Source organism: Nicotiana tomentosiformis, chromosome 11 (assembly GCF_000390325.3).
Source record: "Nicotiana tomentosiformis chromosome 11, ASM39032v3, whole genome shotgun sequence".
NCBI classification, from domain to species: domain Eukaryota; kingdom Viridiplantae; phylum Streptophyta; class Magnoliopsida; order Solanales; family Solanaceae; genus Nicotiana; species Nicotiana tomentosiformis.
In genome coordinates, this window is record NC_090822.1 from 9509312 (window position 1) to 9570259 (window position 60948).

General features: G+C 39.4%; 2 protein-coding genes and 1 non-coding gene across 4 annotated transcripts; 2 read left to right on the top strand and 1 right to left on the bottom strand.

Annotated features, from left to right (window-relative positions):
- Positions 1-24817: 24817 nt before the first annotated feature.
- Positions 24818-28479, bottom strand: LOC104093865 (probable small nuclear ribonucleoprotein F). The gene is made up of 5 exons (XM_009599697.4): positions 28340-28479; positions 27389-27476; positions 27232-27269; positions 26026-26090; positions 24818-25179 (listed from the first exon to the last, which is right to left on the bottom strand). Exons 1-5 carry the CDS (start codon positions 28340-28342, stop codon positions 25110-25112), a joined length of 264 nt encoding a protein of 87 aa, XP_009597992.1. The 5' UTR covers positions 28343-28479; the 3' UTR covers positions 24818-25109.
- Positions 28480-51461: 22982 nt separating this feature from the next.
- LOC104114538 (ubiquitin carboxyl-terminal hydrolase 23) lies at positions 51462-60106 on the top strand. 2 transcript variants are annotated; one of them, XM_009625007.4, is made up of 10 exons: positions 51462-51993; positions 53932-54046; positions 55267-55377; positions 55871-56043; positions 56246-56572; positions 57080-57205; positions 57581-58225; positions 58560-59235; positions 59360-59453; positions 59618-60106. In XM_009625007.4, exons 1-10 carry the CDS (start codon positions 51667-51669, stop codon positions 59778-59780), a joined length of 2757 nt encoding a protein of 918 aa, XP_009623302.1. In that variant the 5' UTR covers positions 51462-51666; the 3' UTR covers positions 59781-60106. The 2 variants fall into 2 exon arrangements, with proteins under 2 accessions (XP_009623302.1, XP_009623303.1); XM_009625008.4 differs by having other exon boundaries at positions 58620-59235.
- LOC117281063 (small nucleolar RNA snoR86) lies at positions 53469-53592 on the top strand. The gene has a single exon (XR_004511661.1). It is a non-coding gene; the product is annotated as a small nucleolar RNA snoR86 (small nucleolar RNA).
- Positions 60107-60948: the final 842 nt, after the last annotated feature.

Sequence of the window (60948 nt, forward strand, 5' to 3'; positions counted from 1 at the left end):
CCGATTGACTTCAAAATTTGCACACAAGTCATAAATGACATAACGGAGGTATTCCAATTTTCATAATCAGATTCCCGTCTCGATGTCAAAAAGTCAACTCCCCGGTCAAACTTCCGAACTTAAATTTTAATTTTTTCCATTTCAAGCCTAATTTAACTGCGGACTTCCAAATAATTTTTAGGACACGCTCAAAGTCCAAAATTACCATACGGAGCTATTGATATCATCAAAATTATATTCCGGAGTCGTTTACACATAAGTAAATATCTGGTTAACCTTTTAAATTTAAGTTTTAATTTTGGAGACTAACTGTCTCAATTTATTTCAAAACCTCACCGGACCCAAACTAATTACCCCGGCAAGTCTCATAACAAATATAAAGAATAAATTGAGCAGTAAATGGAGGAACGAGGTTGTAATACTCCAAACAGTCGGCCGGGTCGTTACATTCTCCTCCTTTTACATAAACGTTCGTCCTCGAACGGGTTTAGAATTATACCTGGAGCCTCAAATAAGTGTGGATATTTGCTTTGCATCTCCCGCTCTGTCTCCCAAGTAGCTTCTCCAACTGGCCGGCCTCTCCACTACACTTTCACTGAAGCTATATTTTTTTATCTCAACTTTCGAACCTGCCGGTCTAAAATGGCCAGCGGCTCCACATCATAAGTCAAATTACCATCCAACTGCACTGTGCTAAAATCCAAAACATGAGACGGATATCCAACGTACTTCCGAAGCATAGATACATGAAAGACTGGATGAACACCCGATGACTAGGTTGCAAAGCAAGTTCATAAGCCACCTCTCCAATCTTCTTAAGTATTTCAAAAGGTCCAATATACCTAGGACTCAACTTGCCCTTCTTTATGAACCTCAACACATCCTTCATGGGTGAAATCTTGAACAGAACCTTCTCCCCAATAATGTAAGCAACATCACGGACCTTCCTGTCAGCATAACTCTTCAGTCTAGACTGTGCCGTGCGAAGCCGCTCATGAATCAATTTAACCTTCTCCAAAGCATTCTGAACCAAGTTAGTACCCAATAGCCTAGCCTCACCCGGCTCAAACTAACCCACCAGAGATCGGCACCGTCTCCCATATAAAACCTCATACGAAGCCATCTGAATGCTCGACTAGTAACTAATATTGTAAGCAAACTCCGTGAGTGGCAGAAACTGATCCCAAGAACCCCTAAAATCAATGACACAAGCGTGTAGCATATCCTCCAATATCTGAATAGTGCGCTCGGATTGTCCGTCCGTCTGAGGGTAAAATGTTATACTCAACTGAACCTATGTACCTAATTCTCGTTGCACTGCTCTCCAAGACTGTGATGTAAACTACGTACCCCGGTCAGAGGTGATAGATACTGATACGCCATGAAGGCTAACAATCTCGCGAATATAAACCTGAGCCAGCTGCTCCGAAGAGTAAGTAGTAACCACAGCGATGAAATGAGATGACTTGGTCAATCTATCCACAATCACCCAAACTGCATCGAACTTCCTCTGAGTATGTGGAAGCCCAATAACGAAATCCATAGTGATCCACTCTCATTTCCATTCTGGAATCTCTAACTTCTAAAGAAATCCACCCGGTCGTTGATGCTCATATTTCACTTGTTGACAATTTAGGCATCGGGCGACATACTCCACTATGTTTTTATTCATCTGTCTCCACCAATAGTGCTTCCTCAAATCCTGATACATCTTCACGGTGACTGGATGAATGGAGTACCGCGAGCTGTGAGCCTCTTGGAGAATCAACTCACATAAATCATTTACATTAGGCACACATAGCCTGCCCTGCATCAGTAATACGCTGTCATCCCCAGTAGTGACTTCTTTGGCATCACCATGCTGAATTGTGTCCTTAAGGACAAGCAGATGGGGGTCATCATACTGACGCTCCCTGATACGATCATATAGAGAAGACCGAGAAACCACACAAGCCAAAACTCGGCTCGGCTCGAAAACATCCAATCTGACAAACTTATTGGCTAAGGCCTGAACATCCAAGGCTAAAGGCCTCTACTACTAGTAGATATGCTAAACTGCCCAACTCTCCGCTTTGAAACTCAGGGCATCGGCCACCACATTGGCCTTCCCGAGATGATAAAGAATGGTGATGTCGTAATCCTTAAGTAACTTCAACCATCTCTGCTGCCGCAAATTAAGATCCTTCTGTTTAAACATATGTTGTAGACTCTGGTGATCGGTATAAACCTCACAATGGACACCGTATAAATAATGCCGCCAAATCTTCAAGGCATGAACAATAGCTGCTAACTCAAGGTCGTGGACTGGATAATTCTTCTCATGTACCTTTAATTGTCTGGATACATAGGAAATCACCCTACCATCTTGCATCAGCACTGTAATGAGACCAATATGCCATGCATCACAATACACAGTATAAGACCCTTAACCTGTAGGCAACACCAATACTGGGGTTGTAGTCAAAGTTGTCTTGAGCTTTTGAAAGCTCTCCTCGCATTCCTCGGTCCACCTGAACGGAGCACCTTTCTGGGTCAATTTGGTCATATATGCAGCAATAGAAGAGAAACCTTCTACAAATCGGCGATAATACCCCGCCAAGCCAAGAAAACTCCGGATCTTCATAGCTGAGGACGGTCTGGACCAACTCTACACTGCCTCAATCTTCTTCGAATCTACCTTGATCCCTTCGCACGAAACTATATGACCCAAAAATCCTACTGAATCAAGCAAGAATTCACACTTTGAAAATTTTGCATACAACTTCTTTTCTCTCAAAGTCTAAAGCACAGTCCTCAGGTGTTGTTCATGATCCTCCTGGCTCCGGGAGTACACCAGAAAGTCGTCAATAAACATAATAACAAATCTGGGGCTGAAATACATTGTTCATCAAGTGCATAAATGTTGTTGGGGCATTGGTCAGCCCAAATGACATTACAAGAAACTTGTAATGACCATACTGAATCTTGAAGTTAGTCTTTGGAATATATGATTCCCTAATCTTCAATTGATGATACCCTGACCACAAATCAATTTTTGAGAACACTCTGGCACCCTGAAGATGATCAAATAGGTCATCAATACGTGGCAATGGATACATGTTCTTCACTGTAACCTTGTTCAACTGGCGGTAATCAATACATATCCGCATAGAACCATCCTTCTTCTTCACAAATAAGACAGGAGCACCCCAAGACGATACACTGGTTCGAACAAAACCCTTATCAAGCAGCTCTTGTAACTGCTCTTTTAATTCTTTCAATTATGATGGGGCCATACGATATGGTGGAATAGAAATAGGCTTAGTGCCCGATAACAAATCAATGCCAAAGTCATTATCCCTATTGGGTGGCATACCCGGAAGATCCACTGGAAATACATCAGGAAAATCCTCCCTTACTACATGAACTGACTCTACGATAGGAGTATCAACGCTAACATCTCTCACATAGGCCAGATACGCATCACACCTCTTCTCAACTATTCGTTGAACCTTAAGAAATGAAATAACTCCACTAGGAACATGATCCAAGGTACCTCTCCACTCTAGCCACGGTAGACCTGGCATAGCCAACGTCACCATTTTGGCGTGACAATCAAGGATAGCGTGATAGGGTGACAACCAGTCCATGGCCAAAATAATATCAAAATCCACCATACTGAGCAATAATATATCAGCTTTGGTCTCAAAACCACTGATAACAATCAAACACGACTAATACATGTGGTCAACAATAATAGATTCACCCACGGGTGTAGATACATAAATAGAAGAACTCAAAGAATCACGGGGTACGCCCAAATACGGGGCAAAATAAGATGACACGTAAGAATAAGTGGAGCCTGGATCAAATAAGACTGATGCATCTCTATGATAGACCGGAACAATACTTGTGATAACAGAATCGGATGCAAGTGCCTCCATCCTAGCAGGAAGGGCATAATATTCGGCCTACCCTCCCCCTCTTGGGCGATTCTACCTATCTGACCTCCACATCTAGCCGGATGTGCAGGTAGAGTGGCAATTGGTGCAGTAACCATGGCCTGAGAAGCTTGAGGGCCCTGTAGAATAAGTGGAGCCTGCGAAATCTATAGAGGTGCACCCCTCCTGAATCTGGGGTAATCCCTCACCATAAGACGAGTGTCACCACACTCAAAATAAGCTTTCAAAGGACGTGTCTGTTATGACTGGCTCGGGCTTGATCGACTGGACTAACCGCTAGAAGCACCCTGTAAAGGAGGTACACTAGACACTAGCGGTGTATAATAGGGATCCTAGGGCCCAGGAATGGCCGTAGTACCGCTGGCTGCTGGAAGTGCTGAATGAATAGGACGACTCCCATAACCCCTACCCTGACAAGCTGTAGATGGGGCACAAGAACTATTATACATGCCAGAATCTTGGGGTCTCTTAGTTTCCCTCTCTTCTCTCTCCCGGATCCGCATACCCTCTAATCTCCTAGCAATCGACACCACCTATTGGTATGAAATGTCCATCTCCAACTCTCGAGCCATACTGAATCTGATACTAGGGTGGAGCCCCTCAATAAATCAGTGAACCCGCTCTCGAGCAGTAGCAACCAAGGTTGGTGCATGCCTATCCAAATCACTAGATTGGACAGCATACTCTGACACGGTCATAAAACTCTGGCACAAATGCTCAAACTATGCACGACATGCATCTCTAAGACTCTGAGGAACATATTCCCTCAAGAGAATATCTGAAAACTAAGTCCAAGTAAGTGAATCAGCCTCAGCCAGACTATCCAACTCGTATGCCCGCCACCACTAGTAGGCCGCTCCTCTAAGCTGGAATGCCATGAAAGAAACCCCACTAGAATCCACAATACCCATAGTACGAAGGATATGGTGTCATTCATCAAGAAAAACCTGAGTATCTTCGTAAGCCAAAACGCTGAAACTGGGAGGGTGGTACTTCTTATACCTCTCGAGCTTGATCTACTCCCCCTCTGAAACTACTGCACTAACCTCGGGCCAAATTGGGATAACTGGCTGCACTGGTATAACCTCTGGGTATGGACAACCTGGGTCTAAGGCTCTGGGTACGAGCGATGGGAGTCTGTGCTCCTCCCCCGGCCTGAGATGTGGCAGGAGCAAGTGGAATCAACCCTGCTTAAGCTAGAGTGCCAAACATGCTCAAAAACTTAGCAAGAGTCTCCTGAAGTGCAGGGGTAGTAACAGGCATCTCGGGTGCCTGCTCTTCAACTGGAGCTATTGGTGGCTCTGCTGCAGCAGCTCGTGCAGGTGCTCTGGCTGCACCACGTGGTCTTTCTCGGCCTCTAGCTCGGCCTCTGCCCCAACCCCGGCCTCTTGCGGCTCCAACAGAGGGTGTGGTTGTCTGATCATACGATCCAGTTGTGCGTGTCCTCACCATCTGTGAGAGAATAGAAAGACAAGAGTTTAGAATTTCGAAGTCAACAAATGCGCACGATAAGGAATCAAAGAATTGAACATTTTCCTAACGGTTCCATAGCCTCCTGAAGATAAGTACAGACATCTCTGTACCAATCCGCGATACTCTACTAAACCTGCTTGTGACTCATAACACCTATGAACCTAGAACTCTGATACCAACTTCTCATGACCCCAATTCACCCTCCATAGGATGTCGTGATGGAACCTAGTCTCTAAGACTAGGTAAGCCTAACAAATTGCGGAATAACATAATAAGAGTCTGCAACTCAAACCTTAATAGTTGTAATAAATGAAAACTATAAGTCAAAGAACTAAAATCTCCCAAAACCCGGTAGAAACAAGTCACAAGCTTATAAGAGAAATACTAATGTCTCTATACATCAGAGTCTACTAAAATAAGGGAAACAACATGATAAGGATAGAGGGGGACACCGAGGTCTGCGTACGTTGGCAGATGTACCTTGAAGTCTCCACATACAGGTAGCTCACCGATATCTAGACTGGTAAGAAGTATCTGGTTCTACACAAAATGATGTACAGAAGCTAGTATGAGTACACCACAACGGTACCCAGTAAGTGTCAAGCCTAAACTCGTTAGAGTAGTGATGAGGTCAGGCCAGGCCCTACTAGAAATAATAGAAAAGTAAGACAGAGGATATAATAATATAACAAAATGACAAAGAAGTGAACAACACAGCAAATAAAGGTAAACAACAGGGGTGCTCCCGAGGTACCGTCTCGTAGTCCCACAAGTAAATATGCAATGCAGGGGGATCTCCTGAGGAACCGCCTCATAGTCCCAAAAGTAAATATGCAGCACATGGGGATCTCCCGAGGAACCGTCTCGTAGTCCCAAAAGTAAATATGCAGTACAGAAAGATCTCGAGGAACCGCCTCGTAGTGCCAAAAGTAAATATGCAGTACAGGAGGATCTCCCGAGGAACCACCTCGTAGTCCCTAAGTAAATATGCAATAGATATCCGAAGGAAACAACGAATTTATAGCAAGAATCTCACAGTTAAAGATTTAAATCAAATCAAATAGGCAGGTAATTCAGCTAATCATGTTGCACATATTGCAAGTAACAGTTAGGGCGCATAGACATGTGATACTAGACTAAACATGATCACTACATATATACTAAAGCAACTCAGTTAAAGAATTTAAAAGAAGACTACTCAGCAAGAACTGATATTTCAAAATTTAGCATGTGTACGAACTCGTCACCTCACGTACACGACGCTCACATATCATAAAATATTACAACAGTATCAAATCCCAAGGGGATTGCCCCCACATATGGTTAGACAAGCCAATTACCTCAAGCCAAGCTCAATCAGTCGATAAGAATGCCTTTCCCTTAATTTTCTGACTCCGATCAGCTCGAATCTAGTCACAATTAATTCGATTCAGTCAATACAAATTATAGGAACAAATTCCATATGAAAATACAAATTTTTAGACAAAAATCTGAAATTTAACTCAAAATTGTCGTAGGGCCCACATATTGGAACCTGACAAAAGTTATAAAATCCGAAGGCCCATTCAACCACGAGTCTAACCATACCAATTTTACCTAATTCCGACATCAACTCGACCCTTAAATATTCAAATTAAACCAAGAGGGTTTTCTAAATGTTTCAACTTAATTCACCCATTAAATGTTAAAAACAACCATGGATTTGGACAATTTAACCAATATTAAGTTAAGAACACTTACCCCGTTGTTTTACTTGAAAATCTCCCAAACATTATCTCTCTCCGAGCTCCAAATAGGTAAAAATGGAAAATGGGACGAAGTCCGATTTTCAGAACTTAAACTCTCTACCCAGCGATTCCTTCTTCGCGAACGTGACATGTCCATCGCGTTCGCGAAGCACAATTTTGTGATTCCCAATTTTTCTTCTTCACAAACGTGAGCTTTGCCTCGGGAACGCGATGCTTCATCGGGCTGCTCAACCGCGAACGCGTCCTCTCCATCGTGAATGCGAAGACCATTTTCCCCCAGGCCGACTTTTTATTTCGCGAACGCCTCAATCTCGAACACGTAGCTTTGCCCCAAAACCTTCACGAACGCGTGCCTTCGGTCGAGAACGTGAAGCACAAAATGGGCCAGCCCAAATTTCCCCTTCGCGAATGCATGAGTCCCTCCACATTCGCGAAGAACAACATGAGTACCAGCAAACCAGCAACAACAACCAAGCCAAACTTGGTCTGAAACCACCCTGAAACACACACGAGGCCCCCAGGACCTCAACCAAATATACCAACAAGTCCCAAAATATCATACGAACTTAGTCGAAGCCTCAAATCACATCAAATAATGCAAAAAATGTGAATCACACCCCAATTCAAGCCTAATGAAATAAGAAAATTTCAACTTTTACATTCGACGCCGAAACCTATCAAATCAAATCCGATTGACCTCAAATTTTGTACACAAGTCATAAATGACATAACGGAGCTATTCCAATTTTTATAATCGGATTCCTGTCCCGATATCAAAAAGTCAACTCCCTGGTCAAACTTTCAAACTAAAATTTCTATTTTTGCCATTTCAAGCCTAATTTAACTACGGACTTCCAAAATAATTTTCTGGACACGGTCCTAAGCCCAAAAGCACCATACGGAGGTATTGAAATTATCAAAATTCTATTCCATGGTCATTTACACATATAAGTAAATATCTGGTCAATCTTTTCAACTTAAGTTTTCATTTTGGAGACTATCTCAATTCATTTTAAAACCTCACCGGACCCGAACTAATTACCCCGATAAGTCTCATAATAACTATAAAGAATAAATTAAGCAGTAAATGGGGGAACGAGATTGTAATACTCAAAATGACTGGCTGGGTCGTTACAAGTATCCAACCGAGGAATCGAGATCAATCCCGATAAGATCAGGGCCATAGAAGACATTACCGTGATAGACAATGTCAAGGCCGTTCAAAGGTTAATCGGGCACATAGCCGCCTTAGGTTGATTTATTTCAAAGACCTCTGACAAGAGCCATCGGTTCTTCTCATTATTGAAGAAGAAGAATAACTTCTCATGGACTCCGGAGTGCCAACAAGCCTTGGAAGAAATCAAGTGATACCTTACGAGCCCGCCTTTACTTCATACTCCGAAGGTTGATGAGCAGTTATACCTGTACTTAGCAGTATCCGAGATAGCAGTAAGTGGAGTCCTGGCCGAGGAAGAGGAAGGTATGCAATTTCCTATCTATTATGTTAGCATGACTCTAGGCAAGGCCAAAACTAGGTATCCTTACTTGGAAAAATTGGCGCTCGCTTTACTAAGCACCTCTAGGAAATTAAAACGGTATTTCCAATGCCATACCATATGTGTCGTGACTACTTACCCGTTGAGAAACATAATGCATAAACCCGAGCTCTTGGGACGTTTGGCCAAATGGGCCATGGAAATCAGCGGATACGATATCGAATATCGACCCCGAACCGCCATCAATTCTCAAATTTTGGCGGACTTCGTGGTCGACTTCATGCCGTCCCTAATACCCGAGGTCAAAAGGGAATTGTTATTGAACTCAGGGACTTCCTCGGGAATCTAGACCATATTTACGGATGGTGCCTCGAATGCAAAGGGGTTCGGACTTGGCATTGTGTTGAATCCATTGATGGGTAATGTAGTTAGGCAATCTGAAAACTGAGTCCAAGTGAGTGAAGCTGCCTCAGCCAGACTATTTAACTCGTATGTCTGCCACCACTGGTAGGCCGCTCCTCTAAGTTGGAATGTCGTGAAAGAAACCTCACTAGAATCCACAATACCTATAGTACAGAGGATACAGTGACATTCCTCAAGAAAACCCTGAGCATCTTCCGAAGCCAAACCGCTAAAAGTGGGAGGGTGGCACTTCTTGTACCTCTCGAGCCTGAGTTGCTCCCCCTCTGAAACTACTGCCCTAACCTCGGGCCGAACTGGGACAACTGGTTGCACTAGTATAACCTCTGGGGCATGGTCAACCTGGGCCCATGGCTCTGGGGTACGGGCGATAGGAGTCTGTGCTCCTCCCCCATCCTGAGATGTGGCAAGAGCAAGTGGAATCAACCCTGCCTGATCTAGAGTGTCAAACATGCTCAAAAACTGAGCAAGAGTCTCCTAAAGTGCAGGGGTAGTAACAGGCGTCTCGGGTGCCTGCTCTTCAACTGGAGCTACTGGTGGCTCTGCTGCAGCAGCTCGTACAGGTGCTCTGGCTGCACCACGTGGTCTTTCTCGGCCTCTGGTTCGACCTCTGCCCCGGCCCCGGCCTTTTGCGGCTCCATCAGGGGGCGTGGGTGTCTGATCATCGGATCCAGTTGAGCGTGTCCTCACCATATGTGAGAGAATAGAAAGACAAGAGTTTAGAATTTTGAAGTCAACAAATGCGCACGACAAGGAATCAAAGAATTGAACATTTTCCTAACAGTTCCATAGCTTCCCGAAGATAAGTACAGACGTCTGTGTACCGATCCGCAAGACTCTACTAAACCTGCTTGTGACTCATAACACCTATGAACCTAGAGCTTTGATACCAACTTGTCACGACCCCAATTCACCCTCCGTAGGATGTCGTTATTGCACCTAGTCTCTAAGACTAGGTAAGCCTAACAAATTGCAGAATAACATAATAAGAGTCTGCAACTCAAACCTCAATAGTTGTAATAAGTGAAAAATACAAGTCAAAGAACTACAATCTCCCAAAACCAGGTAGAAGCAAGTCACACGCTTTTAAGAGAAATACTAATGTCTTTATACATTAGAGTCTACTAAATTAAGGAAAACAACATGATAAGGATAGAGGGGGACTCTAATGTCTGCGGATGATGGCAGATGTACCTTGAAGTCTCCGCACACAGGTAGCTCACTGATATCTAGGCTGGTAAGAAGTATCCGGACTTGTACAAAGAGATGTGAAGAAGCATAGTATGAGTACACCACAGCGGTACACAGTAAGTGCCAAGCCTAACATCGGTAGATTAGTGACGAGGTCAGGGCACGCCCTATTAGAAATAATAGAAAAGTAAGACAGAGGATATAATAATATAACGAAATGACTGAGAAGTGAACAACACAGCAAATAGAGGTAAATAACAGGGGCGCTCCTGAGGTACTGCCTCGTAGTCCCAAAAGTAAATTTGCAATGCAGGTGGATCTCCCGAGGAACCGCCTCGTAGTGCCTAAAGTAAATATGCAGTACAGGGGGATCTCCCGAGGAACAGGCTCGTAAGCCCAAAATTAAATATGCAGTACAGGGAGATCTTCCGAGGAACCACCTCATAGTCCCAAAAGTAAATATGCAGCACATGGGGATCTCCCGAGTAACCGTCTCGTAGTCCCAAAAGTAAATATGCAGTACAGAAGGATCTCTCGATGAACCGCCTCGTAGTGCCAAAAGTAAATATGCAGTACAGGAAGATCACTCGAGGAACCACCTCGTAGTCCCTAAGTAAATATGCAATAGATATCCGAAGGAAACAACGAATTTATAGCAAGAATCTCACAGTTAAAGATTTAAATCAAATCAAATAGGCAGGTAATTCAGCTAAGCATGTTGCACATATTGCAAGTAAGAGTTAGGGCGCATAGACATGTGATACTAGACTAAACACGATCACTACATTTACTAAAGCAACTCAGTTAAAGAATTTAAAAGAAGACTACTCAGTAAGAACCGATATTTCAAAATTTAGCATGTGTACGAACTCGTCATCTCACGTACACGGCGCTCACATATCATAAAATATTACAACAGTATCAAATCACAAGGGGATTGCCCCCACATATGGTTAGACAAGCCAATTACCTCAAGCCAAGCTCAATCAGTCGATAAGAATGTCTTTCTCTCGATTTTTCGACTACGATCGGCTCGAATCTAGTCACAATTAATTCGATTCAGTCAATACAAATTATAGGAACAAATTCTATATGAAAATACAAATTTTTAGACAAAAATCCAAAATTTAACTCAAAATTGCTATAGGGCCCACATATCGGAACCTGACAAAAGTTAAAAAATCTGAAAGCCCATTCAACCACGAGTCTAACCATACCAATTTTACCTAATTCCGACATCAACTCAACCCTCAAATCTTCAAGTTAAACCAAGAGGTTTTTCTAAATTTTCAATTTAATTCACCCATTAAATGTTAAAAACAACCATGGATTCGGGTAATTTAACCAATATTGAGTTAAGAACACTTACCCCGTTGTTTTCCTTAAAAATCTCCCAAAAATCATCTCTCTCCGAGATCCAAATCGGTAAAAATGGAAAATGGGACAAAGTCCCATTTTCAGAACTTAAACTCTCTACCCAGCGATTCCTTCTTCGCGAACGCGACATGTCCATCGCGTTCGCGAATCACAATTTTGTGCTTCCCAATTTTTCTTCTTTGCAAATGCGAGCTTTGCCTCGCGAACGCGATGCTTCACCTGGATGCTCAATCGCGAACGCGTCCTCTCCATCACAAACGCAAAGACCAATTTCCCCGAGGCCGGCTTTCCCTTTCGCGAACGCCTCAATCTCGAACACGTAGATTTGTCCCCAGAATCTTCATGAACGCGTGCCCTCGATCAAGAGCGCGAAGCAAAAAATGGGCCAGTACAAATTTACCCTTCGCAAACGCGTGAGTCCCTTCGCATTCGCGAAGAACAACATGAGTACCAACAAACCACCAATAGTAACCCAGCCAAACTTGGCCCGAAACCACCCCGAAACACACCTGAGGCACCCGGGACCTCAACCAAATATACCAACAAGTCCCAAAACATCATACTAAATTAGTCGAAGCTTCAAATCACATCAAATAACGCTAAAAACACAAATCCCATCCCAATTCAAGACTAATGAAACTAGGAAATTCCAACTTCTACATTCGACGATAAAACCTATCAAATCAAGTCCGATTGACCTCAAATTTTGCACACAAGTCATAAATGACATAACGGAGGTATTCCAATTTTCATAATAGGATTCCGGCCCCGATATCAAAAAGTTAACTCCCCGGTCAAACTTCTAAACTTACATTTCTATTTTTGCCATTTCAAGCCTAATTTAACTACAGACTTCTAAATAATTTTTCGGACACGCTCCTAATTCCAAAATCACCATACGGAGCTATTGAAATCATCAAAATTCTATTATGGGGTCGTTTACATATAAGTAAATATACGGCCAACCTTTTCAACTTAAACTTTCATTTTGGAGACTAAGTGTCTCAATTCATTTCAAAACCTCACCAGACCCAAACCAATTACCCTGACAAGTCTCATAATAATTGTAAAGCATAAACTGAGCAGCAAATGGGAAAATAGGGTTGTAATACTCAAAACGACCAGCCGGGTCGTTACAAGTGTCCAACCGAGGAATCGAGATCAATCCCGATAAAATCAAGGCCATAGAGGACATTACCGTGGTAGACAATGTCAAGGCCGTTCAAAGGTTAACCGGGCGCATAGCCGCCTTAGGTCGATTCATTTCCAGGACCTCCAACAAGAGCCATCGGTTCTCTTGTTATTGAAGAAGAAGAATAACTTCTCATGGACCCCTGAGTGCCAACAAGCCTTGGAAGAACTCAAGTGATACCTTTTGAGCCCGCCTTTGCTTCATACTCCGAAGGTTGACGAGCAGTTTTACTTATACTTAGCGGTATCCGAGATAGCGGTAAGTGGAGTCCTGGTCCAGGAAAAGGAAGGTACACAATTTCCTATCTATTATGTTAGCAGGACTCTAAGCGAGGCCGAAACTAGGTATCCTCACCTGGAAAAATTGGCTCTCTCTTTGCTAAGCACCTCTAGGAAGTTAAACCCGTATTTCCAATGCCATCCCATAAGTGTCGTGAATACTTACCCGTTGAGAAACATAATGCATAAACCAGTGCTCTCGGGACATTTGGCCAAATGGGCCGTGGAAATTAATGGATACGATATCGAATATCGACCTCGAACCGCCATCAAATCTCAAATTTTGGCAAACTTCATGGCCGACTTCATGCCGGCCCTAATACCCGATATCGAAAGGGAATTGTTGTCGAACTCGGGGACTTCCTCGGGGATCTGGACCCTCTTTACGGACGGGGCCTTGAACGCAAAGGGGTCCGAACTTGGCATCGTGTTGAATCCACTAACGGGTAATGTAGTTAGGCAATCTATTAGAAATGTAAAATTGACTAACAATGAGGCCGAGTATGAGGCCGAGTAAAATTGCAAGTCTCAAGCTGGCTAAAATCCTAGGGGCCGAGGTGATCAAAGCTAAGTGTGATTCCCTCCTTACGGTGAACTAAGTCAATGGGACGTTCGAAGTCAAAGAGGAATGAATGTGAAGGTACCTGGATAAACTACAGGTAAACGCTATACTGTTTCAAAGAGTTGACCCTGCAACATGTACCTTAGGATCAAAACAGCGAAGCCAATGCTCTCGCTAACTTTGGATCGTTGGTTGATGATGATGAATTCAGCTCGGGAACGGTCGTACAACTCATGAAATCAGTAGTGGAAGAAGGCCACACCGAGATAAACTCGACAAGCTTAACCTGGAACTGGAGAAACAAGTATATAGATTACCTGAAGACCGGGAAATTGGACTCAGATCCTAAAGAATCGAGAGCCTTGCGCACAAAGGCTGCCAGGTTCAGCTTGTCCGAAGATAATACCCTATTCAGGAGAACGTTGGATATCCCACTCGCCATATGTCTGGGACCGGGAGATACCGAATATGTTTTGGGGGAAGTTCACGAAGGCACCTGCGGGAACCGTTCAGGTGTCGAGTCGCTGGTTCAAAAGATAATCCGAGTCGGCTACTACTGGATCAACATGGAAAATGATGCGAAGGAGTTTGTACAAAAATGCGACAGATGTCAGAAGCACGCACCGATGATCCATCAGCCTGGGGAGCTACTGCATTCGGTCCTGTCACATTATCCATCCATGAAATGGAGGATGGACATCGTCGGTCCCCTGCCATGGGCACCCTGTAAGGCTCAATTTATATTATTTATGACTGACTATTTTTCTAAATGGTCACCCTAGTGAGAACGGGCAGGCGGAGTCTATGAACAAGACCATACTCCAAAACCTTAAGAAGAGATTGACCGACGCCAAAGGAAATTTTGCCCGAAGTCCTGTGGGAATATCGTACGACCTCAAAATCTAGGACCGGGGCCACCCCGTTCTCGCTGGTCTACGGTGCCGAAGCGCTAATACTAGTCAAAGTAGGAGAACCGAGTTTCAGGTTCCGATATGTGATCGAAGAGTCAAATTCTAAGGCCATGAGCATGATTCTAGAACTATTAGATGAGAGGTGTGAGGTCGCCCTCGTCCGGGTGGCCGCCCAAAAACAACGGATCGAAAGGTATTACAACTGGAGAACCAACCTCCGACACTTCAATATGGGGGATTTGGTGTTAAGAAAGGTGACAACGAACACCCGGAACCCAAATGGAGGGAAGATGGGACCGAATTGGGAAGTTCCATATCGAATTATCGAGATTACCGACAACGGATCATACAAACTCGAAGCAGGAAATGGTGAGCGACTACCGAACAACTAGAACGTAACTCATTTAAAATGATACTACTGCTAAGGTACGACCCCATTCATTCTTTTCTTTACATATATTATGAATTGGACTAACACTTACAGGCAACGACCAAAGAATAATGCAGCTATTAGGCCCGAAAACACGCGTTGTACTCCTTTTTCCTTGAACTGGTTTAGTCCTGAATGGGTTTTCCGGCAAAATTTTTAACGAGGAAACATTAGATCATGCTAACTTAGAATTTAAGACCGGTTACGAACCGGAGTTGAGGGTCGCATCAACAGTATCCGAGCCCTCTCAACGATCAACCTCGAATACTGGGGGCCATCACCCTCGGTTAATAAATTAAGCAGGGAAGGAAACTTTCTTCTTGAACAGTATGGGCTCGGTGGATAGGATATTGTAAGGGCCAAACGTTCAAATGAATCGTGCCCACATAGACCATTTAAGCCATAACACGAAGCTTGTACACATTTGAAATCTTCTATGTTGCGCACAGGAATAAAATAAAGTTTCTACCTTACAGATACATATTTTATCCCTTAAGACTATTACATTCCGTTTCTTAAGGATAGATATTGAGCCCAAGGGCCACCTCTATCCGGATCCAAGAGATCACCCTTAATCGGGGACTGTCGTCCTAGGTAAGCCCGAACGGCTCGGGTATCGAAGCTCGGGGGTACAAAGCCTATTAGGTAGTACCCAAACTTAAAAGGCTATGGCCATCCTAGAAACGACTTGTAAACGTTCGAAACCCGTAATCAAAACATAAGGCCTTCAAAAATTCCAAACCGGTTCAAAGGTTACCCTCGGCAAAACTATAATCTAAAAATATTTAAGTAAGCACTTTGGGGAAAGTTTTCGGTCATACCAAGCCCCTACGAGTTTCAAACAAAATTACATCAAGAGCGAGCCTTGTTCGAACCTCCGAACAAGACCCTATTACTACGTTTTATTTCGTGCCAAGGCATTTGAAATCTTCGCAATCATAAAGAATAAACCAAAAGAAACTAACTCAAAAATTGACAAAGGAAAGCCTTGCATATATTTCAATAGAGATCTTTCCAAAGGCCAAACGACCTTAAAAAAATGAACAAAAATACAAAAACAAAAGAAAAATATCTAAGGCACCTAAGACTAATCTCCACCGGAGCCACCCTCGTCATTGGGGCCATCCGGATCTTCTCCGCCCTCGGGTTTGCTGGATCCCTCATAGCCTTCCTCGTCCTCGGGGTCATCTAGTTTTTTGGCCTCCGCCATGTGTCTTTTAGCATCTTCGATCTCGGCTGACAGGTCGAAACCTCGGGCACGGACCTCCTCGAGAGCCTCTCTTTGGGACTACCACTTCACATATTCAACAATGACTTTCATGCGGTCCTAAGCCACCTCAGCATCAGCTCTGTACTAAGCAACCATCTCTTCTGCATCGGCCCTGGTTGTTTTCATCACTGACTTGGTTATTTTCAGCTCCTTGCCAAAGGCATCCCATTCAGTGATTGTCAAGCCCAGTTGAGATTAAAGGTCTTCGATTTTTGGGCCCGGGCCTCGACTTTCTCCCTCACCACTCGAAGTTGGACCTCCACTGAGGACAGCTGCTCCCGGGTAGTCTCCTTATCTGAAGACAATCGGTCCAATTTTCACTTCCACTCTTTGGCCATGGCCTTGACCTCGTCCATCTCAGCTCAAATTTGGTCGATCCGGTCAACCTTCTGTTGAACCTGCGGGTTTCTACCGCTAGTCACCATGTCTACCTTGTCATTGCTAACTTCAAAGATCTATACCTGTTCCACCAGGTCGGCATGTTCTTTCTGAGCCGCATCCAACTCATCCCAGAGATTCTTTACTACTTATTCGCGTTGCTCGCTGAGAAGCTTATACAGGTCCCTCTTCTCAGCAAGCTCCTTGACCTCAGCCTCGAGCTGGTTAACCTCAGCCAGGTACCGTAGAAAGGCTTCATGATGGAGTACCGAGGCCTGCAAAGATATGAAAAGGAAAAGGAGTAAGAGGTATCAAAAATTAAATTCGAAGACAATAGAGTGTAATGACACCTTACCCGGTTCAGCACCTGTCGTGCTTCGCTGAACAAGCACAACATATCCACCTCGTTCATTTTCGCCTGATCTTCTTCGGTTACCAGGCACCGGAGGTAGCTAGCTACTCCGATAGGGGCAGAACCTGGTCATCCTCCGGGATGGTGATGATAACTGACCGCTTCTGACCAGGATCCATGCTCGGGGCGAGGAACCGGTTGATCGACTTTGGGCTCAAGTTCGGCCCACCGACCTCCGAGGATGAGATTTTCCTTGGCACCTCTAAATCACCCAACCCGGAGAAATCTTCTAGAGCGGTTGAGTCCACACCATCAAAAAAGCAACAAAAGGGATCGTCCGCGCCATGAGCCCCTTAGTTGGATCGCTCTTTCATCGCTCGGGCTTCATCGAACATGCACTCTATAAATGAAGGTGACCCCGTAATTTCTATAATATCAGGCGGGGCGGAACCGGCATCTCAAGAGGTCTCGACCCTCACTTATGCACCACCCTCCTGAACCTGAGGGGGATTAGCCTCCGTTGTTTCCTCCTCGGTTGCCACCCACTCCTACGGGACAAACGGCTCACAGGCCACAAAACGATCATCCTCCTCGGGCTCGTCCCTGAGCCGGTAAAGCGAGTCCTGGTCATAAACTCGAGAGATGGAGATTTCCTTTGGCTTACTAGCCAACCTTCTTCTTGGTTTCTTTTTATCCGAGCTCAGGGAATTCGGAGCCTTCCTTCATTTCTTCTCTCCTACTGGAGCCCCGGGCTGCCCCGAAGTAGAAGGATCAGCGGGTAGGTCTTCGCCCCCTACTAAGGGCCTAAGCTCAATGGTCTTAGGCAAGCCTACAAAATTAGAAGAGAAGGAACAAGAACATAGTGCTGAAAAAGAAAGCCTAGTGCTACTTATTCAGGAAAAGAAATCTTACCGTGGGAGCGGGCCTCCCAGCGGCCCTTCGAGAGCTCGCGCCACGAGCGCTCGGCATAAGGCATCTGCGAAAAATTTCCCACGATCCACTTCTTGAGCCGAGGAATGGCATTTAGGACTCGAGATAGGGCTGCACCACAGCAAATACCGATGAGGAAAAGGCAAGCAAAGCGTAAAATTGACATCTAAAAAAAAGGACACTTACGTGCTACATTCCACTTCTCGAGGAATGGCCTAAATTCGGGAGGTATCAGGTCAGCGGTCCTCACCCGAACAAAGCGTCCCTGCCAACCCTGATCCTGGTCCTCATCAATGCTTGAAAATGGGGCTTTGCTGGCTCGTCGTACGAGCTTTATCAGTCCCCCCTTCCCCCCGGAAGATTCAGCGAGTGTACATGCAGAGTAGATGATCGATGGTGAACAAGCAGTAGCAAATTTTATTCATGAAGAATCGGAGGAGGATTATGATCCTCCACGGCGATGGGTGGATTTGACCGAGGCACACTTCATACCTCCTACAGAAGTCCTGAACAACCAGATCCACCGGGCCCAGTGTGAAGGGGTAAGTATAAACACTCAAATACCTATCCACATGGGTATTAATGTCGTCATCGGGCCCGGGGATTACTATGTCCTTATCCGCCCAGCCGCAGTCCTTGTGAACCGCAGGAAGGACGGCCTCGGTGATGGAGCAAATGTACCTAGATACCGCCTCGCATCGGCCTTGCACCGATGAGGGTTTTTCTACCTTAAATTCGTCTGCGACCGAACACCCCTCAGGGACGAAGATTTTTAAGGAAGGTCCGGTTGCCGGTTCATCGGTAACCACACCTGGAGCGGACCTCTCGAGGTCAACCACATCAGAAGTGATCTCCTCGGCCTCGGCGGTCGATCTTGAAGAGGAAGTAACAACTTTTGGGGGAACAGTCTTAGATGTCTTCATCATTGTTATCTATTAAAACAAGTGAAAAGGAAGATTAGGATATGAAGGATAAAAGCTTACTGAAAAAATCAAACGTGATGGTTTGGATAAAAGATAAACGAAAACTTGCAATTTGCTGAAAACTCTTGAAGAACGGAGGTAAAACTTTTAGGGTAGGAAGAGAGGTAGTGATATCCTGAAGGTACGAGGGTAGAAGCTTGATCAAAAAGTAAAAAATGAACGAAAGAGGGGAGTATTTATAGAGGCTTCGCGTTGTTTCGTATCCAAGGACGACCTTCCAACGGCTGACATTCGTTTGAAGTCATTATGACATATGTGACGGAACATTTTGAATCTTTTGTCATTTCTGCTACGGCGTGTTGGGGAAGAAATTGAGGTGCTCATGTCGTTTCTCGTCATTTCCATAAATGTACTCTTCGAGAAACGAGGGGACTATCTGTATACGAGTAAAACTTAGCCCATGAGAGGCCTCGTCTTCCGATGAAGTAGACGGAGCAAGAGATGTAATGGCAGGGAACCAGAATCGAGACCAAGAGCCCCTCGAGCTGGAATCCGGGCAAAGCGCCCGCCCTCAGGAGTATCGAGGCCATGACCCCAAGTTCGATTCGAATCTCAAAGGCCTCGGAGAACACTACCAGGTAACCGAGCACGACCAACAAAAGGCCATGATATTCGTGACCAGCCAGATATCACAGCGTGGATCTTGGCACATATTGGCACAGAACCAGTGATTGGTTAAACAAAAGATTTTTTACTTTTATAGAATTGTATTTAGGGTAAAACTCCCCTACTATATAAAGGGAGTCTGATTATTCATTAGGGACACTGTAACATACATATCAAGGCAATATACTATTATTTTCTCTGTTATTCAAAGTTCTAGTTCTTGTTCATCAGTGCTTGGTCATTGTGAGTCCGGGATCAAGGGCGGATATTTTATTAAGGCTATTGTTAATTTTGGAATCACCTTCCTCAAGTGGTTTGATAATTTATTACCTCCTTTATCCGTTTAATCTTACGCAATTTGTCGTTTGTATCGTATTAATCCATGTATCCTTAAAACCACAAATAAATTTAATTATTATCTATTTTTTAGGGTAAACAGAAAATACTCATTTTGTTGAAATGAAAGAAAATATTTTTTCTACATCATGAAAAGAAAATACTTTTTTGGTCGAAATGAAAGAAACACTTTTTCTACATCATGAAAAAAAATATTTGTTGAAATAAAAGAAAATATTTTTTACTATATCATTTTGTTGAAAGGAAAGAAAACATTTTTTTTTACAGAAAGTACATTTTTGTTAAAATGAAGAAAATACTTTTTTTTATATCATAAAAAAAAAAGTACTTTATCTATAACATGAAAAGAAAGTACCATTAATAATATTTCTATTTAGGGTGGGGGTTGGGGTTGGGTTGGGTTGGGCAAGGGTGGGGTGGGATGGATGGGTGGTAGGGGTAGGATGGTGCGGATGGGAAATAGGGTGGGGAAGGTTAAAAAAGAGTTTCGGAAAATATTTCATAGAGAAAAAATATTTTCCTCCAATTGGAGGTAAATGAGTTGATGAGGAAAATATTTTCAAAAATATTTAAGCCAACCAAACATGAAAAAATTAAAAAATATTTTTCGAAAAATATTTTCCATACCAAACATACCCTAAGTCGAAAAGAAAGTGCTCTTAGTCATGGCGATAGGGACATAGACAATTTGATGAATGAATTGTGATCATAAAGAGTAGAATTTATAGTTTGAGAGATGAGTCTATTTGATTAGGTAAGTGTATCTGAAATGATATAATTATATATAGGAGATTTTATAATGTAATGGGGAAGATTAGAGAGTTAGATAAGAGATTGGGTTTCAGAAGGAGAATTGAATTTCTTTAGAGGTGAATTAAATTTCTTTAGGCAATATCAAATATTCTCTATTTGGAAAGGATGATATTGACCTTAATTAGGTGATATTGTTGATATTGCTTAAATTGAATATCTCATATATCATGCAATTTAATCAAGGTTATATTATTTCCTGATTTTGATTCATTTCTACATAGTTGTGCTTAATTGGTCTGATTTTGTCATTTTGATTTATTTTTTTCCCCGATACTGGCACCTTCTATAGCTCGAGAAGGAAAGTGATCATTGTTGCCGTTTTCCATTATCTTCATTCCATCCCTTGATCCAGTGGCGGAGCCACCTTATTGAGTATTTATATATTATGTGTTGACTCCCCTTAATTTTCTGATATATTTACTTTTATATATTTTGACACCTCTTAATAAAAGTTTTGGCTCCGCCACTGCCTTGATCACGTAATTTGCATGCATAACGGAACGTACTTGGAACGACACGTTAATTTAGTAATAGAAATGGAGAACAATCAACATAAAATAACTACAAATCATAAAAGCTAAAGCAATAATACTACGGATTTTATTTCATGATAAGCCGAATCAAATTAATAACATTTCTACCATCGAAAGCTACTTGGAAAATCTAAGAAATTATAATAACTACCCTAGAACGATCATTTATTTTAATTTTTATCAAAAATAACCTAAGACATAAATCCTAAAGATATTAACCTAAAGAAAAATATGTGATCAATAAGATGTTGATCCAACACTTCTCTTCATATTTTCAATTAATTCTTGTCTCCTTTAGGTGGAGATGGAACTGGTGGATGCATGAATGGCCATGGATGACGATGAAACCATGGATGAGGAAACTTAAAACCACCAGCAGGCATCGGTGGATGGGGGAATGGCCATGCATGATGAAAACCGCCAGCTGGCATTGGCGGATGAACGAATGGCCATGGATGTGGATGTAGCCACCATGGATGTGGATGGAACCACGGATGAAACCAATCTAATTCTTTATCTTGTGACGATGAATCAGATTTTTGCATAGTTTCTACGTTCTCAATTGCAAAACATAAATTGAGAAGTAGGAAAATGCAAATGAGAAAAGTGAGACTTTTCTTAGCCATGGTTAATCACTAAGAAATTTAGGGTTGGTACTCTAAGATGAATTATGAAGGTAGCTATAGTGGGGGGTTTTATAGGGTTGTAAAGGAAGAGATATTCATAAGTATTAGGAGAGTTATTAACTTTATCGAAGATATGAATATTGATTTATGTCAATCATAAATAATGAAGTTTGCATACAAAGAGAATTCTTAAAATGCATGCAATTTGAAGTAGATAAAGAGTGAACAAGATTTCCCTATATCTATTCAAAATCTTATATGAAAAAGAAAATAAATAAGAGGGGTCCTCGTCTGATCAATTAGAAGCAAAAGATCTCTTGATTACAATTAACTTTTTTTAAATGAGGAATTGTTTTGTAATCAACTTAATAAACTATTTAATTTCTGCTAGCTGGTATTAACTTGTATAGTCCATTTATATGAATACTAGCTTTTTTGACCGGTTTGGTTTGTATCAAATTCTTTTGCCCGATTTATTCCCTACTTCTATTAACTTAATAGATTTTATTAATCACGTTGTTTGATTATGATATGAAAAGCATTTTAACACTTTTGGGGTTTTTTTCGAGAACAAAGTGATTTATTTAACTTAGTGGTGAGACGTCCAAAGTGGTTGGTCCTTAGTTGATAACCAACATCGATCCTTTTTTTTTTTTTTTGAAAGTAAATTCATATCTAAAAGTTACATAATAATAGCAAAAAGTATTGTATTCACTAACTAAAAGGTTATAGCTAACGCCTATAAATGATGTACGAATTACCAATTTATGAAAAGAAATTTCTCTCAATGTCGTCGCAAGATTTTTGTTAGCGGTGTCATAATTAATCGGTGGCTGGTGAACCATAGGAGTTAAGAGATGACGAGAGATATGAAAAGTAGAATCGTACCAAGCCAACACGCTCAAAAATTGCAAATTCTAAAGGAGTTGTTCTGTATATTTTTTGTTTCCCACCTGGTGTTCAGTACCCGCATTAGGACCCTATAAATCTGGATCCAAGATCTCTGATTAAGGAGTACTTACCACTACATCACAACCCTTAATATATGTTTTTAGGCATTTGATATATGAAACCAAATGCCTAGAAATCCATGGCCACTAACACCTGGGGAGGGGGGATGAGAATTTTTGTCTTTTTTTGTGGCAAATTTTCCGTTTTCTGTGTCGACAAGTCTCATTTCCTGTAGTGTATCTGTTGCGAAAAATTGAAATGAAATACATAAAGTGCATTATGAAACTGAAATTTTACAAAAAAAAAAAAAAAAAAAAAAAAAAAAGGTGTAGACCACTTTAGCGATAGAGGAAATGATCTCTTGCGGCTATTTACAATTTGAATAGAAGAACATAACCTTTCAGATACCGTGTGTGTTACTATGTTATTTTTCATATCTCTTATATGTAAAAATGAAGATTTCTTGTAAAAAAAAAAAAAAAAAGGCATAAAACTATTAATAAATTGGTAAAGGACTACAAAATCAATTCTCCCGGCAGAGGAAATATAGTTCAACGTATTAATTTGAAGAACTAATCGCACCAACAAAAGTTAAAGCTAAACATTAAACTTCCTTCTTATTAATCTCAATAATTACAACCAATTCTAATACAACTCAATTCTTCTTATTACTATCATCACCTTTGGCACCATCATTAGGAGGAGTTCCAGGGAATGGAGGAAATATTGGAGGAAATTTAAAACCAGGAAATGGTGGAAGTGGAAATTTTGGCACATCATCACCAGGAATTGGGGGGGAAATATTGCCATCACTATTTGGTTTTGGTGGTGGTGGCGAGAATGGAAAAGTACGTCGCGGCAAATGAACAATTATGCTTTTTGTCACATAGGGTTTCTCGGTACCTGTGCTTTCAACTTTAGTTTCAGCGAAAGAATAGCCGAATAATAGAAAAATGCAAAAGGAGAAGGAAATAAGAGTCGAAAAGAAAGTGCTCTTAGTCGTTAGGGGCATAGACAATTTGATGAATGAATTGTGATCGTAAAGAGTGGAATTTATAGTTTGAGAGATGAGTCTATTTGATTAGGTAATTGTATCTCAAATGATATAATTGTATATAGGAGATTTTAAAATGTAATGGAGAAGATTACAGAGTCAGATAAGAGATTGAGCTTCTGAAAAGGTAAATTGAATTTCTTTAGAGGTGAATTGAATTTCTTTAGGCAATATATATATATATATATATATATATATATATATATATATATATATATATATATATATATATCAAATATTCTCTATTTGGAAAGGATGATATTGACCTTAATTAGGTGAGATTATAGCTGAAATTGAATATCTCATATATCAAGCAAATTAATCAAGGTTATAATATTTCCTGATTTTGTGATTTTGATTCGTTTCTATATAGTAATAAATTGCTCAATCCAATTGTTCCAAATACCTTATTTAGGTTTTGCTTAATTGGTCTGATTTTGTCATTTTGATTTTTTTTCCCTTAACTGGCACCTTTTATTGCTTGAGAAGAAAATGTCAAGAGAAAGAAACCACTCATTTCCTATTTTTTCCATAAGAAAATGTCAAGAGAAAGACCATTCATTTCCTATTTTTTCCATTTCTCGAAGTTACTATTTGGATAGGAGCCAAATTAAGAAGGAAGAGAGAAGAACTGAGACTAGCAAAGTAAATAGTAGTATTCTTTTATTTCTGATTACAGTAGGTTGTGTTGGCCGAGTTGTGCTTTATACATACAGTCAGATCTCTTTATAACAAGATTCATATATAACAATCATTCACTATAAAAGCCAAATTTCTTTCTCGAAACAGACTTTTATGTTATGTTATGATATATGTCCTCTATAGCAGCACTTCGCTATAGCATCCAAAAAATATCAGAACAAATGTGACCGTTATTGAGAAGTTTGACTTGTAAATACATTTTGGTGATTAATGAAAATTGAAGAAAGTGAATAATGCCATGTCTCCCGATCAATTTGTTCTATTCTTGCTAAACATAAACCAATATACAAAAATAATCTGAAGATCATATGGCTTTCAAGTCATATATCTGGTTTCATTTTGCTCCAGTAAATCATTAAGGTCACCAACCTCTTCCTCAGCTATCTATCAGCATACATTAGATAGCAATCTAGGAAAGTTTATCACATAATTGATAATACATACAAGGAGACGGATACGTTGTTCCATCACGGCCAATGAACCAGAAATCGGATTGCACTTGAAGAACGATGACACTACGAAAACAACATAGTTTCTAGTCGCGATCAGCATCTTCCAATTCTTCATCCTCAGGTACACCACGAAGATAGAGGACATTATTACATCTGCAAACGTAAAAGCAACAAGGTTAAGTAAGAGAAGTCGCATTTTCGTTAAGGAGCAGGCATTTCACTCGCAAAAAAAAAGAGCAGCCCAGTGCACTAAGCTCCCGCTATGTGCGGGGTCCAGGAAAGGGCTGGACCACAAGGGTCTATTGTACGCAGCCTTACCCTGCATTTTTTGCAAGAGGCTATTTCCACGGCTCGAACCCGTGACCTCCTGGTCACATGGCAGCAACTTTACCAATTGCGCCAAGGCTCCCCTTCTCGCAAATGATTTACAAATAAAGTTACACAACTATAAGAATTGGTGATTCGCAATGAGCCAAAAGTGAATTGGTGATTTGCCATGAGCCAAAAGTGAATGGTGAACAAATTAATAAGTAAATTTATAAGAAGAGCTAAACAGATCACTATCATAGACTGATGTTTCGGACAACTATCATTCAGATATTTCTGAGTCGTGAACTTATAAACCAATCAATAATCAATAAAAATTTAAGGTACTCTTTTTACAAGAATTGGAAATCTAAAAGAAAATGAAAACAGTGAGGCAATTTGTTATGGTCTTAATATTCCAGCCTTTCACTAAAAGGAAAAGATGTAACTGATCCAGTTGGAGAATCGTACTGTGAGGAAGATGGAACATGTAAATCAAGTCCGCAGGTAAGCATTGAATTAGTTAACAATAAGAGACTATCTTTGAAAATACGAGGCAGCATTTTAGCAGTTATGATTATTATGTTTTTTTTAATATATAACCATGACAGTATGATTATTATGCTCAGCTGTTGGCATGAATTTCAAATTCGGTCCACATATCAAGATCAAAAGACGAAGCCACGAAGGTACCTAATCAGGATCTCTCCGAGAGAACCAGTGCATTGTCCATCAATGTATTCTTCTGCGTTTGCAAGCTGCAAAAAGAATAACATGATTTCAGAACATCACACGACAAAAACACGCACATATGCACACATCACTAGAACAAGCAGGTTACCAGGAGCTTGCGACAACTTCTTCGGACAATGAAGATAGAATGCTTTTTCTGTAAATTTTGTTGTTTTGTGCTCGTTAATTTTCTGGTTTTAGTTATAAACTCATTTGTAAAACAAGTTCTCCTCCCAGAGTCATGTTTTTTATGCTTTTTATGTTTTTTACATAGTCAGGGATAGATTAAGCTATGCTTATCCCAATTAGCCTTCAAAGACACAGCTAAGAATATGTTTTACTTTTATGTGCTGCAGACAAATAAATTAGCTATTCATCTCCTACTCCACTTAAATGTCACACAGGACCTTTGAGAAAAGTCTTTGCATTGCTTCAAAGTCGATGGGTCATCCTTGAGCAGTTTGTAATTTCCTAATATACGGGGAAGGCACTATAAGCTCGTAAATTCAAATGCAAAACTTGGATTGGATGGCATCCTCACTGCATCTGTAGGTTTATATGGAAAGAAAGAACAGAGGTTTTCAAGATGAAACAACTGCCTTAATCAATGTGAAGCTCGGACCTCTCAGATAGCTACAGTTCAGGTATAAGGAACATACAGTGGAAAGGACTTAAAACATGTAAAAATTCACGAGCTTTGGTTCTCTTAGTTTTGACACATTCCGTTGTTAGTACTGTATTTTTCCTTGTCTTCTGCTTAATCTCCGATGAATCTATATTATTGCAAAAACCAAAATGCTACTTTTTTCGTGAACACAACTCGGCATTTACTGAATACAGTCCCTCCCCACCCCCCATCGGCCCATCCACAAACAGAAAAAAGGAAAAAGGAAATGTCCCAACTATTGTAAAAGTTAACAAGAATTCGCCTAAAGTTTGATATTCAAATAAATTCTTTTCAACCTGTTTGATAAGGAAATTCTTAATACAGTAATTGTGAATACGATGATCTAGACAGCAACTCATGCCTTGACGGATAGCAATGAATGGTTCATAATGAAGAGTTAAGGATATCATGAGGATATAGATGCACATAGATCCACTAAATAATGTTCTTTTAGACAATTTGAAATGGAAAAGGACAGAAACTCAAATTAAAAGCATTACCTGCAAGTTCATGTATGAATCCACGGAGACCAGATACCCTTGAAAGAGAAACAACAAAGAAAAGGACCTTAAGTTAAACAACGTCCGCCTAAATATCATCCTCAAAAACCTTAATGAAGAGCATAATTTTAGGAATCAGCGAGTGCAAGAAAAGTACCTTTGTACTCCATTCCCCATTTAAGCTTTACCATCACAGGCTTTCCCGTCAAATTGTTCAAATAAGGCTTGGGATTAACTGGTACTGACTGCAAAATACCCAAAGTTTCCAAATATAGTATGTTACTCTACTTTTTTTTTCCATTCAAAAATAATGAGTAAATGGTATAAGACCATGATGATTATTATAGCCAAGACACAAACTTTATTCCTAAACTCCTAATAATAGATTTTGTACAGTCACTCCAAAAAAGGAAAAAGATGAAAATGCCGGGAAGTTCTTCAGAAGATTCTCAGTACCAAACTTCTGATTTTTTTGATGACCGAGAAACCTGTGCCGAGGTTCTATCAGAAACAGTCTCTACCTGCACAAGGTAGGGGCAAGGTCTGCGTACGGTACCCTCCCCAGACCCAACTTCTAGGAATATATTGGGTATGTTGTCGTTGTTGAGAAATATGTCTGGAGCCAACCCTTAGGACTAACCACAACTTTCAAAAACCGGGACAACAGACCCGCCCATGTACCCTTCTCCACTTAAATACTAGGCTTAGTTCATAAGCGCTCGAACATGCAATCTAAGTCACAACTCCCTCAACCTTTGCCACTTGAACTAGCTACCAAATACTATATTGGAGCTCCACTTTTATAATTTAGCCTCTTTTATTTATCTAATACATGTATACTTCAAAAAAAACAATTTTAAATCTATACAAGTTTAAATCAGTTCATCAAACAATTTTAAGATCAGCAAACATTTGCTTCTGCTAAAACATTAGAACAAAAATATAAATTCTCGCATACAAATCTAGCTGAAGAATTATAACATTGCAAGTACATGAACAAGTAGTAAACGTAATTACAGAAGAAAAAACTTCAGTTTTCATATTAATTAACATAGTACGAGTTTAATTCGGTGAGTTAGTAATTAAATAGAAAATTAAGAGAATTTACCATGGCTTCGGTTGATTTGCTGGTGAGACGGCTAAGCTGCTACTGAAGCTTGAGAAAACCCCTAGCAGTGGTGGCGGCGGAGTCTGCCTTTGTTTATATAGCTAGGGTTTTGATAAAGTATGATTAATGTCATAAATGTCCCTCTTCTTTATTTTGGAGCGCGAATGCCCCATATTGTTTTGATGTAGTGCAGGATGGACCTGCATAATAATTACGGTGTGGTTGGTAAAAAAACAAATCCCTAGTCATCCTACATTTTAAACCTATTTACGCTCACTAGAGAGTTTCACTTAATTACTTTTTATATACGTATTTGCTAATTATATACAAAATTATAATAAATTAGAATCCTGAAATTAGGCAATTAAATATGTAATAATTGATAACCTTTAATTTGGTATATTTAACTAGGGGTATCAATGGTTCAGTTAGTCCGGTTATTTTATAAATTTTGTACCATATCAATTTTTCGGTTATTTTATTATGTATAACCAAACTTAAACTTTTCGAAACCGTCTCAATCATGTCGGTTACTCTTCGGTATCGGTACGGTTCGGTTAATTTTTGATATTTTTTTAATGTCATATAAAAGTCACTATTAAAAGTAGAATACAATAAAACACGTACTTGTATGTGACTTAGCCAAACTATCTAAACATTTTTACTGTTTAAAGAGTGATAAATTAAGAAAACATGAAAGATGATCAAATTATAGATCCAGATCCATCAACTATTCTATAACAGCGTAAAAGAAATTAAGCTATATATATATATATATATATATATATATATATATATATATATATATATATATATATATATATATATCACGAGTGAAAAGATATTAAACAAGTTGGGACTCAAGAATAAAGTTTATAGAAGATTAATATTCAAAAAGATAAATCTAAATCATATGAAAGGAACATACTCAACATATTATAGTTTGCTACTCATAATCGTTAGAATACTTTGTATCTTACTAGTGAATATGCTGAAAATAATTTAGTTTCAATAGGAGTAGCATAATAGGTTTGGGAATTAGGATTTTGAGTTTAATTACTTGTGGCTTGTAACTGTTTTCATAATTCCAACGCCCAAGAAAAAATTTAATAATTTATTATTTTTAAACTTAATGTATAGATATATTTTTCACATGTAAATTTATTCAGTACGGTACGGTAATTTTTTGATTTATTTTTGTAAAATAAAAAACCTATTTGAACCATGCTTAACTCCAAGAATCTGAGAGAAACTATTGCGGCGAGGCCATAAAAATTTTACGAGACGCCCTACTTGATCGCTCCCAAACTTTTTTTTTTTTTTAAAGTTTAACTAGAACTAGAGAACGAAAAACTCCAGGCCTTTTCTTCATCCTCATTCTTCTTCTTCTCCTTGAAAACAAAAGTGACAGTGATTTTTCATGGTGTTTGTGAACATGTTTTAATGTGGTTTATGGTGTTTTAGAGTTGTGAGCTACAGTAACGCTCCTTTCTTTGTTATTGCTTAGGATTTCTTCTTTATCTTAATTGCAAAATGGGCCTGCTAGATTTGTTATTATTTTGACAATTTGATGATTGAGATTTGTTCTTTGAGATATTTAGAGGTTATATTTCAAACTTCAACCCATTTGAAGTAGATTTAGGTGTTAGGTCATGTGTATTATAAAAATTCAGAAAATAAATTTTTGTTTCTAGACAATTTGCACTTCAGACCTATTTGACCATAAGTGCATGAAAATATTGGTTGCACTTCAAGCCTATTTGGCCTTTGTAAATTTTTCACTTTAGGCCTATTTGGCTTTAAGTGCATCTTAAATGCAATTTTTGCACTTTATACTTCATTGACCTTAAGTGCATTATACTTCACACTAAAAAAACATTTCCTTCAACTTCAAACTCGATAAGTCTGAAGCTGATATGCAAGTGGGACTTACAAATTTTTGTGCAAAGTGGGCATAACTTCAATGGTGACCTTAAAACTAGGTATAAATATAAATGCCCGGCGCAGCCTACTTGAAACCTGTAACGACCTAACTTGTCGTTTTGAATATTTACGCTCCTTTCAACTATTTGAAGTCTTGAATAGCTTCATATGATATATTATGACGTGTGTGAATCGCCAGTTTTGATGTTTCAGGTGTTTCCGGATTAGTTCGGAAGAATAAATTTTATGTTGGAAACTTAAATGAAATGGGTTGACCGGAGTTTTGACTTTTGTGCAAATGACTCCGGAATAGAGTTTTGATGATTCCAATAGCTGCTTATGGTGATATATCAATCCGACCGATCGTTTTGAGCATTTATGCTCCTTTCAACTATTTGAGGTCTTGCATAACTTCGTACGAGGTATTATGACTTGTGTGAATTGTCGGTTTTAGTTTTAAGGTATTTCGGAGTTAGCTTGGAAGAATGAATTTCACGTTGAAAGATTAAGTTGAAATAGTTGATCGAATGTTGACTTATGTGTAAATGACCCCGGAATACAGTTTTAATGATTCCAATAGCTCTGTATGGTAATTATAGACTTAGGAGTGTGTCCGAAAAATTATTTGGAGGTCCATAGTAGAATTAGGCTTGAAATGGCGAAAGTTGAATTTTTGAAAAGTTTGACCGGGGGTTGACTTTTTGGTATCTGGGTCGGAATCCGATTCCGGAAATTGGAATAGGGTCGTTATGTTATTTATGACTTGTGTGCAAAATTTGAGATCAATCGGACTTGATTCGATAGGTTTCGACATCGAATGTACAAGTTGGAAATTTCATAATAGACTAAAGTTCAAGTGAGTTCGCACAAGACCAAACTTCAAATGAGAATAACTCTCATGATATGAAGTGTTATATGGTGTATTACCTATAAAATGAAATATCTTTGAGTCTAGTTTCTAACGCTTCGAACCGTTCATCATTTGGACATTCCTATAAGAAGTTATGACTAAATTACCAAAGGCTGGAAAACTGTAATTCTGCGACCAATTATGCGATCGCAAAACTGCTTCTGCGACCGCAAAGTGGTCGCATAATGGACCAGAAGAACCCAGTTCTGGGCACCGATTTTGCGATCAACTTTGCGGCCCGCATACCCATTCTGCGGTCCATTATGCGACCGCAGACCTGCTTTCGGAGGGTTAATTTTTTTATTTTCATAACCCGATCTCATTTTGATAAATAGGCTTTTGGACATATTTTAGAGCAAAAATATGACATTTTTAGAGAGAAGGGGGAGTGTTCTAGAGAGGGGAAGAAGCTCAAGTGCTTTGTTCATCAAGATCTTATTCAAGCTTTGAAATCCAACAAGGAAATATCACAAAATCTTCACCCAAGAGGTAAAGCTCTAACCCCTAGTCTTCAATTTTGAGTTTGGGTAAAGATGGGTGATTAAGAGTATGATTCTTGGGTGTAATAGTATTATTTATACATATCAATAAGGTTTATGAAAAGATTATTGAGTTCAAATAGGTAAAGATTGGGTTGAAAATAGTAGAAATCTTCAAAGACTTTAATTGAAGATTGAGGATTGAGTTGATGTCGGAATTTGGTAAAATTTGTATGGTTGACTCGTTGTTGGGCATTCATATTTTGTAACTTTTATCGGGTTCCGAGACATGGGCCCCACGGGCAATTTTTGAGCTAATTTTGGATTTTATTGGAAAATTAGTATCTCCTTATAGAATTAATTACAATAATTGGTATTGATTGAATCAAATTAATTGTGTCTAGATACGAGGCTTTCGGAGACCAATTCTCATGGCAAAGGCATAGCGGAATAATGAATTACACGGTTTGAGGTAAGTAACAGTTATAAATCTGGTCCTGAGGGTATGAAACCCCGGATTTTGGTATAATGTGATTATTTTGGAGGTGACACACACACTAGGTGACAGGCGTGTAGGCGTGCACCGAGGGGATTGTGACTTGGTTCGTCCCGGGAAACTGTAAAGTTGAATAATTTGTTGTTAGCTATATGCTCTCTATGTGTTGATAAAATTTGACTGTAAATCATGTTAGAAATCATGCTTAGGCTATGTGATAGTACTGTTGGGACCCACAGAGGTCGCGTACTTATTGAATTGCCTGCTAAATGCTATATGTACTCACTCTCAGTTTTTACTTGCACGTTTTATCTCAGTCTCTGTTATTATTGTTAATATATCATATTATTGTTGTTTGGGTTGATTTCATGATTATTGAGAGCCCGAGAGACTAGAGAGATTTATGACTGAGTGAGGCCGATGGCCTGATTGTGAGATATTGATACTATAGCACGTGAGTTGGCCGTGCAGCACGTGAGTTGGCCGTGCAGCATGTGAGTTGGTTGTGCAGCACGTGAGTTGGCCGTGCAGATCCTTATATTATACTATAGCACGTGAGTTGTTTGTGCATCATGTGAGTTAGTCGCGCGGATCCAGATATTTATATTATGGCACGTGAGTTGTCCGTGCAGCATGTGAGTTGTCCGTGCAGATTATAGCGCTTGGGCAGTAGGAGCCCTTCCGGAGTCTGTACACCCCAGTAAGCGCAGGTACCCATTGAGTGTGAGTGATGAGGGCTGGAAGCCCAACGAGTGATGAGGGCTGTGAGTCCAGTGAGTGATTGTTGTCGTGAGAAGTTGTACCTGATTTCCATTTGTTGTTGCATCTAGTTGCTATCTGTCATTGTTGTGAAATCTCTGAAAGATTTTATATACGAATAACATGAACATGAACTGTATAAAAATTAATTTGACATTAAACTGCCAAATTTGAAAGCATGTCTATTCTTTGATGGAACTATTGAATATGAATTGTAGTTGTGTAGCTAGTCATTATCTTCAGTTCTTTATTTATTATTGTTACTTACTGAGTTGGTTGTACTCATACTACACCATGTACTTCGTGTGCAGATTCAGGTGTTCCCGGTCATAGAGGGTGTTGATTCTCTCGCACAGTTGATTTTTTTGGAGATTCAGAGGTAGCTGTCGTGTTTCGCAGACCTTGTCTCTTCTTCTTTATCTCCCTGTTTATTGTATTTGGTCTCGGACTATTATAAACCATATTTTCCAGACTTGTATTCAGATTAGATGCTCATGTACTTAGTGACACCAGGTTTTGGGAGTGGTTGTATCAGTAATTGTAGGATTTATGGATTTTATTGAAATATTATATTTTCAAACTTAAGAGAAATTGCGGTTTATTGAGATTTTTAGCTTGCCTAGTATTGAGATAGGCGCCATCACAACTGGTGAGATTTTGGATTTTGACAAGTTGGTATCAGAGCTTTAGGTGACATGTGTCTCATGAGTCATGAGCAGGTTTAGTAGAGTTTTGCGGATCGGTACGGAGACGTCTGTACTTATCTTCAAGAGGTTGCCGAACCCTTAGGAAAATTTCACTTTCTCGTATTCTATCGTGTAGAATTGATTCAGCTTGAAATATAACTCTTTGAATTCCTTCCACGCACTCGTATGCGCACATGAGCGCTTGGTATCAGTTGTGCATCGCCGGCTTGTGATTCTATGAATGAGGTTCAAGATGTGTGTTTTGTGTTTTGGTGATGGGCTAGTCTGGAGGACTTAAGGCCGGGTTTAGACCGCAACTTAGGCTCGATAGCTTCAGTTGTAACCTGTACATTTGGACTTATATGTCCGGTAATGTCCCTACGAGTGGAATTTGTAGCTCGATGAGTGGTGGAATGGCTTTGTGATGAGTATGATGTAACTGCGGTATATGTTAAGACGATTTGAATGTGACGAGAAGTGTTTCCTTGAAATGTAAAGGAAGGCCATTGGGTGCTTTATTTTTGTTTTGATGTGACGTACAATCTCGAGTGTGAATGCTTTGAGAGATCTTTCACGTTGTTAAATTTTGGGGCATATTAAATTTCCGTGTCAGGTTAATGAGCTTGGACTTAGAAAGATTTAGTGATTTCATAGTAATTGTGGCTACGAAAGGGTATAAAAAGATGCCAATTTGAGACTAAGCAGGTGGGTTATCTCATGCGCAGTAATCTATATAGGTGTGTTCCTTATGATGTGAATAGAGATTTTCTTTTCTGCCAGCGGGGCGTATGTGTTGAGACTTGAATTTGAACTTGGTTGAGAAAGTTGACTTGAGTGTTAAGAGAATGAATGCGAGATTAGCGGATGATTGGGGTATTTTATAGTTGATGTGTCTTGAGCTTGAGAAGAATTTTCATTGAACTAACTGCGGTATTAAGGCAGTAATAAAATATGGTATTGTGAGTTATCAAGTATTTTAATCTATGGCTTTGAGCCAAGTGGGGGAGCCTGTTATTGACAATTCAATTCATGGTTATGTGTTAATTGTTTTGTTTTGGTCTGAAGTATACTTGGGAATCAGTGATGACTTGCAAAGGTGGAGTTCGAGAATGACTCGAGTAAGGAGATTTTTTTATACGGGTTATATTGTGCTTTATGAGTATATGAACATCGTGGTATGAGTGAATTATTATTTGTAAATCATGTAGTGTACACGGAGTATGAATTTGATAGGTGGTAATAAGGCAATGTTACTTATTTAAGTTTTGATTGTGCTAAAATAGTACATGTCTTTCGGCCCGTTTGGGACAGAGTAAATTAGATTTGAGCAGAGTGGATGACTATTGAGAAGGTTCTAATGGATTCAAAATGTATATGTGGAAATTGAAATTGTTTTTTTTTCGAATTTGCATATTAATAGAATCAGTTACTTACATTAGATGATATCGGGATATGCGGTAATTCTATTTGACTACGGATTCTATATTTTAGTATAAGAAAGGAAAGATGAAAAATTTTAAATTCGCATAAGTTATTTTCAGAATGAGTGTTATGGTTGGGGTATCTATGAAGGTGCTTAAGAAGAATACAATGGCTTATGGGCCTTAGGGCGGTGTAGTTTTGTGTTAGGATGTCTTTTAGCGAGCTTTGGGTAAAGTAGTAGTGTTCTGACAAGGAGAAATGGCAACTTGAGGATAATCCAGAAGAAACTCGGAGAAAATAGGACAAATGGGTAACATGCTGGATCAGTATGGTAATGGTATGCTCGGCTCTTTTGGTTCTTAAGATGAGGTGGGGCTTTACGGGTGTTTTGTGGCAATACTCTTGGATTTGGCAACCTATGTGGCTTGGTGGAGTTAGAAGAATTCGGTTCTAATAGCTTGGATGTGTGCAAATGGATTTTGAAGAGTTCTCAATGGTTTTTACCACGGTTCGAGGAGTATAGTTCCTGCCGGCATGAAGAATATGTGACGTATTGAGATTTTCTCCGGGAGGAAATCAAGTGGAAGGTTTTTGATTGACCGGGTATGTATTCTGCTTGTGACTCAAAGTGATTATGAGGTTCTTGTACTCTTCATATGATGGCATGGTAAACGCGGTGTATTGTGTGGGATTGAAATTTATTTGTACAAAGTGGCAGTTCATTCTTGAAAGGAAGATCACGAATTTTGGATAGAATGGTCAATTTCAGCTAATTAGATGAATGTTATAACTGCTTGGTATTCCCTGAGAAAGGTGTGCATTTCAAAAGGCACATTGTGTTTTGACTTACGGATGTTCATTGGTATTGCCGTACTCACCTGGTTGATAGACTGTTGATATTCAAATTATTATTACATGGCACGAAAGAATTATGAAAGTACTCCTTATGGGAAGATCGTGACAAGTATGTGTTAGTCATTCTAGTGCTGGAGTTGTGATCAGTTACGGTGATTCATGTGTTTGATAGATTTGGAGACTGAGAGTTCTCAGAAGTATATTATTTCGGGTTGCGGCCTGTTTGAGGCGAGTATCTTATTTTAACTCAGTGGAGGCACTAGTTGCGTTAATTATTTGTGATAGCTACGTGCTATAAGTGTGCATATATGTAAGGTTTGAGCCAATGTGCGAGCATCGGGGCATGTATTTATACTCGAAAGAATGCTTAGGCTATAATATGCCTAGAGTTGACTGTTAAACGTAAAGTTATAATGTTTCTCGTAATCGTACCTTTGTTGAGAACTATCTGGGCTACAATTGAGGTTACCAAGAGGCTAATTTCCCTGAATAAACGGGGTAGTTATTATTTCTGCGTTAACTTCTCGATTTGGAGCATGATAGTAGACTTTGCACATGCTTACACTATAGTGTGCTATTTATACCAGTCCAGGAGCATGAGAATCTTATTTCATTATCATATACAAGTGTACTTGTTTAATTGCTCTTGTATGATATGCTGGGATTGGAGGCCGGTGACCATGCCAGGCGATTCATATTATTGGCACGTGTTGTCCGTGCCGTGTGTGGGATTTTTATTTCTATGATAATTTATCTGATTCATTAACTTCCTTCCTCTATAATTGTGCACATGCACTTACGGTTATCCTATTCACAAAATTTGAGGAGTTGGTTGTAACATTATGGTTGTGGTGGTGCTTGTGGAACTTACAATACGGTTCTCTTCCTTGAGACATTTCCCATATTTGGGTACACGGAGTGCGCAGTGGTGGCTTAAGTTATATCGATGTGGCGTATTTGTGGGATAGTTGCGTTTAATAAAATAAAGTCGTTGGACCTAGAATGGGTGTTATGAGGCTTGATTATGGTATATTCGGGAGGATAATATTGAAAGTCGGCTTAGGAGAGGATTGTGGTTCTGGTTGGGGCGAGAGAGCTCCATGACTAGTTGATCTGATTAGTGATTATGAGCTTTTGATTTTTTCTTTCATCTTTGGCAGTGTACGAAGGTTTTGGAATGAGGTTCTGTTGAATGTGGGGTTTTATACTAGTACTTGGTTGGTTTGAAGTAGTTATTGTGATCAGGAATGGTGCTACGAGCGGGCGAGTTGTGTAATATGCTGGGTGATTATATCCTTGATTATAGTTATAGCTCGATGTAGCTTGTTCACACTCATACAGTGTGTAAATGTAAGATTCGTGTCTTGAAAAGAAATTCTGAAGGTTGGGAATTGAATTCCAAGGTTTTTGGGCTAAGGTTAAATTAAGGATTTTCAGTTGTATTGTGTTGTCGGACCTATGTGGAATAGGGTGATGTGGGATCACCCCCGGATACGTGCGTGGTAAGATGGAATAGTGATTTAAAGGCTTAGGAATAACTATTGGCACGTTCGAGGACGAACGCATGTTTAAGTGGGGGAGATTATAACGACCCGACCGATCATTTTGAGCATTTACTCTCCTTTCAACTATTTGAGGTCTTGCATAGTACGAGGTATGATGACTTGTGTGAATTATCGGTTTTAGTTTTAAGGTATTTCGGAGTTAGCTTGGAAGAATGAATTTCACATTGAAAGATTAAGTTGAAATAGTTGACCGAATGTTGATTTATGTGTAAACGACCCTGGAATAGAGTTTTGATGATTCCAATAGCTCTGTATGGTGATTATGGACTTAGGAGCGTGCCCGAAAAATTATTTGGAGGTCCGTAGTAGAATTAGGCTTGAAATTGCGAAAGTTGAATTTTTGGAAAGTTTGACCGGGGTTGACTTTTTGGTATCTGGGTTGGAATCCGATTCCGGAAATTAGAATAGGTTCGTTATGTCATTTATGACTCGTGTGCAAAATTTGAGGTTAATCGGACTTGATTCGATAGGTTTCGACATCGAATGTACAAGTTAGAAATTTCATAATATACTAAAGTTCAAGTGAGTTCGCACAAGGCAAAACTTCAAATGCGCATAACTCTCATGATACGAAGTGTTATATGATGTATGACCTATCAAATGAAATATATTTGAGTCTAGTTTCTAACGCTTTGAACCGTTAGTCATTTGGACATTTCTACAGGAAGTTATGACTAAATTACCAAAAGGCAGGAAAACTACAATTTTGCGACCAATTATGCGATCGCAAAATAGTTATGCGATCGCAAAATTGCTTCTGCGACCGCAAACTTGTCGCAGAATGGAACAGAAGAGCCCGGTTCTGGGCACCGATTTTGCGATCAACTTTGCGGTCGGCATACCCATTCTACGGTCCATTATGCGACCGCAGACCTGCTTTCGAAGGGTTAATTTTTCTATTTTCATAACCCGATCCCATTTTGATAAATAGGCTTTGGGACTCATTTTGGAGCAAAAATATGACATTTTTAGAGAGAAGGGAGAGTGTTCTAGAGAGAGGAAGAAGCTCAACTGCTTTGTTCGTCAAGATCTTGTTCAAGCTTTGAAATCCAACAAGAAAATATCACAAGATCTTCACCCAAGAGGTAAGGTTCTAATCCCTAGTCTTCAATTTCGAATTTGGGTAAAGATGGGTGATTAAGAGTATGATTCATGGGTGTAATAGTATTATTTATACATATCAATAAGGTTTATGGAAAGATTGTTGAGTTCAAATGGGTAAAGATTGGGTTGAAAATGGTAGAAATCTTCAAAGACTTTAATTGAAGATTTGAGGGTCGAGTTGATGTCGGAATTTGGTAAAATTTATATGGTTGGACTCGTTGTTGGATGAGCGTTCATATTTTATAACTTTTATCGGGTTTCGATACGTGGTCCCCACAGGTAAATTTTGAGTTAATTTCGGATTTTATTGAAAAATTAGTATCTCCTTATGAAATTAATTATAATAATTGGTATTGATTGAATCGAATTAATATTGTCTAGATATGATGCTTTCGGAAACCAATTCTCATGGCAAGGGCATAGCAGAATAATGAATTACACGGTTTGAGGGTATGAAACCTCAGATTTTGGTATCATGTGATTATTTTGGAGGTGATGCACATGCTAGGTGACAGGCGTGTGGGCATGCACCGAGAGGATTGTGACTTGGTTCGTCCCGAAAAACTGTAAAGTTGAATAATTTGTTGTTAGCTATATGCTCTCTATGTGTTGATAAAATTTGACTGTAAATCATGTTAGAAATCATGCTTTGGCTATGTAATAATATTGTTGGGACCCACAAAGGTCGCGTACTTGTTGAATTGCCTGCTAAATGCTATATGTACTCAGTCTCAGTTTTTACTTACATATTTTATCTCAGTATCTGTTATTATTATTGATACATCATATCATTGTTGTTTGGGTTGATTTCATGATTATTGAGAGCCCGAGAGAGTAGAGAGATTTATGACTGAGTGAGGCCGATGGCCTGATTATGAGATATTGATACTATAGCACGTGAGTTGGTCGTACAGCACGTGAGTTGGCCGTGCAGATCCTTATATTATACTATAGCACGTGAGTTGGCCGTGCAGCATGTGAGTTGGTCGCGCGGATCCAGATGTTTATATTATGGCACGTGAGTTGCCCCTCAGCACATGAGTTGTCCGTGCAGCACGTGAGTTGTCCGTGCAGATTATAGCGCTTGGCCTGTAGGAGCCCCTCCGGAGTCTGTACACCCCCAGTGAGCGCGGGTACCTATTGAGTGTGAGTGATGAGGGCTGGGAGCATAACGAGTGATGAGGGTTGGGAGCCTAGTGAGTGATTGTTGTCCTGAGAGGTTGTACCTGATTTCCATTTGTTGTTGCATGTAGTTGCTATCTGTCATTGTTGTGAAATCTCTGAAAGATTTTATATACGAACTACATGAACATGAACTATATAAAAATTGATTTGACATTAAACTGCCAAATTTGAAAGCATGTCTATTCTTTGATGGAACTACTGAATATGAATTGTAGTTGTGTATCTCGTCACTATCTTCAGTTATTTATTTATTATTGTTACTTACTGAGTTGGTTATACTCATACTACACCATGTACTTCGTGTGCAGATCCAGGTGTTCTCGGTCATAGCGGGTGTTGATTCTCTCGCACAGTTAATTTTTTTGGAGATTCAGAGGTAGCTGCCATATTTCGCAGACCTTGTCTCTTCTTCCCTATCTCCTTGTTTATTATATTTGGTCTCGGACTATTATAGACCATATTTTCCAGACTTATATTCAGATTAGATGCTCATGTACTCAGTGACACCAGGTTTTGGGAGTGATTGTATCGGTAATTGTAGGATTTTATGGATTTTATTGAAATATTATATTTTCAAACTTAAGAGAAATTGTGGTTTATTGAGATTTTTGGCTTGCCTCGTATTGAGATAGGTGCCATCACGACGGGTGAGATTTTGGGTCGTGACAGGTGATTTTTGACTTAGGAGTGTGTCTGAAAAATTATTTGGAAGTCCGTAGTTAAATTAGGCTTGAAATGGCGAAAAGAGAAATTTTAAGTTTTGAAGTTTGACCGGGGAGTTGACTTTTTGATATCGGGGTCGGAATCCAGTTCTGAAAATTTTCATAGGTCCGTTATGTAATTTATGACTTATGTGCAAAATTTGAGGTTAATCGGACTTGATTCGACAGGTTTCAGCATCGAATGTAGAAGTTGGGATATCAGACTGGGTCTCCTCTTCTATTTGACCGGGTGAAACTTTGGGTCTAGACTTAGCTTGTGAGTGGTTATCTCCGGTGGGATCCCTGTCATGTCAAAGTGGGACCAAGAGAAACAATCTTCGTTAGTTATAAGAAATTGAACGAGTCTTTTCCTAAGCTCGGAGCTTAACCCCGTGCCCAGGTATACCTTTCGATCGGGCATGTGTTCTCTCAATACGACTTGTTCCAGCTCCTCGACCGTCAATTTAGTGGCATCGGAATCATCGGGGGCTATAAAAGATCTGGGAACCCCGTAATCGTCATTCTCGCCTTCCCTTTATCTGTCCGAATTTGCCAAGCACGATATCAGTGATTGCTATTTAGCCCCGTTTTTAACCATTTGGTTCGGATCCTTCGATGTTGTAGATGCTGGTATCACTTCCTCGACCGCGAACATTTCCTTTGCGGTCAGTTGTTCACCGTAGACTATTTTGACTCCGCTAGGTGTTGGGAATTTCAGTGGCTGATGCAGTGTCGAGGGCACCGCCCTCATGTTGTGGATCCATGACGTCCCAAATAAAGCGTTGTACCTCATGTCTCCTTCGATCACATAAAACTTTATTTCTTGGATGGTCCCGGTGGTGTTTGCTGGTAATGTTATCTCACCTTTAGTAGTTTCACATGCCATGTTAAATCCATTTAGAACTCGAGTTGCATGTATGGTTTGGTTTTGTAGACCGAGTTGCTCCATGACTCTTGATCGAATGATGTTGGCCGAGCTACCTGGATCAATTAACACACGTTTTACTCGAATTTTATTTACGAGTACAGATATTACCAGTGCATCATTGTGAGGTTATACAATCCCTTTCGCGTCCTCATCGTTGAAAGATAAGCTTTCTTACAATACGGTTCTCTTCCTTGAGACATTTCCCATATTTGGGTACACGGAGTGCGCAGTGGTGGCTTAAGTTATATCGATGTGGCGTATTTGTGGGATAGTTGCGTTTAATAAAATAAAGTCGTTGGACCTAGAATGGGTGTTATGAGGCTTGATTATGGTATATTCGGGAGGATAATATTGAAAGTCGGCTTAGGAGAGGATTGTGGTTCTGGTTGGGGCGAGAGAGCTCCATGACTAGTTGATCTGATTAGTGATTATGAGCTTTTGATTTTTTCTTTCATCTTTGGCAGTGTACGAAGGTTTTGGAATGAGGTTCTGTTGAATGTGGGGTTTTATACTAGTACTTGGTTGGTTTGAAGTAGTTATTGTGATCAGGAATGGTGCTACGAGCGGGCGAGTTGTGTAATATGCTGGGTGATTATATCCTTGATTATAGTTATAGCTCGATGTAGCTTGTTCACACTCATACAGTGTGTAAATGTAAGATTCGTGTCTTGAAAAGAAATTCTGAAGGTTGGGAATTGAATTCCAAGGTTTTTGGGCTAAGGTTAAATTAAGGATTTTCAGTTGTATTGTGTTGTCGGACCTATGTGGAATAGGGTGATGTGGGATCACCCCCGGATACGTGCGTGGTAAGATGGAATAGTGATTTAAAGGCTTAGGAATAACTATTGGCACGTTCGAGGACGAACGCATGTTTAAGTGGGGGAGATTATAACGACCCGACCGATCATTTTGAGCATTTACTCTCCTTTCAACTATTTGAGGTCTTGCATAGTACGAGGTATGATGACTTGTGTGAATTATCGGTTTTAGTTTTAAGGTATTTCGGAGTTAGCTTGGAAGAATGAATTTCACATTGAAAGATTAAGTTGAAATAGTTGACCGAATGTTGATTTATGTGTAAACGACCCTGGAATAGAGTTTTGATGATTCCAATAGCTCTGTATGGTGATTATGGACTTAGGAGCGTGCCCGAAAAATTATTTGGAGGTCCGTAGTAGAATTAGGCTTGAAATTGCGAAAGTTGAATTTTTGGAAAGTTTGACCGGGGTTGACTTTTTGGTATCTGGGTTGGAATCCGATTCCGGAAATTAGAATAGGTTCGTTATGTCATTTATGACTCGTGTGCAAAATTTGAGGTTAATCGGACTTGATTCGATAGGTTTCGACATCGAATGTACAAGTTAGAAATTTCATAATATACTAAAGTTCAAGTGAGTTCGCACAAGGCAAAACTTCAAATGCGCATAACTCTCATGATACGAAGTGTTATATGATGTATGACCTATCAAATGAAATATATTTGAGTCTAGTTTCTAACGCTTTGAACCGTTAGTCATTTGGACATTTCTACAGGAAGTTATGACTAAATTACCAAAAGGCAGGAAAACTACAATTTTGCGACCAATTATGCGATCGCAAAATAGTTATGCGATCGCAAAATTGCTTCTGCGACCGCAAACTTGTCGCAGAATGGAACAGAAGAGCCCGGTTCTGGGCACCGATTTTGCGATCAACTTTGCGGTCGGCATACCCATTCTACGGTCCATTATGCGACCGCAGACCTGCTTTCGAAGGGTTAATTTTTCTATTTTCATAACCCGATCCCATTTTGATAAATAGGCTTTGGGACTCATTTTGGAGCAAAAATATGACATTTTTAGAGAGAAGGGAGAGTGTTCTAGAGAGAGGAAGAAGCTCAACTGCTTTGTTCGTCAAGATCTTGTTCAAGCTTTGAAATCCAACAAGAAAATATCACAAGATCTTCACCCAAGAGGTAAGGTTCTAATCCCTAGTCTTCAATTTCGAATTTGGGTAAAGATGGGTGATTAAGAGTATGATTCATGGGTGTAATAGTATTATTTATACATATCAATAAGGTTTATGGAAAGATTGTTGAGTTCAAATGGGTAAAGATTGGGTTGAAAATGGTAGAAATCTTCAAAGACTTTAATTGAAGATTTGAGGGTCGAGTTGATGTCGGAATTTGGTAAAATTTATATGGTTGGACTCGTTGTTGGATGAGCGTTCATATTTTATAACTTTTATCGGGTTTCGATACGTGGTCCCCACAGGTAAATTTTGAGTTAATTTCGGATTTTATTGAAAAATTAGTATCTCCTTATGAAATTAATTATAATAATTGGTATTGATTGAATCGAATTAATATTGTCTAGATATGATGCTTTCGGAAACCAATTCTCATGGCAAGGGCATAGCAGAATAATGAATTACACGGTTTGAGGGTATGAAACCTCAGATTTTGGTATCATGTGATTATTTTGGAGGTGATGCACATGCTAGGTGACAGGCGTGTGGGCATGCACCGAGAGGATTGTGACTTGGTTCGTCCCGAAAAACTGTAAAGTTGAATAATTTGTTGTTAGCTATATGCTCTCTATGTGTTGATAAAATTTGACTGTAAATCATGTTAGAAATCATGCTTTGGCTATGTAATAATATTGTTGGGACCCACAAAGGTCGCGTACTTGTTGAATTGCCTGCTAAATGCTATATGTACTCAGTCTCAGTTTTTACTTACATATTTTATCTCAGTATCTGTTATTATTATTGATACATCATATCATTGTTGTTTGGGTTGATTTCATGATTATTGAGAGCCCGAGAGAGTAGAGAGATTTATGACTGAGTGAGGCCGATGGCCTGATTATGAGATATTGATACTATAGCACGTGAGTTGGTCGTACAGCACGTGAGTTGGCCGTGCAGATCCTTATATTATACTATAGCACGTGAGTTGGCCGTGCAGCATGTGAGTTGGTCGCGCGGATCCAGATGTTTATATTATGGCACGTGAGTTGCCCCTCAGCACATGAGTTGTCCGTGCAGATTATAGCGCTTGGCCTGTAGGAGCCCCTCCGGAGTCTGTACACCCCCAGTGAGCGCGGGTACCTATTGAGTGTGAGTGATGAGGGCTGGGAGCATAACGAGTGATGAGGGTTGGGAGCCTAGTGAGTGATTGTTGTCCTGAGAGGTTGTACCTGATTTCCATTTGTTGTTGCATGTAGTTGCTATCTGTCATTGTTGTGAAATCTCTGAAAGATTTTATATACGAACTACATGAACATGAACTATATAAAAATTGATTTGACATTAAACTGCCAAATTTGAAAGCATGTCTATTCTTTGATGGAACTACTGAATATGAATTGTAGTTGTGTATCTCGTCACTATCTTCAGTTATTTATTTATTATTGTTACTTACTGAGTTGGTTATACTCATACTACACCATGTACTTCGTGTGCAGATCCAGGTGTTCTCGGTCATAGCGGGTGTTGATTCTCTCGCACAGTTAATTTTTTTGGAGATTCAGAGGTAGCTGCCATATTTCGCAGACCTTGTCTCTTCTTCCCTATCTCCTTGTTTATTATATTTGGTCTCGGACTATTATAGACCATATTTTCCAGACTTATATTCAGATTAGATGCTCATGTACTCAGTGACACCAGGTTTTGGGAGTGATTGTATCGGTAATTGTAGGATTTATGGATTTTATTGAAATATTATATTTTCAAACTTAAGAGAAATTGTGGTTTATTGAGATTTTTGGCTTGCCTCGTATTGAGATAGGTGCCATCACGACGGGTGAGATTTTGGGTCGTGACAGGTGATTTTTGACTTAGGAGTGTGTCTGAAAAATTATTTGGAAGTCCGTAGTTAAATTAGGCTTGAAATGGCGAAAAGAGAAATTTTAAGTTTTGAAGTTTGACCGGGGAGTTGACTTTTTGATATCGGGGTCGGAATCCAGTTCTGAAAATTTTCATAGGTCCGTTATGTAATTTATGACTTATGTGCAAAATTTGAGGTTAATCGGACTTGATTCGACAGGTTTCAGCATCGAATGTAGAAGTTGGGATATCAGACTGGGTCTCCTCTTCTATTTGACCGGGTGAAACTTTGGGTCTAGACTTAGCTTGTGAGTGGTTATCTCCGGTGGGATCCCTGTCATGTCAAAGTGGGACCAAGAGAAACAATCTTCGTTAGTTATAAGAAATTGAACGAGTCTTTTCCTAAGCTCGGAGCTTAACCCCGTGCCCAGGTATACCTTTCGATCGGGCATGTGTTCTCTCAATACGACTTGTTCCAGCTCCTCGACCGTCAATTTAGTGGCATCGGAATCATCGGGGGCTATAAAAGATCTGGGAACCCCGTAATCGTCATTCTCGCCTTCCCTTTATCTGTCCGAATTTGCCAAGCACGATATCAGTGATTGCTATTTAGCCCCGTTTTTAACCATTTGGTTCGGATCCTTCGATGTTGTAGATGCTGGTATCACTTCCTCGACCGCGAACATTTCCTTTGCGGTCAGTTGTTCACCGTAGACTATTTTGACTCCGCTAGGTGTTGGGAATTTCAGTGGCTGATGCAGTGTCGAGGGCACCGCCCTCATGTTGTGGATCCATGACGTCCCAAATAAAGCGTTGTACCTCATGTCTCCTTCGATCACATAAAACTTTATTTCTTGGATGGTCCCGGTGGTGTTTGCTGGTAATGTTATCTCACCTTTAGTAGTTTCACATGCCATGTTAAATCCATTTAGAACTCGAGTTGCATGTATGGTTTGGTTTTGTAGACCGAGTTGCTCCATGACTCTTGATCGAATGATGTTGGCCGAGCTACCTGGATCAATTAACACACGTTTTACTCGAATTTTATTTACGAGTACAGATATTACCAGTGCATCATTGTGAGGTTATACAATCCCTTTCGCGTCCTCATCGTTGAAAGATAAGCTTTCTTCCGGTATGTAGTCTCGAGTTCGTTTCTCCATAGTAATGGATACTTTGGTGCGTTTCAACATTGGCCCGTGTGGGATATCGACCCACCGGTGATCATGTTAACGACATGTTGAGGTTCTTCTTGTTCCGTTTGCTTATTAGAATCCCTACTCCTGAAATGATTCTTGGCTTGGTCGCTGAAGAATTCTCGAAGGTGCTCATTGTTGAATAGTCGGGCTACTACTTCTCTCAACTATCAACAATCTTCTGTTATGTGACCGTGAGTGCCATGATATTTTCACATCTTCTTAGGATCCCTTTGGGTTGGATCGGATTGTAGAGGTCGAGGACGTTTGGTATCGTTGATGCGCTTGATAGCTGATACGATAGCGGCAACATCGATATTAAAGTTATACTCTAATAGCCTCGGCGCTTCTCTAGGTCTGATGGACCTGTCGAAACTGTTTTTGGTCATGAGTCCTATGTTGCTCTGACCTCGGTCATTTCTCATGGAGTTCCGCCCGGACCCACTCCTTCTCCGATCTCCATTATATGGTTGATACCGATTCCTGCTTGGTCTCGGTTCACGATCAATGTCTCTCTTGAGTCTGTCGAAGGTTCTGACACGATAAACATACTCCGAATGGCCTCCGAGTTGATCATCTTCGACTCTGATTTTCGATTAATACCGGTTATGCACGTCGACCCAAGTAATGGCTGGGTATTCTATCAGGTTCTAGTGTTTTACTTCAGTTGCTGTGAAGCTACCGAACTTCGAATATTGAGTCCCTAAGTGAAATCCTGAACATCCCAATCATCAGCGACCGGTGGCACATCCATTCGTTCCATTTGAAAACGGGACACGAACTCTCTACGCATCTCGTTATCCTTCTGTTTTACTTGGAAAAGGTTCGATTTCATTGTCTTGATCTTGATAGAGCCAGCGTGTGCTTTCACGAAGGAATCTGCAAGCATAACAAATGAGTCAATTGAATTAGGAGGTAAGTTGTGATACCATATCATAGGTCCCTTTGACATGATCTCCCCAAATTTTTTCAGTAGAACGGACTCGATCTTATCGTCCTCCAAGTCATTCCCTTTGATGGCACACGTATAAGAGGTTACATGATCATTTGGGTCGGTCGTTCTGTTATACTTAGGTATTTCGGGCATACGAAATTTCTAGGGGATCGGCTTCGGAGCCGCGGAAAAGGTTTTTGCACGAATTCTCTGGAATTCAGGCCTTTCAATATCGGAGGTGCTCTTGGGATTTGGTCTACCCTTGAATGGTAGGTTTTCACCTTTTTGTCATTAGTTTCGATTTTCTTCTCTCCTGATTCTATCCGTTTTGTCAGCTCCTCGAGCATCTTTATGATCTTGGAGTTAGCTCCCGGTTCATGTTCATTTGACCTTTCTACGACCGGTTCATCCCCGCGGGCGACTTCTCGGGGAAGATCGGGCTCAACCCTGTTCGGTGCACAGCTTCGGTTCTGTAGCTGAGCTATCACCGCCTGTTGAGCCTGCAATATTTCGAAGATCACCCGTAGACTGATTCCGTCACCTTCAATGTTTTGTATGTTTTGAGTTACCGATCGAGCTCCACCACATACGCTATTTTCGGGATCGGTAGGCAAGTTTGCATCGATAACCACATGTGAATTAGCATTAATCGGATCTACTATCGGAATTCTAATGGGATCAACAGGCAGTACCTCGTTACCGGGTGCTATATTATTATTTTCACCTTGATGATCGGACTCGTTGTCGACATGTAGGAGTGCTGATTGGGAGTTTGGCATTTTATGTTTTAGCCTGGAATCAAAGACACTTCAAAGAGCAATTGTAAAGTAGTGTGTGTTACAGATATTAGTACTAAACAACCATTATTATCCTTAGCCCCACGGTGGGCACCAAACTGTTTACCCTTAAAATCGGATAACAATTGAATTTGTACGTGATTTTAAGGACACATTATCTAACTTGATACAAAATGATAAATGAGATTGAAGTTGAAATAAATAATGAAAAAGTAAATACAAACCACGCAAGTTGAATTATCCCAACCTTGAAAGGTTAGTCACATTTGGCCAAAAAATGCTTTTATCGATGCTGGAACAGAGTGACAAAATAATAATAATAATAAATAACAGTAAAACTGCCTTTAGATGCATGTTACAAATGTATTTTATAAGTAATCAAACTCCCCTTTATATAGTAGGGGAGTCCTACTTTAGATACAATTCTATAAAAAGGTAAAAATCTCTTGGTTTGCTGATTTGTCGATTCTTTACTGGTACATGCCAAAATTCCCACCGAAATATCTAATCGGATGCGGATATTTCGGCCTTACATTATTTCGGTCTTCTGTTGTTTTATACCAGCAATGTTTCCTCAAGCTTATTCGGAGTCAGGGTCGATTCCGAGATTACAGGCTTAATGTTCCTGAGGACGGACATTCTGATCTCGTGTTCTGGTTCGATGAGATACGGGGTCGATTTCCAACCCTTCGTGTTCTGAGCCCGATCTGTTGCGCAATAGTCGAGCCCGATTTCAACCGTATATAAGCTTCATGTCAGCAGACTCATGATAATATCCATTTTCTCTTTCTTTACACTTTAACCCATAAATGATATCAATATATTTCATGCCAATTCAAAACGAACTTGATCATAACATTGAAGGAAAATAATTAGCTTACTTGAAACCATGAAGCTTCTTATAGATAAGCTCTCCATAAAAAGAAGGAAACAAAAATGAGAACAAATCAAGCTCAACCAAATTGTACAAATTTCAAATCATATAGTATGACTAGTATATTTATATTTAGCAGCATCATATGAACTTATCTTAATAGCATTTTAATATAATATAAAGGTTAATTCTTTCTATACTTGTCACTTTCAAGTAGGGTTGTTCAAAATCGAACCGAAACCGTTAACCGAACCGAATCGATGGCTTATTGGTATCAGATTATCGGGGTAATGGATGGTGAACGGATTGAGATTTTATAATTAACGGCTTAACGGTTTGGGGACAGATTACTCAATTTTCTTATCGGGTAAACCGTTAACCCGTTTTTTTTTTATTTTATATTTATACTTTTACCCCTATGTATATAAAGTACTATTGAAACCCTAAATGGCTAAATCTTTAATTTCTATTTTCTAATTCTCAATTGTCTGCAGCCACCAGAGGCAGATAAGTCGTCAGTCTCGTCTCTCTCTTAAACTGAGAACTGAGAAGTCGAAAAATCGAAATCTGAATTATTAATACGTGTATGTATGTATGAGTAGCCTTGATGGTATTAAAAATTTGATTAATATGTGTATGACAATATGAGTAGTCTTGAAGACTCTTCAATTCAAAAATACCATTTGGTTAGGTCTTAGATGGTATTAAAAATTTGGTATTGATTTGAAACTATTTGGTATTTGATTGAATGATTGTTCAAAAAATTTCTATTTGGTTTAGCCGATAAACCACCCAATAATTGTTAATCCGATCCGCCAATTATCTTATTGGATGGCTAGCGGATTACTACATTTATAATTCGATTACCGTTAAACCGAACCGTTAAGCGTAATTATCCGTCGAATCCGTCCGATAAGCACCCTACTTCCAAGCACAAATAAATAACCAAAATAAAACATCGCGCAAAATCTAGAGTTTATAACATGTGATACTAATATAGATTTTATATTCTGATACTTCTACTAAACATTTCATCGAACAACATGTGTGTGTACTATAAACAAAAACAAAAACAAAAATAAAAACAAAAACCAGAGTTTATAAGTTTTGCCACTATTGGAACTTTTGTTTTCCTCCATATGCCTATGTGCTTCACAAAGAGCTTTTTGCCCTTTTTCAACTTTTCCAATTTGCTCCCTATGTATAAGTTGTAATTTTATTAAAAGATCTTTATTCCCCCTCCCCCCCCCCAAGTTTGAGATTAAGAAAATAATCTTAATAGACCAAGAAGGAGGTCATTCACACAAATGCTTTTTTCATAATTGACTAAGAAGAAGGTTGATTAACGACTATGAGTTGATAAATGATCAAGAAAGGAGGTTGAATATGAACAATGATCAACCAGAGAAAAGGTCAACTTATTGATTGTAGGTCGATAACCGACCTTGAAAATGGTTTATAATCCAAAGATGGTCGATTATCGATAATAGGTTGATAATTGACCAAGAAAGGAGGTTGATTAACAACTACCAATCAATTTTAATTCGAAATAGTAGCAGAAAATAATTTAATATATTTTTTAATTGTTTAATGTAATAAAAGGGTCATTCACCTAATTGAATATTTTTTTTTCAATTGAAGACTTAAAAAGGGTCACTTAATTAACTAAATGCGCATATGAATGATGAGTACAATTTTTGTGTTAAAACTTTCAACATTTACTCATTAACAAAAACAATAAATATTCATTGCGAGGAACAACGTAAACACATATATAGAGTAATATATATGTGTTTTAGCTTGTAAAGTTTCAAGCTTCCTTTAGCTCTCTCTTCTCTTTCTCACAGGCGAAAATGCTTGATCCCTCAATTTGATCATAATTTATGCTATAATAAATACTTAAAAAATAATTTTTCTTTTTGGAATTCAATATAGACGAGGGCACATAATGCAGTGCATTCTTGTTATGCACGGAATTCACGACATAAATTTATAATTTTCTAGTCTTATATAAGATAATAACTTTTATCATCGTGCCAAAACTAAAAGTAAGTCGAAGTATTAAAAAATTTCCTTGAACTATATTCCTTTATTATCTTCTAGTTTTAACCATATCAAGTTTAAAATCTAAAATCTTAGGTAAAGATAAAATACTTAGTCGGTAGTGATTTTAATTTTTAACATTAAAATTTCCTGGGGTCCATTTTTCTCTACATTCAATTTCTACCACTACTTGACTTCTTCAACATCACAAAACCACAAAAAAAGCACAAAACTCATCTACAATCGGAATCCCCTACACCTACATCACTCCCTATCATTACTTACCACGTGTCAAAATTTACTACAAACTTTACAGATAATGACAAAAATACCCTTGTTATTACACGTGTCAAAAACCAATAAGCCAAACGTTAAACCCTTTGCATTTTACTCGTTAAATCCAATGTGACGCGGAACAGGATAGGACATATATAGGCCTAGACATATATATGCGTTTCAGCTTGTAGGGTTTTAAGCTTCTTTTTAGCTCCTCTCCTCTCTTTCTCATAGCCGAAAAACTCAACCCTCTTCTCTTTCACATCTTTGTTCAGTGAATTTCAGCCGAAAAAAACCCAACTTGATTATATATAATAGCTAAATATTCTCGTAAAAAAGCTTGATTTTGATTAATTTTTATGTAAAAAGTGAGAAGAGAGGGGTTTAATGGGGGAGGCTATAGCTACAATGAATCAAATGGAGGAAAATTTGGGTCCACAGTTATCTGGTCTTGTCGGGTCGGATCCGGGTACGGATACGTCGTCGTTGTTTCACCGGAGGATTGAGTTTCATTTGGCGAGAAAGCCTTTTAGTGGGTTTATAAGTAATGGTGGGTTTCAGCTGGAAACGCTGAACCCGAACTCAGAGAAAACGGGTAAAGATAACGGGTTGGTTGTTGGGGGCGGGAAAAAGGTCTGTGATGCTCAGATGGAAAGTAATGGGTTGGATCCAGAAGTGAGCTTCGGTATTGCCTTCAGAAAGATTATGAGAATTGTGAGTTTCTCATTACTCTGTGTGTGTGTGTGTGTGTGTGTGTGTGTGTGTGTGTGTGTGTGTGTGTTATTTGGTTGTGTGTATGTGCTTATAATAGTTTTAGGATATATTTCAGTTCCAGATTATGTGACTCTATTTCCTATGTCACAGTTTATGTTACACTATTTCCTATATCTTAGTTTATGAGACACTATTTCCTATATCACATAAATTGAAATGAGGGACTAATAGAAATCTTGGATTTTGATAGTTGGGTTGTCGTTAATATTTGATACTCGTTTTTGCTTTTCTTATGTTGTTGTCTTGTTAAGCTTAATTTTGGGTTATTCTGAATTTAATTTTGATGTTTAGCTTTAAAAGCCTCATTCCTTTTTTTTTGTTTTCTCATTTTTTTCATTTTGGGTTTTTACTAGCTTTGAGTATGTTTGCCATTATTAGTGGTCCTCTGAATTTGAACTATTTTCTTTATTCCTTTTAGGGTAAAGGTTCAACTTTGCCATTATACTATCCAAATTGCCTGATTTTGACTTCAGTTACACTTTTGGTCCATTCATACACCTTCCATTAACAGAGCTCCAATGTGAAATGGGTATATATGTGTCCAAATTCTTTGAGAATAAGGATCCAAATTTACCCTCCAACTTTTGACCGTGGTTTACAATTACCCTCACCCTGGAGCTCTGATAGAAGTCAAGGACAAAAAATGAGACATTTTTCTAGCGACTAGGTAATATTAGACCAAAAGTTTAAAGGAGGGCAAAGTTGCTCAAATTTGGATGGTACATGGGAACATTTGACCGTTTCCCTTCATTTTAGGTACTCAAAATCTAGTTGTTATATCAACAGCTTGGAGTATTGGTTTTTGGAAGGATATGGTCTTCTCCTTTTTTGTCATACTTATTTTGATTTCAGTACTAATATTTCAAGTACTTCAACATGACTATATTGGCCTGATTTTGGCACATTATTGTGTGGTTGCCATATAGTCTAATAGCTCCTTTTTACCTGTAAGATTGCCGTATTTGTGAGAAGGTTGAGTCGGAATTTGGATTTGCTTGGCTGGACAAGCTGTTGATGGTTTCTCCTTTATAATGCCTTCCATCCATTATGACTCTGTACCTTTACATATTCACCTTCCTGTGCATAATATTCCAAAGGACATAGGGGACATAACATTGGCTAGTAATAACACTGCCTTACCAATTGTTTTAAGGTTTTGGATTGAACGCCCAATATCCTTTCACATGTTATCGAAGCCAACTTTTGATAGTACATTCTCACAATCATAAATCTGCATTAAACTCCACATGAGAACCCCAAAGAATCAGTTACATGTCCGTGAAGTGTTGAATGTAGATGTCCCACATTCCTTGTAGTTTCATTTTCACTCTGAAAATGAATGGATGTACTTGTCTTACTATTATGGCCTAATTGAATATTGAATTATTCACAATAAACAAAAGAGCCAATTAGCAGAGCAAGTGCGTCAATAAACAATGATGCAAACTTGCATTGAAGGTTGGCAATATTAGTAAGCGATTCTCCGTGCCTTTCAAATAATTCTCATTTTGATTATGGCCTCGAACAAATTGCTACATTTATTACATTTACAAAAACTGTTATGGCCTAATTTACGTGATGTTTAATCATGTGATTTTAATACTCAAGTAGCCCAAGATGGTAGCTGATGGCTTGTGAGGAACTTTTAGATTCCTCTTTGTTCTCTGGTGGCTCTTAAGTGGGTTTTGGAATTTGATATTGAGCTTTTTCCGAACAAAATGAACTATTTTATGCTTTACCTTTTCCTCATTTATTTTTTGAGTTGAAAAATTTTGCTGACCAAAGATGCACCTGATGAATCACTTTGCACTTGGAGACAAAATTTTGTTTACAAGTCTCCATACTGCTTAATTGTGGGACCCATTGTCTTTGTCACAGGGAGCGGGCTTGCAAAATCTGGGGAACACCTGCTTCCTCAATTCTGTGCTACAGTGCCTGACATACACTGAGCCTTTGGCAGCATACTTGGAAAGTGGAAAGCATCAAAATTCCTGTGAGTCACTCTACAGTGTGTGCGTGTTTGTTTTTCAGCAGGCTTAGACATCCTGACCTCCTTAGATGAGGAGGCTGTATTACTTTGTATCCGGTGTCTGACTTATCTTTACAGGAAGATTGTTTGTTGATAAATTGCATGTATGTGTGCTGTCGGGACCTCTTCTTAGATCTTGGGGCCAGTTGCTGAAATTAATTGGATTTGACTGGATACGTGTCATTTTGTTATTTAATACCTCAAAGCTTTCTCTTTCACCAGATTAATTGGTACCAAATGCACTCAAAACAAGTCAACCGGGTTTGTTAAAAATGTCTTACCCTACCTCTTAAAACAGTACTGTAAAAACTAATTGAAACTGGACAAGAGATGAGTTTAATGGTGTGTACTGCACGTGGAGAAGTTTAAACTTTAGTTGGAGTGGAGCTGTTGAATAATGCCTTGCAGATGTATATTTTGAGATGCAGAGAGCCTCAACGTAAACTTCATGCTGCTGTCTTTTAATTATATCCACTGCCAAGCTTAGTGGCTATTACAGACCTGTACATGCTAAGGGCTGTGTGTCTAAATTCATTTAAAGGAAGTGGACTTTTTCTGGTCATTCATTCTGATACTTGGTATGCAAGATGATTGATTGATTCTGATAGCTGTAAAACAAGAACGGACTAGTGGTAACTACAAAAACGGTCATTCATGCAAATTGATTGATGTATATTTTGAGATGCAGAGAACCTCAGCTTACTTTAAGTAAAACTCATGCTGCTGTCTATTATTAACTATATCCACTGCCAAGCCTAGTGGCTATTATAGACTCGTACATATATACATGCTAAGGGCTGTGTGTCTAAATTCATTTAAAGGATATGGACTTATTCTGGTAATTCATTCTGATACTTGGTATGCGAGGTGATTGATTGATTGATAGTTGTAAAACAAGAACGGACTAGTGGTAATTACAATATTATGCAGATAAGCTTTTGCATTTTTTGCGCCTTGTATATAAATGAATATATGAGCGAGTATATGAGCTGGTTCACATAATCTAAACTTCAGTTTCTGCAAATCTATTTTTCCTGGGATTCTTAATTTATTCAGCATATATGTTTGTTAACTCGTGTTATATTTGTTCTACTGAAGGTTGTTTGGCTGGATCGACATATCTAGTTTTACTGGGATCTTCAGCGTATATGTTTGTTAACTTGTGTTTTATTGTTATATTGAAGGTCGTATGGCTGGGTTTTGTGCTCTATGTGCTATCCAAAAACATGTGAGTCGTGCTTTGCAAGCAACTGGGAAAATACTGGCACCCAAGGATCTTGTGTCAAACTTGCGATGTATCCTTTCGATTCCCCCTAGTGTATTAGTTATTAGGTTCTGACTTTCGCTTTTACTCTGCCAATTTTAAGTTGTTCTTCCTCTGGCCATCATTCCCTTTTTCTTCCGATGCTTAATTTACCTTTTTCTTTGTTTTCTTCGTTTCTTACTTTTCAACAAGAGTAGTGCAATTTCAGTCATGTTCAGAAGTTTTTTCTTTTGGTTAGTATTTGCTGAGTTATCATGTAAGTATGATGTCCAATATTTTTCAAAGTCTGGTGGCTTGACTTTTTTTGTTCTTTTTCCATTCACACTTTTTTTAGTCAGGGAATTAAAAAAAGAGTACGATAAAGATTTCCTTTTGTCAGAAGGCTGGCAACAGGATTCTTGCTTCTCTATCCTAGAGATTTGTACCCAGTATTATGCTCCAGGATATACCTCTTTTTTCCTTCTTTTTCCACATTTGAAGGCTTTTAGACATATATCAAAGTTAAATCCTTAATTACGTGTTAGGCATATCACGGAATTTTCGAAATGCTAGACAGGAGGATGCACATGAATATATGGTGAATCTGCTTGAGTCAATGCATAAATGTTGCTTACCTTCAGGAGTGCCAAGTGAATCTCCTAGTGCTTATGACAAAAGTTTGGTCCATAAGATATTTGGTGGGCGCCTTCGCAGTCAGGTACATCTTCAGTTGCTCTTCTGTTAGTATGCTAGACCTAGTAATTTTTGGGAAGAGTTCAGAAATTTTTTACTTTCCCGTGACTTTGTCCAGTTGCCCCCAACAAAAAAGAAGCCTTTCTGTGCTGGGCGTGTGGATATTTCCTTGATTCCTTTTCCAACTCTTTGACTCCTCCAATTGTATCTTTCCAAATGATCTGCAGGTGCAGTGCATGCAGTGTAACTTTTGCTCCGACAAGTTTGATCCGTTTCTGGATTTAAGTCTAGAAATTTTAAAGGCAGATTCACTACAGAGAGCACTTCAGCATTTCACTGCCCGAGAGCTATTAGATGGTGGTCAGAGGCAGTACCAATGTCAGCAGTGCAAACAGAAAGTGAAGGCTACCAAGCGGCTAACAATTGACAAGGCACCTCATGTCCTAACCATCCACTTGAAGCGATTTGGTTCACATGTCCCTGGGCAAAAGATCGATAAAAAGATTCACTATGGGCCTACTTTAGACTTGAAGCATTTTGTATCTGATACCTATGTAAGTGTTAGTTTTTCCTCGTAGTCAGGAACACCTTTACCTTTATTTCAGATCTAATATTTGTCATGTCAACGTGGCCATTTCATATATTTTGTGGTTTGATTGATCTCCAAATAAGCAAATTAGCAGCATATAAAATGGGATGATGAAATTGATGTGAATGTTCTGGCAAATTGGTTTAGGATGAATGTGAACCTTCCACAATTATTATTTCAAAGGCAAGGGATCATTGCATTGTATGTCAAGTAGTTGAGAAGGTGTTTTCTCATCAATATTGCTGATATTCTTGTGGGATGGTAGTTGTTTAAGACTTGACCGATGAACCTTTTCTCTGAACATAACAAATGGTGGAAGTGATTCGAGTAGGCTGAATCTGCATGTGATTTGTGGTGCTTGCTTTACTTCCTATTCTCCTGCTTTGTCACATCTGCGATACTTTTTGGTATTTCTTTTGTTTCTTGAATTCCTTGTATTTTTGGGAACTCATGGTTCCCTCTAATTTTGCAGGGTGGTGAATCGCAGTACACTCTCTATGGTGTGCTGGTTCATGCAGGTTGGAGCACCCATTCTGGTCATTATTATTGCTTTGTTCGCACTTCAAGTGGAAATTGGTACTCCCTTGATGACAATCAGGTATTTACATTTTGTTGTCTTTTCTCCTGGGCATGTGACTGTTCATTCACTGTTCATTACTTTTAGGATACACTTGTTAATCTAGAAAGTTTGTTGTGAAACCATGTTAAATTCCTGTTTTCTTCTTCCCCTTATGGTAGCATATAGTCCTTGGGGGTTACAGCTAGCAAAAGGCAACGATGACACTAAAGTATGATCTCCAAATAAACTTTCCACATAACTGAGTTCAACTCTTCGGCTTTTAAATGTTTCATCACTTTGCGATGTTTCATTTTTGTGGTCTTTTAAAAACTTAAGCAAATGATATGTCGTAATGTATTTTGATTGTTGTAAGGAGTAGCTTCTGAATATTCCTACTTTTCTACGTACTTATAGGTTGTTCAAGTGAGTGAGAGAAAGGTGTTGGAGCAGAAGGCATACATGTTGTTCTATGTTCGGGATAGGAAATCTCCTGCGCCTAAGAAGTCTGTGGATGTTGCCTGCAATGATAATGTGACTACTAATGGCATAGGAAACAAAATGTACTCTAATCACAGCCAGAGATTTAAGGATACTGTTCAAAATGGAATTCATGTGAAGAATGTGAATTCCTTTTCTGGTGCAAAAGATCAAAGGGAGACATTATGTTCAGAAGTTTCAAAGGAAACTTTGACAAAGGGTTTGGCACCCCCAAAGGTTAATGGTGTAGTAACTAATGGATCCTCTTCTCTTGGAGGGGCTGTACAGCAAGAAAAGTCGAAAGTGCAAGAAACAGGTGAAAGAGCAAATGAGTCATCTGTTGTAGACACAAGGGGTGGACCATGCTTGCTTAAAGCTAATCCAACTGCTCCAGTCTCCAATGGAATTCATAGACTTGAAAACAAGGGGGAGACAAGATGCAAAGACTCTAATCCACTACCTAATGGCAATGTCAAGGAGTTAACCTGCTCTGCTGCAATACCATTTAGCTCTAGCACCGTAAACAATGAAAGTCTCCACAAACAAGAAGAGTGCAGCAAGGGAAACACCAACTCTCGAGTGGTAATATAGATGCATTTTTTTCTGATTGTTGTGCTATGCTCCTCTCTTTTGTCATCTATTCCTGCTTACATGTGGTCTTCCAGAATTTTCTTTTGTCCTCTTTACTGTGGTTGTGGGGGATGGGTTACTGTTGCAATATTGTGCATTGCAATCAAGCACTGCCCTACTGCTCTAATAAAAAATTAGAACTTATTTAGCTGGGCTTAAAATACAATGATGACATCCTCCTCCTCCCCCCCCCCCCCCCCGGGTTGGGGGGGCATACCACCAAACAAACTAGGAAAAGAAACAGAACTTTTCTTTATCTTCTGTTTATTGATAAATGTCCTATCAGGTAAAAGACATCTCCAATGGTAGTTTCGGTGATTCAGCTGTTAATAATGATGTTGGACAGAGAAAAGCAGGGGCGAAATCCTCCGGAGCACTGAGCCAACCAACTATGGCTAGCTCGACCGAAAAGGAAGCTATTGACAAGGCCTGCTTGAAAGCCAAAAAGAAGTCTTTCAAGAGTCGTGTTACCAAGATGCATCTCAGCTTTATGATCTTAGATCCAGCCTTAGGACTGCACAGGAAGAAGAAACACAAACGAATGAAACATAAAATTGGAAAGAAAAAATGCTGCGATGCCAGTTCCGTGAATGAGAATAATGTCTCCTCTGATCTTGGGCCATCTACATCCGAGCTATCCCATACTTTGATCTCTTCTCCAATGCATTCTGAAAGAAAGAGAAAGAAGTCAAAAGTTGGTTCCAATGAGAAACCTTATAGTTTAGATACGAAAACTGCTGGACACAATGGCGATTTGCTGAGGAGTACAGTTGATGATGTGAGGGTCTTGAACAATGGCACTGTATTAGCAAATGACAAGCAACCACAAAAAAGTTCCAGCTCTGCATCAGTAGGAAACCAAGGTAGTGACAATAAACAGTCCACAGATGCTAAAGAGACCAAAGGAGTTACAACACAGAAAGGTCTGGTGAACATGCTTACCAGGGGTTTGGAGTCAAGTGGTGAGTACTTATCTGCAAGTTCATACTGCTTTGTGATTTTATTCCTTTTATTGAAGCTTTAAATAGTCTGAGCTTTGCTGTTATCAGCTCAAGTATAGCTGCTTATCTTATTTGATTGTCGCAGTTGCTCGTTGGGATGACGTAGAAGTTCCTTCCTTGAATGGTGTTGAAGCACAGAATGGAAATTGTGTCAGCATTGGGTACATTGGGGATGAATGGTGAGATTTCCTACCTGTAATGTGGACATACATGCTTGTGTTTAAAGATCATAAAATGTTGCCCTAAAATGCTGCTCCGCCCTCTTCCCCCAAATGTCCCCCCTTATTATTGATGTAGATAATATTATTCGTACTACTTTTGACACCCACCTATATATTATCAGGGATGAGGAATATGATAGAGGGAAGAGGAAGAAGGTTAGGAACTCCAAAATTGAATTTGGTGGACCAAACCCTTTCCAAGAAATTGCAAGCAAAAAGGCAAAGGTAAAGAAAGCGAGTCTTGGGCGATGTAGCTCTGCAAACCAGCCGTTCAGGATATTATAATGAATCTGGACTACATATTTTGACTTTAACCAATCGAGAAACACAACTCGAGTTCCACAGGAGTGTCACTGAGATGGTATCGGTTGCATCCCCAGGCCCCAGCTTGGTCCATATTAGCTTTGGCTACTAAGCGTATTTTTAGCTTACTGTTAGAAGGCTTGAGCAAGTGACGTGTCTTCTTTCTTCTTTATCTTGTTCTTCACCAGTGTTTTGCCCCCATTTTTGTTTTGTGAGAGGTCTTGAGAAAGAATATACCAGTGTGTGGACATTGTGGATCATGAGTCATTAACTCATTAATGAATAACATTCTGGCTTGAAAATGTTTACCTGTGTCCTACCTGTTTGGCCATCAATATTTAAATGTTAAAATTTTTGTTAGAGGAATATTTCAACTGAGATTGGTTTTACTCAAATCAGGTGTTTTCAAAGGAAATTTGTGTTCAAACCTATTAAAATTTCATAAAATTTCAACTGTAATTTCAAATGCTTCCCCCCCCCCCTCCCCCCAAATTCTATTCCTACTTGGTGTCTTGGAGTGCATTGTGTGGCAGTTTTGAAGATATCATGTCAAGATTTCCTGAATTGGCTGTGTATGGTATCCATTTTTGGTGTGACATTGCGACTCTTCAGATTAATTCATTGTTTGAATAGAACTCTCCATTCAGATAAAAGCTTACATCTAATTTTGTTCCTAGTTATGTCTCCACAGTGAAGCTCCTATATCATTTGGGAATATATGAGATGGTCTGTGTCACCCAAGGCTAATTTCACATCGATAAAACACAGAAGAGATATTGGGTATATAAATAAAAGCAAAACTATGTAAACTTGAAATAATGCGGTTCAAATTGGTGTCCCAATTCAAGAGACCATTTTAGCATGTTGGGTTCCAAGAAAGACAGATTTTTTTACTTGTTAAAAGAAATTATATGTCATTAGAAAATATAAAGAACCTCTAATTTAAAAAAAATCTAATTTATCTCGAAAGGCAAAATATTAACTTCTAAATTATTTTTATTTCTATATAATAAGTGACATCAACTGCTTATTTATTTGATAAGTTGATAGTTTATTTTTTCCTTTTAATTAAATGAAAGAATATTATTGATCTTAACTTTATCTTATTACATCAAAATTACTGAATTTTAGAGTGTTTTAGGGTATTGTG

What these genes read in the sequence shown, in the direction of transcription:
- LOC104114538 (XM_009625007.4), top strand. Translation starts at nt 51,667, where the DNA reads ATGGGGGAGGCTATAGCTACAATGAATCAAATGGAGGAAAATTTGGGT. An exon ending in CAGGGGTTTGGAGTCAAGTG is followed by an intron (nt 59,236 to 59,359) that starts GTGAGTACTTAT and finishes TGATTGTCGCAG; the next exon opens with TTGCTCGTTGGGATGACGTA. An exon ending in GGGTACATTGGGGATGAATG is followed by an intron (nt 59,454 to 59,617) that starts GTGAGATTTCCT and finishes ATATATTATCAG; the next exon opens with GGATGAGGAATATGATAGAG.
- LOC104093865 (XM_009599697.4), bottom strand. An exon ending in ATGGGGAATGGAGTACAAAG is followed by an intron (nt 27,270 to 27,388) that starts GTACTTTTCTTG and finishes TTCTCTTTCAAG; the next exon opens with GGTATCTGGTCTCCGTGGAT. An exon ending in ATTCATACATGAACTTGCAG is followed by an intron (nt 26,091 to 27,231) that starts GTAATGCTTTTA and finishes TTCTTTTTGCAG; the next exon opens with CTTGCAAACGCAGAAGAATA.